The sequence below is a fragment of the Juglans regia genome, chromosome 8, assembly GCF_001411555.2.
Source record: "Juglans regia cultivar Chandler chromosome 8, Walnut 2.0, whole genome shotgun sequence".
NCBI lineage: Eukaryota > Viridiplantae > Streptophyta > Magnoliopsida > Fagales > Juglandaceae > Juglans > Juglans regia.
In genome coordinates this window covers 9,038,876-9,110,964 of record NC_049908.1, presented here as the reverse complement: position 1 = coordinate 9,110,964, position 72,089 = coordinate 9,038,876, and the positions used below count along the sequence as shown (strand labels likewise).

Here is a 72,089-nt window from a genome sequence, read left to right as displayed (position 1 = left end):
AGCTTTCTTTTTTATTCTAAACACCCATTTACATCTCGCTGGATTACATTTTTTAGGTAGAGGAACCAAATCCCAAGTTCTATGTCGCATAAGAGTAGTGAGCCCACTAGACATAGCATGCCATTGAGGGTGAGATACAGCATGACTGACACCCGTTGGTTCAAGGAATGATGGGAGAGGATGTTTAGTAACTGTGTGCACTTGTTTTGGTTCGAAAATATTGTTCATTGACCGTGTGGCCATTTGATGGGTTCGAGAAGGTGGAATTTCTGGCTGAACAGGACCCGTACGTGCAGATATTTCAGATGATGCATGAGGAATTGATGGTGGTGTCTGTGTGGGTATGACATTGAAATCCGGATTGGTGGATTGACAATTTGAAAATAAATCTCGCTAGGACCTACGGCAACAGGTGAGTGTGTGAAATCTTGAGAAGAAAGAGGGGAAATGATACCTGAAGGTGGTGCGACAACAACGACAACAGTTTCTGTGAGCACTGGTGGCGTTGATGAAGGAGATGAGTCACCCATGGGCACGGGAGCAGAGTGCACAATTTTGAGAAGGAAATGGCATGGATCCTGTGAAGAAGACAAAGGAAAAAGTGTTTGTGAAGATGGGCTTTCATGGATGGGTGGGTGGGTCGTGCATGGGTGTTGGGCTTTGCGTTTCATCAAATGTCACATGCCGTGAAATGTACATTCGATTTGTTGTGGGATCCATGCATTTATATGCATTTTTAGTTCGGGAGTAGCCAAGGAAAATGCACGGAATGAACTTGGGCTGAAGTTTGTGAATGTTATAAGGTCGGGTGAAAGGATATCAAAGGCACCCAAATTTTCATAGTTTAAGATAATTGAGCTTTTGACCAAAAAGAGCCTCAAAAGGTGATTTGGTTTGTAAAAGGGAAGTGGGTTGGCGATTTATGAGATATGTGGCTGTTTGAAAAGCATGAGGCCAATATGAGAGTGATATGGAGGCATCATGAAGAAGAGTAAGGCTCATTTCTACAAGATGACAATGACAACGCTCTGAAACACCATTTTGTTGGGGTGTGTATGGAGCAGTGGTGTAATGACTTATACTATGGAGAGACAGATATTTTTTAAGACTTAAAAATTTACCACCGTTGTCAGAGTATAAAATTTTAATTTTGGACTTGAAACGCATTTCAACAAGATTTTTGAATTGTGGAAAAAATTCTAGATACACCAGATTTGGTAGCTATAGGATAAAACCACATGTATTCCGTGAGGTGGTAAGCAAGAATAAGATAATACCTAGATCCATCAAGATCGGGATAATGAGTGGATCCCCAAACATCGGTGTAAATAATTTCAAGTGGTGCAAAACTTTGAAAACTAGTGGAACCAAACGGTTGTTGATATGCTTTATTCATTGAACAAAAAGTACATGAAGAAGGTAATTTTTTTGTGATGAGGGGCAGTGAAAATTGATTAACAAGATTTTGAACTAGTTTAATGGACGGATGTCCAAGCTGCTTATGCCATCCATCAATTGAAGTTCGTTCATACACATTAGCAACCATTTTGGAAGGAGAAGCCACCAGTGATGTCAGAAACATGTAGATGCCATTTTCACATGCACCTTTTATTAAGATCGCCCCCGTTCTTTGGTCCTTCACAAGAAAATAAAGCGGATGAAACTCAATAAAAACATTATTTTGACTTGTGAAATGATGCATAGAAATTAAATTTTTGTGAATATTGGGAACATAAACAGTATCACGAAGATAAAATGTTTTTTGAGGAGAATGTAAGGCTAATGAACTAATGTGTGAGACTGTCAAACCTGTACCATCACCAAGAACAACTTCATCAGTTCCATCATATGCAGAATGAATGGACAAATTTGTGAGATCACCAGTGATGTTATGTGAAGCTGCTGAATCCATGAGCCATTTATTTTCACCTGCATGAGAGGTAGCAGTACAATTTGCAGTCATTTCATTGGACTGCAGTTGGGGGCAGAACTTGGCCGTGTGGCCCAGTTGTTCACAAAGCTGGCATTTGGGTTGAAAACGCCTATTATTGGAATGACTAGAGTTGTTTGATCGACGTTGATCCTTGTTTTGGCCATTGGACGAGCGAGTTGGACCCTGTTGGCCAAAGGGCCCATTTTGCTTGTTAAAGCCTTTCAGCTGAGAGGCAGCAGAGAAACCATATTTTCTAGTTGTGTAGTTGGCAGCAGCAACAAGTTGCTGGGCTACCATCTCCATCCGACACAGGTAACTTTCGTGACCAATGAGCAAATCGTGGAGTTCTTTTCTCTTGCCCGAATAGGAGCTGTGATTTCCTTAAAATCGGGACCTAAGCCATTTAGCACATAAAGGGTGAGATCGTCGTCTTAAATGGGATTATCGATGAGTGCGATCTCATCAGCCAAGGCTTTGATAGCATGTACATAATTAGGAATCGATTGATTCCCTAGCTGGATCAAGGTGAGTTCTTCCTTGAGTTGCATTGCTGTTGTGCGAGATTGGCTTGCATACATGTTGTTCAATTTCTTCCATGCCTCATGAGAGATTTTGCTGTAGCAATGAATGGTGTTATAGTGGTGGATGTGGATGCAAGAATAGCACTAAGAATAAGCTTGTCTTGCCTAACCCAGTGTGTTTTTTGGTTGGAAGATGAGGAAGTGTCATCGAAAGAAGGGCACTGAGACACACCATTGACAAAATCCATGAGGTCATATCCAATGAGTAGTGCTTCAAATTGAGCACGCCATTGTGGGAAGGTTGAGGGTGTAAGTTTCTCATTAATATGAGCAGTGATGTTAAGTTTCTCATTAATATGAGCAGTGATGTTAAAAACAGCAAGGGGACTTTCGTTGGAGGAGGGAAGCTGAGTGTTTGGGTTAGACATATTTGAATTGAGGATCGGGATCTCGGTGGAGGATGGGTCTTCTGATACCATATAGAAAAGGAAACACTACACGAATAATTTCAATGGAAACTTTTTACACACCTTTATTGATTCTCTGCAGAATGCTTTTATACAAGTCTGAAATTCTATCTAAGGAAATATACAACTTGTATGACTTAGAATATACCGCTGTTACATATTGTTAAATATAGAAACATATAAGCATGATTTTCTCAATACTGATTGCAAAATATTCACACGGATTTCAGCTAAGAAGATTCCTTTGTGATTTGATTGTGATATGTGTCAATATCCTTAATAGGCTTTGAGTTTTTGTGTGTATGAGTTATTTTATTCTCAAGTTTATGTATGGTGCATACCATCCACATCAATTTTTCTTTTCATTTCTTTTTTTTTTTTTTTTTGAAACAGAACAACTTTCATTCATAAGATTTACTCAATACAATATTTTTCAGCTAGTAGCTTACTAGTAATCATATCAGGCCCATCTTCAATCCAACATTGCATTTCCTCTAATGACAATGCCAGCTTTGCTAAGATATGTGCTGTCTCATTTCCAGTTCTTCTTACAAAACTGATCTTTCAGTTATGCAGATCTTTCAAACTCTCTTTGACATCTTGATTAAACTGCCCATATGCCGTCCAACACATCTCTAAATTCACCACAGCCTCTAAGATAACTTTTGCATCTCCTTCTAAAATCACCTTTCTGAATCCCATCTCTAAACACAACTCGATTACTTTCCTAATAGCTGCTGCTTCTACTAGTAATGGTTGAGACAAAAAGCATTGTGGTTTACTACAAGCTGCCATTTGTTCTCCATTATGGTCCTTAATGATCATCCCAACACCTACTTTTTGGTTTTTTGAATCTACAACAACATCAAAATTAACTTTAAACCAACATTCCTCAGGTTTTCTCCATATAACCCACTATGTTATTGGATGTTATGCAGTGTTCCTCATCACCTTCTTCTGTTGAGCATCTTTGAACTCTTTTAATAACAATAGAGCAGATTGAACAATCTGTTTTGGGCCATCAAAATGATTCTAAAAAACTGATCTATTTCTCCTGTGCCATATACCTCTTAACATAACCGCTACTTCTTCTAATTTCTCTTGAGACAACCTTAGATGCATTTTAACCCATAGCTCCATAAAATCCCTAGCCATAACAGACCACTTCTATAAAGCAATTTCCTTTTCTGCCCATACATCACACACAACAAGACATTGACATAGAGCATGTAACACAGTCTCTCTTTCATGGTTACAGATTGGACATAATTCATATTCAACCACCTTTTTCTGCATAAGTGCAACCTTAGTTGGAAGAGCATTCGAGCCCGCCCTCCATTAAAAGTGTTTAGTTGCAGTAGGTATATGTAATCTCCACATGGATTTCCACAACCCCTCTACATGCCCCCTTTTGATGATTCTCGTTCCCTCCTTAGGCTTAACTTTTTTGCTACATAATAAACACTTCTGACATTATACTTACCATCTTTACTGTATTTCGAGATTAACCTGTCTTCATAATTTTTCTTACTAATTGGGATCCTGCAAATGATTTCAACTTCCTCTTGACATAAATGATTGTTTATCAAACTCTCATTCCATAACTGCAAACCAGGTAAAATAAGATTACAAACTCTTGCCTCATGTCCCAACTCTAAAACAAGTGATTGCACACATTGAGAAGAAGGTGTTGGTAGCCATTTCTAACCTCAAATTTTAATCTGTCTCCCATTTCCCACACACCATATTATCCCTTCCTTCATGAGTTCTTTTGCTTACCACACACTCTCCATATCAATTAGGGAGTGCCACCTAACTTTGCATCTAAAATGCTACCACCATTAAAATACTTACTGCTATAAACTCTGGAAACCAATGAATTTGGCTCTTTTAAAAACTTCTAGTTTTGCTTTGCTAACAAACCCATATTAAAATCTTCAATATTCCTAAACCCCAACCCTCCCTCACATTTTGACTTTCCAACTGAGTTTCAACTCTTCCAATGAATTCCTTTTATCTCTCCCCCCTTCCCCCACCAAAACTTGGCTATCATTGCAAATATTTCATTACATAACCTCTTTGGCAGTTGAAAGACATTCAAGGTATAAGTTGGGACAACTTGCAATATTACTTTTATTAAGATCTCCTTACTTGCCTAAGATAAAAAACAGTTTTTCCAGCTACCAATTTTCTTCTATATTTTTTTCATCTACATCACTTAAATAATCAGATTTGATATTGAGTAAGATTTAAATTTTAAGTTTTTTTCTTTTTAATCAAATTGGGTCAAGTAGGCATTTTACTAAATTTGTTATCCACGTCAACTTAATTATAAACAGAAATTTTCATTACATATATATATACACACATATAGTATGGTCTGCTAAAGCCTAATCATGTGGACACTGTTCTATTTTGCAGCTCTTTACTTTCACGTCCTCATTTATACGTGGGAATAGCCTAGCCTTTAATTTCATTTCGATCTGCCCTGCTTGCTTGAACTACTAAAGCTGTTATTGTTGTATACCGAAGGGATGAAATGCTAAAAAAGATTTTATAAAAGTAAATTTATAAGTTGATATAATTTCATGTAGTACATCAAATTATAAAATTATTTTTATTGTAAAATAAATATAACATATCATATGAAGCGGTCACATCAATTTATGAGTTTACTTTTCTATATTGAATACTGTGAACCTTTAAAAGTTTATTTGTGACAAGAATATAGTTCGATTGGTTGGCGTTTGGGTTTTCTTCATTTCAATGCATGGTAATTGTGATAATATTTTAACTTTATAGATAATGATATTAATTTGCCTCGTTTGTTTTTGTAAATGAGATGATATGAGTCGAGATAAAAGTTGAAAGTTGTGTAAAATATTGTTAGAATATATATTTTTAATATTATTTTTGTTTTGATATTTGAAAAAATTGAATGGTTTATTTTGTTTTGTATGAAAATTTAAGAAAGTTGTAATAATTAGATGAAATGAGATGAAAATAGTTGTTAAAAGTTAAAACAAACGAGTCCTTAACATTTTTGTGTTACGTCCAAATGGTTTTGTATGCATTAAATATTGGACGTTTGAATGGATTATTAATAATGTTAGTCGTACGTCTAAGTAGTTATTCAATTCTTTTAGCAAGACTGAGGTTTAAATTATGGCTCAATCTTATTAAAGAGAGGGTATGTGACCTCCCACCCAAGTAGCAAATACACCTCCAATTACTCAATCGTTTTTTCTTGAGTAAAATCATAAAAGCATTCTCATTTTGTATTTAGTTTTGTTTTTTCCCAGAAGCAGCCATAATCTTTCACCACATAAATAGAAATCTAGTATTACTACTTTTTTGTTACTTTTCTATTAACAATTTCTTTTAATAGTAAAATAATTATAATCTTATAACTAATTTGTTTTGCAAAAATACTATAGATTTAAAATAAATTATAAAATAATTATAATTAAAAGTTATGTATTTATGATAAAAAGTAATCTATAGGAAGAATGATGATATGTCATCCATCGTGTATACAATTTGAAACATTAATACTAAGTATAAGTTTTAAATAGATAAATTTTATAAAAAAAATTTTGTAAAAAAGTATATACCACTAATAAAGAATAATTTATTTTATATTTTGTTTTTAGTAGGGTCCTTTTTTTTATAAAGATTTATACGTAACTTTTTCTTTTTAAGAGAAATGTCATCATTCATTCATTTATTAAGAAAAAAATTACATTCATAACCGAATACATGCGGGGATATCTCCATATCAATCATTTGGAGTTCAACCAGTACATCACTGGATTGGTCTGGACTTTATTGCTGCTGATATTCTCTACAGACAAATGTTCAAGAGATAATATTGTGCCTAAATAGAGACTCAACATCACCTTTTATAGAAATGGATGCCTCAATCTTTATGGAAAAATCGTCCAAGAGACAAACCCTTTTTTTATTTTTATTATACAATAAGGAAACAAGAATGAAAAATGATTGATTACAGCTTGGACTAACTCTTGTAGACTTTGACGGTGCGTGAAGGCAACAAATTTGTCTCTTTTTATTCACAAAAGTCATATTTGAAAGATTTAGTGGTGGCAAGATTTTGGTGATCCGGCGCGTATGGTGAGAAGAGCTGCCGAAAGAGATGGCGTGTGAGGACCACGCGTGATGATTTTTGCAAAATCGCTACTATCTTTTAAATAATTTACGATCTGAGAGTCTTTTTGTGTTATGCATATCTTTTGAGAGTTGTAGGAAAATTATAGATCTAATTTTTTTGACCTTAAAAATAGAAAAATAAATTAAAAAATGCGAGAAGGAGATGGAAAAGGAAGAAGAAGAGTAGAAAGGAGACAAGCATGGGGGGAGGAAGCGGAATTCAGATCCGGAGGAAAATTCAGACTAATTAATAGTTATAAATGAGATTTAATAGAAAAAGACCCCATAATTAATAGTTATATGGCCTAGCTAGCTAGCATTCTATATCAAAGTTCAAATTGCAGACTAGATCAGTACTAATTAGGTTTGACTGGTCACGAAAGGTGGCTGGAGTAGTTGTAATCAGTGTTTTAAATTTCGTACCGTACCGGCCGGTACGGCCGAAATTTTTCGTTTCGGCAGTCCGGCCGGTACAGGTACTATATCTGTCCCGTACCGGCTAAAATACCAGCCATACCGGACTAAATTTCAGCCTGTACCGGCCTGTATCGGCCTATATTTCGGCCGGTACCGGCCGATATTTCGGCCTGGGTGTTTTTTTTTTTTTTTTCAAACTACAAACTTATTTTTTAACCCCTAATTCAGACTAGACTATTTATAATTTTTATATATATGTATTTATATATAATTTATTTATATATAGACTATTATTTTAGAATATAATTTTTATATATTTATATATATAATTTATTTATATATCGATTATCCCGAAATGTTATCCCGAAACAGTACCGGTACTGAAATATTTCGTTCCAGTGCCTTGACCGGTACGACGTCCGGTACGGTATTCAAAACATTGGTTGTAATTGTATACATCCTCTTAATATAAGTGTAGACAGCAGTACCATATTTATAAGAGAATATGAAGGCTAATAGAGATATAGGGATCTCACAAATTGATGTGTCAATACCACGTCCAGTTAAGTTTTTATTTTTAGTTTTATTTTTTTCCCTCCCCAACCCCAATCCCTCTTTCCCCACTCTCCCTTCCCCATCGCAAACCCACGCCATTGTCCTAGCAAAGAGCCAACGTGTTTGTCTGAGCCAGCCCTAGAAAAAAAACCGACGCCAATGTCGCTGCTGCCGTTCCCATTCCTCACCAGCAACAAAAAACAGACCTCTCGCTCTCTCGGTCTCTCTTTCTCTCATATCCATTCTATTTTCCTTTGCAATTTTCTCAACAAACAAACAAATTAGGATTTTCCCTCCCAACAACCAAATACAGAACAAATTTTATTTTCCATTCATTTTCTCAACAACCCAACAAGAACAAGCTACGATTTTCCTTCTCAACAACTAAATAGAGAACAAACAAAATTTTCTTTTCATTTACTCAACAATCAAACAAAAATTTTCCTTTTATTTGTGACTTTTTTATAGTCAAAATAAAGTTAATTATACTTTGATTTGTTTTATCAATTCTTTCTTGATTTTCTTCATTATTATAAATGTATTTATTCAATTTTTTTTTTTAATTTAAGAAGAAGCTCTGCAATGATTCTAAATAGAATAATGATACATAGAAAGATATATATGTATAGTTTTTCAATCAAAAATTTTAAAAAAAAAATGTAATTTACGAAGTAATCGAAGATTTTTTCTTTTTAATATTCGCCAAATGTTTTTTGGTGATTCTAAAGAAGTATCCGGCAACAGAAGGATGGGTAGCAGGGGAAGAGAGTGGGTTGTGGGCGACGGTGCTATTGGGTTGACGCCAGAAAGACGTCGGCAACGGCACTAGGTAGAGAATTTCGTCGGTGGCACTAGGAGGGTCACGATCGTCGGCTGGCAGTGAGGAGAGTGGCGGGGGAGGGGGCTTTCATGCGTTGTCATAGGAGAAGAGTCACGATTGTCGGCGGAGCTTAGGAGAGTGGCCTTCGTAAGGGTAAGAGGGAGGAGGGGAGAGGCACAGGGAGTCAGGGAGGAGGGGAGAGGGAAGAAAAAAGGAAGGAAAAAACAAAAAGAATAAGAGAAAGAGACGTCAGGGAGAAGGGAAAAGAAGAAAAAAAAAATAGACACGTGACACATTATCAGTGTGCCACATCTATTTGTGGGATCCCTTAAGTTTGTGGGATCTCTTTGTATCTATAGTATTTTTCAGAGAGTATTTATGGTTAGTTTAAACTTAGAGTATTTTTTTAAAAGAAAAAAAAGAGTAAATATGATATTTATATGAAAAACAATAATAAATTTAATTTTTTTTTAAAGAAGTATGCAGTAGTTGTTAGCATTACTTTATTTATAAAGAGTCAAAAAGATTTAAAAAATAAATTCATAAATTAACGTAATTTCATGTGATATGTTAGATTTATTTTATAATAAATATAATTTTATAATCTGAGATACCACATCAAATCACGTTAACAAGCAAATTTATTTTCATAAAAATCTTTTGTAGACAAAATATTTATCATCTTTTGTTTAATTTAGAGTACTCAATATTTCGTGCAAGAATCCAATCAGTTTTAAGCAATTGCAATTGTAGGGTAAAAGGACAAACATGCTTGAATTGAAGATCTTAAAATAAGATAAATATTTATATAAAATGAATTCAATAATATTTATGCAGTGTATACTTTACTTTATGTATTTATTTTTCTCTTATTTAAAGAATTCAAGGTGGATCTATCACAAGCCTCTTATATTATTAATATATAAGATAACAACCACACCTCTCACATCTGGTGCAATTTCCTTTCTATCAACACTAATTTTTATGTTTCTCAATGATTTTAGTTAATCCCCTAAATTCTTTTTTGCCCTTTCTTGTGTTAGCTAGTGTTATTCGCTCACGCCGAATGACATGATGCATGGGAATTAGATTTAGGATGTTTAAGGAATGAGATAAGATGAAATCAATTTTGTGAATAGTATTGAAATTGTTTATGAATAATATTGAAATGATTTGAGTTAATATATTTTTTGGGTTTTGAAAAAGGAAAGAGAAAAAATTGAATAAAAATATTATAAAATTAAAATATTGTTAGAATATAATTTTTTAATATTATTTTTGTTTTGAAATTTTTAAAAAAATAGTATTATTTTTTATGTTTTGTTTAAAATTTGAAAAAAGTTGTAATGAATCAGTAATGATTAGATGAAAAAGTTAAATATTTAAAATTGAAAAGTGTTTATCTTTGAGTGATGTTTGGAAATGAAATATGCTTGAAGGATGAGATGAGATGAGAATTTTGTGAATAGTAATGAGATGGTTTGTGAATAATAGAGATAGTTTGAGTTAAGTATTTTTTGAATTTTAAGAAAAGAGAAAAAACTTCGAAAAAAAAATATTTTAAAATTAAAATATTGTCAGAATATAATTTTTTAATGTTGTTAATTTTATTTTGAGATTTGAAAAAATTGATTTTTTTTGTTTTTTATTTAAAAGTTTAAGAAAGTTGTAATAATTAATTTGAAAGTGTTTGTATTTGAGTGATGTTTGGAAAAACAGTTAGATGAGATGGAATAGGATGAGAAATACTTCCAAACAACCCAAAAATTGAGATGAGATGAGATTTCATTCCCAAACAAGCCTAGCCCATTTGGATACTTAGAATATATCAGTATATCTATGAATAATAATGAAATAATTTGAATTAAGATGTTTAAATGTCGTTTGGATAGTAAGTTGAAATTAAATGAGTTGAGTTGAGATGAAAGTTGAAAGTTGAAAGTTAAATAAATATTATTAGAATATTATTTTTTAACATTATTATGGTTTTGAGATTGAAAAAAATTGAATTGTTTATTATATTTTATATGAAATTTTGAAGAAGTTGTAATGATTGTTTTCAGAAATGAGAAAAAAAAAATTGGATAAAAATATTATAAAATTTAAAAATTATTTTTTAATATTATTTTTATTTTAAAAATTGAAAAAATAGTATTATTTCTTTGTGTTTTGTTTGTAGGTTTTGGAAAGATGTAATGATAGATAAAAAATTTGAAATTTTAAAAATTGTAAAATATTTTGTGTTTAAATAATATATAGAGAAAGATAAATGATACAAAATTTGGGAATATTTTAGAACAATTTTATTGTCAAACGGCCCTTAGAAGATGGCACCATGGCCGCAGGCTAGAAAATAGGCCGGGACGTACGCACCCTATCTCTTTATTATCATAAACTTTTCATTAATCAGAAATTAAAAAATGTCAAAGTTAATTTATATAATTAATATATATAAATTATAATTTTTTTTTAAAATTTTCATTCACTTCGGTCCAGTCTGAAAAACCCCTGAACCGTGGATTGGACCAAATGAATTTGATCCTTTAAAGTTTGAACCGAGACCGATTGGGACCATTCTCGATTTGGTCCAGTTCGGATCGAATTGGCCGGTTCGGTCAAATTTTCAGGTCCAGACCGCTCGATTCTCACCTCTAGAAGAAGTGGATGATCCAACTCAATAGGATTAATTAAACTAATAAATTCGATACTTTTGTTAAAAATCAACCATTGATTCAAAAGCCTTAAGACTATTGAATACTAATTTTGTTAACTCAGGATCATAACATTCCTCTATGCTTCCGAATCCGACGTTCACGAAGATCCACTCTATCAATACTGACCCGGTGGTAATTCTTTCTCTTTTGATAATTTTACTCATCTATTAGTATTTAATGATTTAACACAATATCTATACATAATATTAAGGTATTTTGATCTTACCTATAAGTCACCTCCTCCGCTCGTGACATTAAACGTTGGTGTCAGTGATATGCATGAGGATGGTGTGTACAGGATGGGGATGCTTCCTTGTATGCTGTTGGAAGCAGCCCATTTTGCATTTTGCCAAGTTGTGCGCAATGAAGTTGGCACATTTGTCAACTTTTGTGGCCTTTGAGTAGCCTACATCTTTAAGATTTCAAAGAGTACTTATGAATTAGAATGTCTTTTTTTAATGCAGGGGGAGTCTTCTAGGCAATTCACTTCAAGGAGAATAAATCAGCTCATTCTTATTTGTGACATCTTTCAAGGCTACTAGTAGGTTTAAGTTGAGAAAAGAAAGAAAAAAAATTGAAAAAAATATATTATAAAATTAAAATATTATTATAATATAATTTTTAATGTTATTTTTATTTTAAGATTTGAAAAAATTAAATTATTTTTTATTTAAAAGTTTAGGAAAATTTTAATGATTAATAAAAAATATTTATATTTAAGTGATGTTTGGAAAAAGAAATAAAATAAAATAAGATTAAATGAAAAATACTTCCAAACAATCCTATTTGAGATGAAATAAGATTCCATTTCCAAAACAAGTCCTATGGCCGCAGTCTAGAAAATAGGCCGGGACGTACGCACCCTATGTCGTTATTATCATGAACAGCTTTTCTTTAATTAGAAATAAAAAAATGTCAAAGTTAATTTATGCGTACATTAATAATACATGCAGACCAGGCTTGATGGTCAACAGAGATACAGTACTAGGCTCGTTGAACAGTTTGCCGTTTCTATATATTTTTTGTTTTCGGTGTTTGGTAAATGATCAGTCGTTTTTCCCACCAGATCACTTCGCTTAAAATTCCTATGCTGCGCCTGCATTTATCGTTTTCTCCCAACTTGCATGCATGTCAAGAGGGAACTAAGCTGGAGCAATTAAGTTGCTATTCATGATGATCTCCAACTAAATTTTGGCTTGGATTTGCGGCTTCCAAACTGGTATTAAACCTAGCTAATTAACCATGCATTCGTGTAAGGTTAAATACATGATGCATGTAGCTTGAACATAGCTTGATCTCAAGGGGTTTTTTTTTTTTATTTTTAATCCGGTACGTAGATAAAACTCTATTGACAACTTCAGGTACCCTTTTCATCTATCTTTTCTTCTTCTTTCTCATTTTTCTTGGGAATCTCTTGGCATTTGGTTTTGTTCATTTCAATTACCATCATGTTGTTATTGAATAAAGATTATTGGTTTGGCAACTTCAGTTTTGCAAGGTTCTTGATTTTGATGGAAGAAGTTAGGGGTGATCTCAATCCAGTCTTAGGCGGTTTTGTGAACCTGACCGGACCTATTTGGTCCAGGAATTTATCACCCTGAACTAGACCGAGTAATATATAGGCCAGACCGGCCCGTTCCATTTTGGTCCGGTCCAGTCCAGGGTGGTCCATTAGGTCTGGACCATGCCCAAAATGAGTCATTTAGCCTATCTAAATCTGATTTTTTTTTTATCCAATTTTAATTAGTTTTGGCCCACTTCAAATTTTGTATATTTTTTAGCTAAAAATACTATAAAAAAACTTGATCTTGAAAAATACAATGATAAAAGAAAACTAATCTATATAAAAAACTAGAAAAATAAATAATAATAATAATAATAATAATAATACAAAAGTTATTACAAATTAAAAATTACAATCCAAAACTTAACATCTTAACATATAATGGGTACATGGAGTGAAGACCATATTTTCTAACAATATGAAGACCATATTTTCCAAAACTTAACAGCTTAACATATAATGATAATTATATTTATTATGTTAAATGTTAATTGCTAATTTGTTACTAACTTAGAGTATGTCAATGACTCAAATTCAATGTATTATAAATTTATAATTTTTGATTCTATGAATCTATGATAATTTTCAATTTTTCAATATATTAAAATTTTTCAAGTTTTTACATTTTGTATATATAAATTTGTAATATGATTAATAAATCATTGTATGAGGTATATCATTATATGATTAATAAATCATTGTATTAGCCTATAAGCCTATTAGGTATATATAGTTATAACTTATAATAACTTATAGTGATATTAATACTATACTATTATAATACCCCATCAAGGACGTTATTCTATCCAGTCTCATCTCTACTTGTTTTAGACATGAACAACACATAGTAAATGAAAAAAAAAAAAACCAAAAAAACTTATCCAATAAAAACAAAAAATGTTAAAAGTTAAATTCTATGTAGATGACTTGAAGTAGTAAATTGTGTCGTGAAGGTGCTATTGTAGTGGACGGTGTAAATGGAGATGGAAAATGGCTTGAACGTCGGAACAACAACCACGCAGGAGGGCGCCAAACTCAAAAACAACGTAGAAAAAGCTGAGAATAATAGCCCGAACGTGATCGGTGATCGAGAAGACTTCGAGAAGAGTACAGGAGGAGATCAGAATTCCAAAAGTGTTTCATTTCTTAAGCTTTTCTCGTTTGCAGATTACACTGATGTTTTCCTGATGATTGCTGGTACAATGGGTGCCATTGGAAATGGCTCAGGTCTGCCCCTTATAACAGTATTATTCGGGGAAATGATTAATAGTTTGGGAAGTAGTACAGACATTGTTCCTTTAGTTTCCAAGGTAAAAACTACGCTCCCCGAGTTCAATTCCAATCTGTCACTGGAAAGTGTAGCTGAACGTTCACTTTGTTTTTCCCTACTTTTTCTGAAGAAAGTCTAAAATATGCCATGATCTCTAGTAGTAGTAGTAGTAGTAGTATAACTTGTCCAGCGCTTCTGTTGAAAGTTAATTAATCTTGTTTTTAGAAGAATTAATGCATTTGAACACTCTTCGTTTCTAATATGCTAATTATCTGTTGATCAGATGAAGATGACATTGATTAGTTTCCTGGTAATGTTTTAGGTCTGTCTAAAAATAGTCTACCTGGGTGTTGGGGTTGGTGCCGCAGGATTCATCCGTAAGTAGATTCCTTAACAAAATATGACAAGAAATTTACTGAACGCTAAAAAAATCCATAACAAAGTTGTCTTGTTCTTGTCAGAGGTGGCTTGTTGGATGATCACAGGGGAGAGACAAGCTGCGAGAATACGGGGTTTGTACTTGAAGGCTATTTTGAGACAAGATGTGGCTTTTTTCGATAAAGAAACGAACACTGGAGAGGTGGTTGAGAGGATGTCTGGTGACACTGTTCTCATACAAGATGCGATGGGTGAGAAGGTACTATACTGCTGTCTTTGTACATCAAAATTCACAACTGGACAGAAAAACAGCGTGAGTTTTTTGCATGTGCAGGTTGGGAAATTTCTGCAGCTGATATCAACATTCATTGGAGGTTTTGTTGTGGCATTTTCCAAAGGCTGGCTTCTTACCCTTGTCATGTTGGCTTCATTTCCTCTTCTTGTGGCATCTGGTGGTCTTATGTCAATTGTGATGGCTAAGACAGCTTCCCGTGGACAAGCTGCTTATTCAAATGCAGCGAATGTGGTTGAACAAACAATCAGTTCAATCAGGACAGTATGTCATGTTGTTGGAACTATATATATATATGCATCCCTGGGGATTTTCAACTTTATCTCTCAGTAAAATTCAGTTGAAATTGCAGTTATTTTCTAGCAAATTACTGATATCCACCATTTGGTTCTTGTGTAGGTGGCATCATTTACTGGGGAGAAACAAGCTGTAATGAACTATAAAAGGTTCCTGATGACAGATTACAAAGCTGGTGTTCATGAAGGCTTGGTTTCGGGGTTAGGTTTTGCAGCCTTTAAGTTAGTAGTATTTGGCAGCTTTGCTATGGCAGTATGGTTTGGATCAAAATTGATACTGAATAAAGGATACAATGGGGGTGATGTGCTGAATGTGATTACGGCTGTGTTGACTGGATCTGCGTAAGCTGGGTGCACTTTGAATATTCTTTAGCTCCCAATACTCTCTAAAAGATGTATTTATATAAACGTATTTTGTTTATTTCATTTTTCATTTCTTGCCTTTTGCTACCATGTGGATGTTTCAGGTCCCTAGGCGAGGCATCTCCCTGCATGAATGCCTTCGTTGCCGGTAAAGCTGCTGCATATAAGATGTTTAAGACAATTGAGCGGAAGCCAAAGATAGATACGTATAGCACAAAGGGAAAGATTTTGGATGATATTCATGGAGATATTGAGTTGAGAGATGTCTTTTTTAGTTATCCAGCCAGACCCAACGAGCAAATATTCAGTGGATTCTCTCTTTATATCAATAGAGGCACAACTTCAGCTTTGGTTGGACAAAGTGGAATTGGGAAGTCAACAGTGATAAGTCTAATAGAGAGATTCTATGATCCACAGGCTGGGGAAGTTCTGATAGATGGCATTAGCCTCAAAGATTTCCATCTTAAATGGATTAGGCAGAAAATTGGTCTTGTTAGCCAAGAACCTGTGTTGTTTGCATCCAGCATTAAGGAAAATATTGCATATGGAAAGGATGGTACAACCTTTGAAGAGATAAGAGTTGCCACTGAACTTGCAAATGCTGCTAAATTTATTGATAAATTGCCTCAGGTTTTTTGAGTTTTAGTGTAACACCCGGACCCAAAATTTGTATAGTTGGACATTAGATTGTTTATATATTTTTTTATTTATTTATTGGAGCTTGGTATTTTAAGTTTTTATTTTACAAACTGGAGTAGTGATTTTATTTTATTTTATTTTCTTCACACGTTATGTTTTCCCGCATGTTTCTTATTTTTATCTTCCTTCTCTTTCGGTTTTATCTCTTTTTTTTCCGTAAGTTTATTTTTTTTCTCTTTTCGTTCACGTCGTGCATGCTCACACACGTTCATCTCCATCCGCTCACACGTCTACTTCTCTAGGGTTTTATTTTCTTGTTCCTCCACTGATATATTTAAATATACGTACGTTTCGACGATGCTTCCGCCGCTGCCCTCCTTCCCGAAACCTTAGCCCAGTATTTTTTTGTTTTTCTTCTTCTTCCTCCTCTGTGCAAACCATGCTCACCCTCTAGCTCGGTCACGACCCACGCCGTCCCAGCATCACCGCAGCCTGTCCTCACCCTTTCGGAAAGCACCACGCCAGTTAACCGTAAGCCAGACCACTGCCTTCCCACGCGACACCGTAAGCCAGACCACCGTGAACCACTCCCACCGTTCTGTACACGTCCTCTTACCGCTTGAAGACCAGCAGCCGCGCAGCACCCAGCCACTGCCTCGATCGAACCCAGCCCGAAGCACACGAACCACATCCCGCTCGACGGAAACCACCGTGTGATAGCCACTGCAGGTCCCCTGTTTTTAGCAACCGAAACAGAGCACGTCGAGCCACAGCCCAGCCACCCAAAGCGCCAACTCTCTCCGCGTCGTCATTACCTGCCCGGAAAACACCGACCGTTGCCACCTCGTGTCCATCGTTCGTTGACCTTCTCGATAAGTCACGGCCTTGTTTTCTCTCGCGGCACCCTGTCCGTCGCGTCTCAGAGTGAGTTTCTTCCCTCTCCCTCACGTTTTGCCCGCCCACTTCATATTTCTCTCTCTATCATTTGCAACTGCCCAGGCGCCGCCCTCACCGCCGTCGACCTCCGCCAGTCCCTGCGCCGTCACACGTTTCCTTCTCAGTGAGTGCCTCGCGTCCCTGTTCTTGCGGTTTTTGCACCGAATTTGCGTGAATGCTTTTGCAGTTTACGTGATTTATTTTGCATGGTATTTGAAAATGAATTACCGTAATGCCCTTTATTGCATATTATATTAATGGGCTTTTATTTTTATTCTGTATTAGTAATCTATTTTTTTTATTTATGATTACCGAAAACTATTTTTAATATGTTATTAAGTGAGGATTTATGTTAAGAGTCAATAATATTGTTGTATTGTTATTTCTACATTTTAAATATATTTTAGTCTTTTTAATAATAGTTATGGTTTATTTTAAAATATTTTGGGATAATTATATTACTTAGTATTTAGTTTCATAAGTTGTTTTCATTAGTAAATAGGTCGAACTTTTAAATGTTTTAGTCATAGTATTAAATTAGTACTGACGATTTTAGAAAGTGATGATTGGTAATTTTAGGTTTTGAGGAATTAAATAGATTATTTTATAAGCTTAGGATTAAATATCGAAATACGTGATTAATTGGAAATTTATGAGAATTACGTGATTATTTTATAGGTGACGATTAATTATTGTCCGACGTTTTTGAGGTATTTCGAACAAGCTAAGAAGTTCAGGTAAGCGGGGCTCCTATACTAGACTTTGCATTTAAAATAAAATGAGCTGAGGTTATTTTTGGAAAATAGACATATTTGATGTTGAAAAGAAATTTGAACTGCCTCAGTTATTTGTTCTGCATTACTCAGGAGATTCTGTTTAAGAAGAAATTATTTTCTGTCATGACTGGTGTAGACATGAGCTTATTTCTGACATTCTATTTCTGAACTTTGAAAAATAGAGCGAATATGAAATTTGCGCATAAATTATGTTGTGATATGATTTTTGTTCTGTTCTGAAGATTTTCTGTACTCTGATATGATCTGATGTGATTTCTGAAAACCTCTGGCATAACATTCTGTTTCTGTTTCTGTTCCGTTCTGACCTCACCACGGGTGTAAAACTGTGGCCTCTGTTCGGGTTGGTACCAACTTTTTTCTGTTTCTGGTGCACCCACTTTGGAAACAAAGTGGTTTTCTGCGTGGTCTTTCCTATGTGCACACTCGGGGCTCCGAGAATGAATAAGGGGAAGATTCACATTCTGTTTCTGCTCGGTTAGCTACCGGGGTTTGCACAACCTTACCACGGGGGTTAAACATGGTATTTGTTCTGATTTGATAAGATAAGATATGATGTTTCAGTTTATGCTATGCCAAAGGGATTTTTTATTATGAATATTTTCGAACTATCGCTCTAACATTTTTGATAACATGTTCTGACGCTGCATTTTGAAACATTATTCTGATTCTGCATTCTGAAACGAAATATTTTGTTCTACATTCCGATTTCTGTAAATGCTCATGTTTACACACTAGTATATGTCCTCTGCTTACTGAGTTGTTGATAACTCACCCCTTATCTCTATAATATTTCAGATGAAATTGATGGTTCAGCTGAGGATCAATATTAGAGTTTATGGAGAAGATTAGCAGTGAATGGTTGTTGGGTAACTCGTGGTATTAGTGTTGATGTTGGAAGTTATTTATATTTCTTAAGTTGGCTTCAATGGATTTAGACGGTTTATGGAGACTTATGTTAATGTTTCATTATTTTAGTTTGTTATTTGAGACATGAAGAATAGTTGATTTTATTTGAGTTGCTGGATTGAAAATTGGATAGATGAGTTTATATGGTTTATTTAATTGAAGTATTTACGTGTGATTTGAGGTTTGAGAAAATATATATTCTTGAATTTGGAAGTACTCTAGCCTTCTAAAAGTTGATTATCAGGTCATATGAGTTAACTCTCCGGACCCTCGGGGACGGGGCGTTACATTTAGCCTCCACTGGAACTTTAGACATGATTGTAATATTCCTCCTCGTAACCATAGAAATTGTACATTTAAATTACTAACTTGGAATTTTTCAATCCAGGGACTAGATACCGTGGTTGGTGGGCATGGAATGCAGCTAACTGGTGGTCAGAAGCAGAGAATTGCCATTGCAAGAGCAATTCTAAAAGACCCTCGAATTTTACTTCTGGATGAAGCAACAAGTGCACTTGACGCAGAATCTGAGAGAATTGTGCAGGAGGCATTGGACAGGATCATGGTCAACCGAACTACCGTTATTGTTGCCCATCGTTTAAGTACAGTCAGAAATGCTGATATGATTGCAGTCATTCGACAAGGAAAGATAGTTGAAAAGGGTATGCTACAGCATAGCTGACTCTATGCATTTGCTTATTCACATTGAGCCAATTATCTGTTAATTTGACTGTGTTCAGTGTTTTTTCATTGCCTAAATTTGTCATCTTTCCAACGACATTGCTTTGAACTCTATAGACAAGTTTGAATTCTGAAGTCCTCAACAATAAATGCCCACAAAAATGTATACAAATCAGTAACTTCTTGAACCATTTCAAGGCTACAATTTGGAGAAGGAAAAAGAAATTTTCTTCTTGTACTGTAATGTATCACTTTCTGCCACTAAATATTTCTTGAAAATACCTACATCATTGTATCATTTCCTGATAATCTCTGGGAACTTGGATTATGCCACAATGGGAGAGAGACATATACATCAACCAAAAAACGTATTGGTTAATTTCTCAGGATCACACTCGGAACTAATCAACAATCCTAATGGAGCATACTCACAACTCATACACTTGAAAGAAGTAAACAAAGAGTCGGAACAGGCATCAGACGATCAAAACAGATCAGAAATTACTGCTGAATCTTCTAGACACTCAAGTCTGAGATACAGTCAAAGAATGTCACACCTAAGATCTATAAGTCAGGGATCATCTGTTAATAGTTGCAGCCGCCGTTCATTCTCAGCCTTTGGATTGCCCATAGAAGTCCTCATCCCTGATGATAAGTGGACAGAACCAGAAGAAAAGTTTCCAAAGGTCTCAATCCGCCGCCTTGTCTACCTCAACAAGCCAGAGATTCCTATTCTTCTTCTTGGGGCTATGGCTGCAATCCTAAATGGCACATTATTTCCTATATTTGGTATGCTGCTCTCCAAGGTAATCAAATCCTTTTACGAACCACCTCATAAACTGAGAAAGGACACAAATTTTTGGTCAATAATATTTGTGATCCTTGGTGTGGTATCGTTTCTTGCAATTCCAGCACGAGCATACCTTTTTTCTGTGGCCGGTTGCAAGTTAATTCAACGTGTTAGATTGATGTGTTTTGAGAAGTTGGTTCACATGGAGGTTGGTTGGTTTGATAAGCCTGAGCACTCATGTGGCTCGATTGGTGCTAGGCTTTCAGCAGATGCTGCTAGAGTGCGAGCTCTTGTTGGAGATTCACTTGGTCAGATTCTTGATGTTGTTGCTTCAGCAATTGCAGGTTTAGTCATTGCATTTGTTGGAAGTTGGCAGTTGGCAATGATTATCCTTGCATTGATTCCTCTGATTGGTATCAATGCATATGCTCAATTAAAGTTCATGAAAGGATTCAGTGCAGATGCAAAGGTCTGCTCTAAAACTAATCATCTCCTTTTTATCTCTTTTTGTTTTGGTGACTACAGAGATGAAAAGATTCAGTGCAGATGCAAAGCATTTCTCTTTCTTAAATCAATTTTTTGTATACAATTGAGATTTTAAATAAATAAATAATACTCTTGAGTATATATATATATATATATATATATATATCTGATTTTTCATCACTCTTTAAGTTTATTATTGGGAAAGTTGATCCCTCAAAATCTCAATTGTATGGTTGAAGATGATGTATGTGGAAGCAAGCCAAGTTGCCAATGATGCAGTTGGGAGTATAAGAACTGTTGCTTCTTTCTGTGCTGAAGAGAAGGTGATGAATCTATACAGAAGCAAATGTGAAGGCCCAAGGAAGGCAGGGATAAAGCAAGGCTTGATCACTGGAACAGGATATGGGACATCTTTTGGCTTGTTGTTTCTTGCCTATGCTACCTTTTTCTATGCAGGAGCTCAACTGGTTGAGGCAGGGAAAGCAACATCCTCAGATGTTTTCCAAGTATGAATTCATTCTCTGCTTTTAACAGGCTTTCCAACGATTTGAACAGTAATACAAGAAATCAAACAAGGGCATGAACTCTTGAGACCTTGTTAAGTTAAATAATGGTGGATGCTTTGTTTTCAGGTTTTCTTTGCTTTGACCATGGCAGCCACGGGAGTTTCTCAAACAAGTTCCATGGGTCCAGATACTGGCAAAGCCAAGAATGCTGTTTCTTCCATATTTGCAATAATAGACCAGCAATCGAAGATAGATGCAAGTGATGAGTATGGTATAACCTTAGACAATTTCAAAGGAGGAATTGAGTTTCGTCATGTAAGCTTTAAGTATCCATGCAGGCCAGATGTTCAGATTTTCCATGACCTCAGCTTGACTATCCATTCTAACAAGGTTCGTAAGGCTCAGTACTTTTGGTGTTTTCAACAACTAGCACAAAAGACTCGAACAAGTTGTTCACATTGGTACTAATTTTTTTTTTTTTCTCAGACAGTTGCCTTGGTTGGAGAAAGTGGGAGTGGGAAATCCACAGTCATCTCATTGCTGCAAAGGTTTTATGAACCTGATTCTGGTCATATTAAACTTGATGGAATTGAAATTCAGAAGTTTCAAGTGAAGTGGCTGAGGTAGCAAATGGGTCTCGTGAGTCAAGAACCAGTTTTGTTCAATGACACTATTCGTGCCAACATTGCATATGGAAAGGAAGAAGGAAATGCAACAGAGACAGAAATTATAGACATGGCAGAGTTGGCAAATGCTCATAGCTTCATTAGTGGCTTGCAAAAGGTAATCAAGACAAACAAAGCAGTGCATTTCTTTAAATTTATCTGTGAAAACACCATTTATTTCAAAAACTATGAGAAAGAGGTATAAAATTTATTATTTGTTTTATATGATAAGGATCCTTAGGCTTTATTTGGATGGAAACAGTATCTCATATCATTTGTGAATAGTAATGAAGTAATAGTGAATAGTTTGTGAATAATAGTTAAGTCGTCGATCTGAGAAGAAGGTATAAGAACACTTGCAATCCCAAACAGACCTTTAGTCTTTTATTATTTAGTTTTTTGCAATAAAAATATTTGCAGCGGTTTCAAATGGCCCCAAATATAGCTGCTGCTTCTGTTTGTTTTTTTTTTTTTTTAATCTTAACTCTGATATCACATGAAATCACTATTTATTCTAAAAAATAAGATGACGAGAGGATATAGATTTTATGATTTATTTTATATTTTTAACGTTATCATACCCTAATATGATTTCCTTCTTGGCTTCCAAAATGAAGGGTTATGATACCATAGTAGGAGAACGTGGAGTCCAGTTGTCCGGTGGGTAGAAGCAACGAGTAGCCATTGCACGAGCCATGATCAAAAGTCCGAAGATATTACTGTTAGATGAGGCTACCAGTGCACTAGATGCCGTGTCGGAAGGAGTGGTTCAAAATGCATTAGATAAAGTTAGGGTTAACCGGACAACGGTGGTGGTGGCTCATCGATTATCCACAATCAAGAATGCCGATGTAATCACAGTTTTTAAAAATAGAGTTATTGTAGAGAAAGGGAGACATGAGACTTTGATTAAAAACAAGGATGGCTTTTATGCCTCCTTGGTTTCAATTCACACTAGTACTGATGCTTCCACTGCCTAGCTCGCTATCTGGGAACTAAAAGATGGTGAAAATAAAAGATAATAGAGAAATCTTATATTAACAAAAAAAATTTATAAAAAATAAGTTTATGAGTCTATTTTTAAATAATCTCTTTATATTCGTAGCTATTTCATCGTATTGTAATTTGTCTTCATAAATATATGTAAAAACTTTATTTTACACCTACACGCTACCACTTTTTTTTTTTTTTTTAATATGCACCTTAAATGATTAAAACTGGCAATTGATACCCCAAATTACCAAGATTTAACAATTTAATCCACAGTCGAGTAATATCCGATTGAGTATTAAGATCAATAAAAATAAAACATGTTATATATATAATCTTAAGGGTAATTTCTAGCTAGGTACGTACGTAGTAATTTATGAGAAATGATTTGTATAAATTTCAAATATACAAGATTCACGTAAGTTTTTGTAAAAAATTATACTCAATCTTAAAAATTTTTAAAAATTATTCTTTATTAGTAGAACCTACTTTTTTATAATTATAAAAGACTTATACGAGATTTGTCTATTTTGAGTTTATACCTAGTATTACTCGTAATTTATATATGGTGTATATTGCAATAAGGGGTAGTCAATTCGGAGGTATGAAATGTAATTTTCTCGAATTAAATTAATCCAATTAGCTAGAAGTGTCATGTAATTGTACTGTTTTAATTAAGAAGTGTCAATATATATTTTTATTTTAGCAGAAAGAAGTGTCAATATTATGCTAATTTCCTACGCCTTTAAGCAAACGAAGAAAAAGTAGAGAATATGAACAAAATTAACCAATCAATTGTAAGCCAGGTTTCAAATTGCCAAGAAAATTGTGTCAGGATATTTCAGTCATAATAGCGAAGTTTTGGAGGCCAGGGAAAGAGGTATTCATTGGAGAAGTTGGAGTTAGATAGGGATATCAAAATCTGGGGGGTTACTGGACTTGGCTTTTGAGATATAAAACATTTCAACTCAGCTTTGCTTGCCAAACAGTGCTGGAAACTTTTACAACAACCTGACTCATTGGTAGCTCGAGTTTTGAATTAAATATTTTAGGCACACTAATATATTGGAAGAAAAAACAGGGTCAATCATCTTCATTTATCTGGAAAAGTATTTAGTTCAGCAATTGGTTTGTTAAGAGAAATTATAGAAGGGCTAAAATTTGCTGACGTGAAGGGAGTCTTATTTTTCTCTCTACTTTGGAGAAGCGATTAGGGATGATGATGGCGCTAGCCGCCGGCCCTACGTTTGGGCCTTAGTCTGGGATGATCGGGCAGGGCGTGGGTGCTGGTTTTGTTTGGAATTTTGCGAAAGTTTCGCTTCAAAAGCCTGATGGTCGTTCGTCTGGTGCTTTTGCAGAGGTGGTGGCTGCAAGGCTACAGATGCTTCATGAAGTGGAGCTTCCTTTTCAGGATCCAAAATTCATTGAGGAGGAGATGCATTTTCTGTTTTCCAAGTCTGAAATAAAGCAATCGACGAAGCCTTTCAAATTTTCAATGGTTCTTAAATTTTTACGTAGAAGGCCGTCGCTGGACCATGTATGTGGGTTTATTAAAAATAGATGGGGAATGTGTTCTTTTCCAGTGGTTGGGCAGCGACGCAATCTGCGGAATGTTCTTGTTCGGATTGCGAATGAGGAGGATTTTATTAGCGTGATGGCTCGAGGAAATTTTGATATAGAAGGGGTTCCTTATAGAGTCGTGCATTGGACATTGGATTTTTATTAAGGAAGAGGATTTGCCTTGGGTTCCTATATGGATTACATTGCGTGGGGCAGGGCGTGGGTGCTGGTTTTGATTGGAATTTTGCGAAAGTTTCACTTCAAAAGCCTGATGGTCGTTCGTCTGGTGCTTTTGCAGAGGTGGTGGCTGCGAGGCTACAGATGCTTCATGAAGTGGAGCTTCCTTTTCAGGATCCAAAATTCATTGAGGAGGAGATGCATTTTCTGTTTTCCAAGTCTGAAATAAAGCAATCGACGAAGCCTTTCAAATTTTCAATGGTTCTTAATTTTTTACGTAGAAGGCCGTCGCTGGACCATGTATGTGGGTTTATTAAAAATAGATGGGGAATGCGTTCTTTTCCAGTGGTTGGGCAGCGACGCAATCTGCGGAATGTTCTTGTTCGGATTGCGAATGAGGAGGATTTTATTAGCGTGATGGCTCGAGGAAATTTTGATATAGAGGGGGGTTCCTTATAGAGTCGTGCATTGGACATTGGATTTTTATTAAGGAAGAGGATTTGCCTTGGGTTCCTATTTGGATTACATTGCCTGGGTTACTGCCTAATTTTCTTCTTGAATCGATATTGAAAAGTATTGGTGGAGGCTTTGGTCAATTCTTGAAGAGGGATAATACGACGGCGTGTGTAACACTCGGACCTAGCACGAAGTTCGTATTCAATATTTTTATTTAATATTTAATATTTATTTATTTTTCTCCCAACCGTTTCTCTTCTCACTCATCCGTTTGTGCCCACGTACAAGAAGTTACCCGCATCAAGTATGGCAATTGCATGGTAACCGCTGCCCCCATGCACGTAACCACCCTTTCCCGTGCACTTCTTCGATGCCAAAAATACACTTTTCCTTGTAGATCGATGCTCCCTACCTTTATTTTTTCTATCTTCTCCGCAGCAAGTCGCAAGGCACTTTGAAACCCACCACGAACCAGTTGCTGCCGTGACTCCATTCACAACTATGACTTACGTCACGTCATATAGCTCGTGACTACTCCCAAGCTACACTGTGACCGTGTCACGTCACCTGACATCCCCCTACGTCATTTCTATGCCAACTCCTAACTCATCATGAGTACGGTCCTTCACGTACTCCTGTCACATTGTGACATGTCGTCACGTTCCTGCTACGCCATTCCTATACTAACTCCTCACCCATCACAAGCACGACTGCCAGTAACTATGTCACTTCATGACATTTCCCAGTCATGCTTCTGTTGTGCACTCTTACACTTGTTCTGCCGCTTCACACATCACAGTTACTTCGGAACACTGTTCCACAGTTCCCGACACTACTCACCACGCTCTACGCCCATCAACCACACAACCATCTTTATCTTTGCGACACACACGATGAATCGCTGCGCCTCATGGAGTATGTTCCACGTGTACTCCCTCAATACACTCTACAACCCATCATCATATGGTGCATCACTCCACCACATGGAGTACACTCCATATGTACTTCCTTCACACACGCTACGCCTCACAGAGTACACTTCATATGTACTCTTCCCATTCCACCTTACGCCAGGATGGTTTATTTTACATATACTCTCCATATCCAACACTATGCCACAAGAGTACACTTTACGTGTACTCTCTTCTCAATCCACACGACGCCACATCATAACTACAACACATACTTTACAACCACACTTCTCAGTACAGTCCACAACACTACACATCATACAACATAAATACGCCCAACACTTCACTGCATGGCACATCACAATTACTAACAACATAGTCCACAACCTAACCAACCAACTAATATAAATAACAAGGGATAGAGGGTTATACCATCGTCGGGGTTGACTCGTGCGTTTTTTGCTGAACGTCACGGTTGATAATGTCGGAAGGGTCGTACGTGGCGGCTAACCCAAGTACAGTGGCTGTTTGGGTCTTTAAAGATGGCTACAGGTGTGGATATATGCGTAGGAGGGTTGGGTCGTGGTCCTAGGGTGGTGGTCTCATCGTGGTGCCGAGGTGGCACACGTCGGAGACACGGCAGCTCATGTTGGAGTTTAGGTCTTGGGTCTCAAGCCATGGAAAATAGAGGGGGAGCTTGGCTGGTCATGGCTAGCCATGGAGGAGTTCAGGAGGTTGCTGGTGGAGAGCTATGGTGACGAGGTGGAGGCAGCCTACGACGGTGAATGTAACCGTGAGTGGATGGAGAGTCCATGAGAGAGTGAGAGATAGTGGGGGAGCTAGGTGGCTTGGCTAGACATAGGGGTGGCTAAGGGAGGTTGCCGGTGGGAAGGGAAGCCTTTGGTGGTGGTGCAGTGGCCGTGGGAGGCAGAGCTCAGCCGTGGGTATGGAGGAGCTCCGTGCAGCTGAGGAAAGGGCTACCGACTTCGGGTCAAAGGGAGGAGGAGGGGGGAGGTCAGGGGGAGCTTATGGTGGTGCTCGGTGGTCGTGGGTGGCCGTGTATGGCGGCGCAAGGAGGAGATAATGGATGAAACCCATTTTGGTTGGGGCTACCATAGGAGGAGAGAGAGGGTTGCGTGGGGTTCACCGATGGTGGGAAGATGCTCACCGGCATGAGGAGAAGACGCCGTCAGTGGCGGTGAGGCTGGATGGCATGCGACGGTGCTGGGCTGGAGGAGAAGAGAATCGAGTGAGAGGGAAGGGGTTTCCATCGGGCTCAAGGGGAGAGGGAGGAGAGAGAGAAGGAAGGGAAAAGTGAGGGAGAAAGAGAGAGGGTCTGGGTTTTAATCCTAACCCTTTATCTTGGGATCTTCAAAATGATCTAACAGTGGATGATTAAAACACTGATTTGAAAATGCGTAAACATTAACTTAATTAAAAGCATTGAGAGTAATAAAGGTAGAATATTATTTAAACTAAACTTTAGTTTATAAAATAATATTCCTTCATCATTAATAAAATGATGAAGTCTTATTTAATATCTTTAAAAGAATAAAATCATTTAATTAATTAGAGTTTTCAACATAATTCAAATCCCATAATATTTTAAATAACTGAAATTATTTTAATAATTGATATTAAAATGATTTCCAACAATTATAATATTTTTGGAGTTCTTAAAAAATATTATAAATGTCTTATTTAAAATCAAGTTTAGTTCAATAACACTGGAAATACCTCATATAAATATTTTCAGTGAATTTAAAACACTGAGCGTACTTTAGAAATTACATAATATCTTTAAAAACAAGCCATTGAGATTCGACATGCATAACAAAACTCGCAGTCGGTAGAGAGAAGAGCAGAGTGTTACATAATTTCCGTGCTAAAAACTTGCTTACTTCAGAAGAAATGAGCGGGGTATTATAAGAAACCACCCTCGTGGGAGTTTTTCCCCTGCATGACGGAAGCCACCAACCATTGCCTAACCCTATGTGAAACCGTAAACCACCATAGGCTAGCCCTTGTTTCAAGCACTAAAAATATAGCAAAAACCATACCCACTTCCACACCAAAATCACCCTTTGTTTCACCGTTCTGACCACCAACTGCTGTGGGTTAGCCACTGCCGTAGTCAGTTATGCACCCCCAACCCCAAGGTCCCTCTTAGAGTCCTCATAGTCACACCTCCATTTCCGACCATCAGCACCGTAAGCCTCCCTCTCTCTCTCTCTCCCTCTCTCTCTCTCTCTCTCTCTCTCTCAGTGCCCTCTCTTCATGAGCACCACTGTCCACCCCACCCAGACCCGTCACGGCTCCCTCACTCTTGGTGAGTTGTGGACTATTGCCCCGGGTCGCACGTTGGTTCCTCCCATAAGCCATTGTTTCCCTCTAGTGTTTTAGTTCCAGTTTTTCACATACAAGTCTTCCTCATTACCAAAATGCCCTTATTTTTTTCAATTGGGTTTGGCTGTTTTGTTTACGTAGTATTTTTATATTTTAAGTGGGCTCAATTTATTTTAAAATAGTCCAGAAACTTTATTTTTTTTACAGCAAATATTTAAGAGATTTAATTATATTGTTAAGCATTAATTTTTATAATTTTAATTTTAGAAGTGAACAGTAACCGTGTAATGTTATTTTGAACACTATAATTCTAATCTAGTTTATTTTTATCAAATGAAATTTTATTATTTATTGTAATATATTTTTGGTATAATTATATTATCTAGTATTAAATTTTATAGTTTGATTTCACTGATAAATAAGTTACATTTTATATCTTAGTCGGAGAAATTAAGTGGATATTGATGGATTTGGGAATGATGGTATCTTAGGGTTATGAGAATTTTAGGTATTGAGGAATTAAAATAGGTTAATTATAGCATTTCAGGTTTAAATATCGAAATACGTATTCGACTGGAAATTTACAAGAATTACGTGATTATTTTTATAGGTGACGATTGATTTTCATTCAATACTGTTGTGGAGAATTCCTGAAAAGCTAAAAAGTCTAGGTAAGCGGAGTTCATATACTAGTTTTGCATAAAAGAAATGAAATGAGATTGACTTTGAAAATATACATGTTTCTTTTTGAAAAAAAATCTGAAAACGACATCAGATGTTTGTTCTGCATATGCATAAATTTTATATAAGAGAAAGTATTTTCAATATGATTGGTGTAGATATAAGCTAATTTTGTACATTTTGTTTCTGAACTATGCAAAAAGAGTGAATATGAACATCTAAAAGTTTTTGCTATAAATTAATGAGGATGTTTTGATTCTGTTTATTTGAACATGTGAAATGATCTAAAACTATTCAGTATTTTGTTTTGATATGATGTGTCATCTAAAAACCTTAGCATGAAGTTCTGATTCTATATCTGAATGTGATTTGGTTCCGATGTTGTTCCATTATGTTTCTGTTAAGGCTCAGCCATGGGTATAATGATGGTTTATAACTCTACCACAGGAGTAAAACATGGTATACAACCCAGCCACAGATATAATGGTGGTTTATAACCCTACCACTGGTGTGAAACATGGAATACGACCCAGCCACGAGTATACTAGTGGTTTATAACCCTACCATGGGGGTGAAATATGGAATACGGCCCAGCCACGGGTATAGTAGTGGTTTATAACCCTACCACAGGGTGAAATATGGTATACGACCAAGCCACGGGTATAATGGTGGTTTATAACCCTACCACGGAGGTGAAACACGGTATACGACCCAACCACGGGTATAATGGTGGTTTATAACCCTACCACGAGGGTTAAACATGGTATTTGTCCTGATGTGTCGCTATGAGATGATATGAATATAATGTTTCAGATTGGATATGCCTAAGGATTTTTGAATAAGAAAGTTTTTGTGAAAGCTTCGCTTTGACTTTTTGATAATGTGTTTCAATATGTGCATTCTAAAAGTTAATATGTTGTTTCTGCATTTTGAACGTAAATGTTTTGTTCTGCATACCGAACTTTATAAACGATCATGTTTACATGCTAGTATATGGTCTCTGCTTGCTGAGTTGTTGATAACTCACCCCTTAATCTTCATCGAAGAGTAGGCTTCGGCGGTTATTAAATATAAGTCGACCTTCTGTGGTGGCTCTTTTAGAACCTTTTCTTTGTGAGAATAAATGTCGCCAGTGAGCAAGATGGATGAAGTTGTCTAATTTTGTTAATAATGTGGAAGTTGGGGGGAGGATTTGGCTTTTTTGGGATGATGATCTTGAGTTTAAATTATTGTCGATGACGGATCAAGCTTTAAGTGGCTGGTTTACGCTTGGTAGTGTACAGATTCTTGGTACGTTCGTTTATGCCAATTTTTTCCGTACTAAGAGATTGGAGTCATGGGATTTTTTGTGTAATCAAGACCCGTGTAATTGTCCATGGTTTATTAGGGGTGATTTTAATATTATCTGTGGGAGTGAGGATAAAGTTGGTGGTATTATGTGGGCTCCCCGAGCAAAAGCTGAGTTTAATGATTGTATTCAAAATTGTGGTTTGATTGATTTGCCTTATATAGGAAATTGATTGTCTTGGTGTAATGGTAGACTTGGTGAGAGGCGTATTTGGGCAAGATTGGATAGAGTTTTGGTAAATATGCCTTTTATTAATTTATGGGGTGATGTGCATGTTGAATATCTTCCGAAAACTTCTTCGGATCATTCGCCGATGCTAGTGTCCTCGGGTGGTGAGCAAAATATGATCGTTAGACCATTCCGGTTTCAACGAATGTTGGGAACTCATGAGAGATTTCTTCCCTTGAATAAGGGGGTGTGGGATGTTGTTGTAGATGGTTGACCAATATTCCAGATTAGTAAGAAATTAAAAACATTGAAAGCTGTTTTGAGGAAATGGAATGTGGAGGTATTTGGGAGAGTTGATGTTGAACTAAAAAAGATGGAAAATCGTATAGTTGGTTTGGAGCAATTATTGCTGAATGATTATTCTTCTCATATTGAAGATGAGTTGTTAAGCCGTAAACAAAGACATTTGGAATGGTTACATAGAAAGGAAATTTTGGTTTGTCAAAAGTCCCATGTTAAATGGTTAACGAAGGGGGATTCGAATACTAGCTTTTTTCATGCAACGATGGGTATTAAAAAGAAGAACAAAAGGGTTGAGAAGATGCGATTGGAAAATGGTTTGCTTCTAGAATCTGTTGAAGACGTGCAGAATGGAGCGGTGGCTTTTTTCTAGGAATTATTGGCTACGGACGAAATTTGTTTGGAGGAAGATGCAATGATGTTGTTGACGCCGATTATTTCAGAGGAAGAAAATGAAGTTTTAACTGCAAGACCTTCAATGGAAGAGGTAAAATCTGCACTTTGGTCTATTCCTTTGGATAGTAGTCTGAGACCGGATGGTTATTTAGCTAGTTTTTTTATTCTTGTTTGGGAAATTGTTAAGCTATCAACATTTTATGGTGTGACTAACCTGGTGCTCATTCCTAAGGTTGATGAACTTGTAGATTTCTGCCAATTCCGGCCTATTAGCCTATGTTCAGTGCTTTATAAAATTTTGTCAAAGATAATGGTGTTCCGATTGGCTCCTTTGCTGCATAAAATTATTTCTCAAGAGCAATCTGCATTTATTAGGGGGAGAAGTATTTTTGATAATATAGCTATTGCACAGGAGATGGTTCAGGGGATGAACCAGAAGGCGAGAGGAGGAAATGTTATGGTTAAATTGATATGCCCAAGGTGTATGATAGGGTCAATTGGGGTTATTAATGGAGGTTTTGAAAAAGTTGGGTTTCTCGAATAAATGGAGGAATATGTTTTTTAATTGTATTTCTTCTCCATACTTCTAAGTTATGTTAAATGGATGTTCTCGAGAATTGTTTATGGCTTAAAGGGGGTTTCGTCAAGGTGATTTTCTTTCACCATATTTGTTTATCTTATCAAATGAGGTGCTTTCACGAATGTTAAATAGGGAGTATCAATTGGGAAGGATTAAGCATTTCAATTCTTGTGGAGGTACCATGATTATTCATTTGTTATATGCGGGTGATCTACTGATTTTTTCTAATGGGGTAAATCCTCGATTAAAAGACTTTTGGAGGCAACTCACACTACAAAAAAACAACCATTTGACAGAATTTATACTAATGGCGTTTATGTAAATGCCGGTAAAAATAGTGATTTGCCGACGTATTGTTTATACATTGATAATTAGTGGCGCATATGCCTATACGCCGGTACTTAAATATACATTTGCCGATGTTTGCATACACATCTTCGTTTATATTACCAGTGGTTATAGATATGCCAGAACAATAGTCTTTTATCGACGTTTCATTTTCACGCCAGTAATTAAATACCTATTTACCAGCGTTTGCATAAACGTTAGTAAAATATAGAGGATTTAACGGCATTTATATTAGTGGCGTCTATAGATATACGGCGAAAATAGAAATTTAATGACGTTTCATTTTTACGCCAATAATTTAATATACATTTGTCGGCGTTTGCACAAACGTCAATAAAGTAGAGAGGATTTAGCGGCATTTAGATTAGTAGCGCTTATTGATATGCTGTGAACATAGAAATTTAACGACGTTCCATTTTTACGCCGGTAATTTAATATACATTTGTCAGCGCTTGCATAAACGTCAATAAAGTATAGAGATTTAGCGACGTTTAGATTAGCATCACTTATTGATATGCCGAAAAAATAGAAATTTATCGATGTTTTATTTTCACGCCAGTAATTAAATATATATTTTTTGGCGTTTACATAGACGTTAGTAAAGTATAGAGGATGTAGCAGCATTTATATTACTGGCGTTTATACAAATGCCGGTAAATGGACATTTAATTACGTTTCGCTTTGAAGCAGCTTATAGTTAAATATACATTTATCGACGTTTGCATAAATGTAAGTTAAAAAATATCATTTTTTCCACCTTTTACATTACTCATGCATGAAATTAGAAAGAAGATATATGAAGGCTAACCTACGTGAAGGGAAAAAAAAAACAAAACAAGAAGCCCAAATCTCAAGCTTTTCAAGCACTATATAAAATACCAGATGCTCTATACATGTTCGACAGTAGAAAAAGTTCTCTCGACCTTAGGAGCGGACAGATTAACGAAGAGAGGAAATCTAACTCCAGTTTTTGCATATATTTACATCCTGTGAGAAGTATAATTTTTATTTGTGTTTAGTTTCTTTTAAATTATTTATGTCCAGATTTTAATGTTTATCTTCATGAACATGTTTTAGCAAAAACTTTTATGTTTATTTACGTTCAAAATTTAGAGTTTATTTTCATAAACTTGACTACCAGGATACCAGAAGAATTACGTAATTAAGCAACATAACTCTAGCTATAACACCCAGGCTAAGCACTAAGTCCCGATCTATAATTTTTTTTTAAGTTATTACATATGGGAAATCTATTTGATATTTATTGGGTAGATTTTGAATAGGCCACTGGCCCAAAGTTTTTATTACGATGGGATATGAATTTTTATTAGGTTTGATCATTAGGTTATAAAGTTATTTAAGGGACTAAATGAGATCTTTTTATGTTCGAATTGGCCCGAAAAATTTACAAGACGAGATTTGGTTAATTTAGAATTTGAGTTTAGGCCCATTAATATTTATTAAATACTTGATTTAGAAAATTTTGGACAAGCCGAATAGATTATGGTATGTGGTAACGGACAAACCAATTTGTTAATTCTATACAATATCAAAGACATAGGCTCAAACACTTTGAAATGGACTCAAAAAGCCCAAGCCGTGGGAACAAAGGATCAAACTCCATGCCATGTTCGTCTCCACATTCATGCATGCACGTCTCTTTCATTTGTTTCTCTAGGGTTTTTATCAAGTCTTTTTTTTTCCCTTCCGTTACATGAGTATCACACACAAAGTACCCTCCCGTAAACCACCTTCAACCTAGGTTACACCTGCCGCCGCATGAGTTGTAATGAGCTGCCAAGCACTACCCAAGCCCCACCGCGAGCCACCCTATACTACGAACAATGTCTCGGTCGAATCCCGCTCTCCAGCCTTCGCCCACGTCCAAACTCTAGCCCAGTTGCACCACAGCCTCTGCTTAGCATCATCGTAGACCCACGCCACCCAAACACAGCCCAACACCACCCTAGAAACCCAGCACAGCCCAACATCACCCCAGAACCACCCAACTCCTCTGTTTCACTCATAAAAAATAGAGTGTGCATTCCACAGTACCGTGAGACACAAACCATGCCGCCAGCCTCCTCCAAGCCGTTGCCACTTTGCCAGAGATCACCATCGGTCACCTTCATGCCACCCCTAAGCCGCCGTGTTCCTTTCAGTGTTCCTCTCGATAAGCCACGGTATCCTCCCTGTCTCTCTCTCTTTCTCCCACCACGTTCTCTCTCTCTTTCTCTCATCACTTTCTTTCTCTCTCACCCCCATAGTGCGCTTCCGCTGCTCCCAGCCGCGTTGCATTCAAAATTCAGTTGCTACCGCTCGTGCTCCTCGCAGTAAGCCTTTGCGCAACCTGTGCTTATACACGAAACAATTCATTTTAATGTTTCAAATAAAAACTCTTGTTTTCGAAAAGCATACATAAACCAAAAATGCCTGTATTAAGTGATTCCAAAAATTATAGATCAGTAAATTTGGCGTCTTAGAGAAGGAATTGTCTAGTTCTGGAGAGATAAGTGATTGAAGTCTGGTGTATTGGCTAAGGTGCTCCCTATTAATGGTTGTCCGAAATTATTAGTAAAATGTTAGTCTTGCGCCATCAGTAATTTTCCAGTACTTTCCCTTCAAACTATACACAAGAAACACTTTGATTTAGACTTAATGGCATCCCCATGCAAGCACAAGTATTTGTATATGTTTAAAGGCATGATTATTACATTTATAACATTCTATTTATAAGCCGCATATATAATCGTTCCGATTCTACTTCTGAATGTGTGGTTTTGGTTGGCCTTCATTTAATGATGGGTCTTGTTTATTTTGATTGGGCTTGATGCTAAGATCAGCCTATCATTTATGTGGGCCTTTGTGGTTGTAATGCACACACTTTCCCTAAGATGCAGTTATTCATTTGCAATAATTTCGATACAAATAGTATATATTGTAGGTTTTCTAGCTAGATTAGTTGCAGTAGTAATTTTGTTAATCCCAATTCTTCTTCTTTTTTCTTAACAGGTCCATCTTAATCCTAAAATAACTTTATTTCTTAACTTCCCAATTACACTATCATTTAACTCAATAGCAATATGGAGAAGAAAAGTTGGATGACAATGCGTCGAAGTATGAAAGAATATGTTGATGGTGTTAATGAGTTTTTAAATTTTGCAAGTGACAACACATGTATTGATGGGCTAATCGGTTCCCCATGTAAAAAGTGTTGGTTGTCTAAGTATTTCAAGGTCGATATGGTACACGACCACTTGATTTATTATGGAATTTGTCAGGGTTACACAATTTGGCATGCTCATGGTGAGAAGGTAAATTCTACGCCTAATGTTGGTACTAATACCCCTGTCAATGATGAGCAAAGCCAAGAAGGACCTAGTGACATGCATACAATGTTGCAAGACATTTTTCCTATGTTTGCACCTGGAGTGGTTGGAGGTGTTCTTGAAATGGGTGTGGAAGCTGAAGCGGTAGATGACAATTCTCAAGGTCCCAATAAGGGTGTTCAAAAGTTTTATAACATGTTGAAAGATGCTGATGAGACATTATATGAAGGGTGTACAAAACATAGTAGGTTTAGTGCTATTGTACGTTTGTGGAATATGAAATGTTTAGGCGGATGGAGTAACAATAGCTTTGTAGAGCTTCTTGAATTTCTAAACGAGTTACTTCCATCGGGAGCATCGTTACTTAAGAATACATATGTGGCTGAAAAGTACATGAGTGACTTAGAGCTTGAATGCGTAAAAATCCTAGTATGTCCTAACGGTTGTATATTGTTTCGGAAGAATAATGAAAATAGAGAAACATGTATGTTTTGCCAAACTTCAAAATGGAAGCAAAATACTGATACAAATAGAAGGAATAAAAGAAGCCCAGCAAATGTTTTACATTGGTTTCCTTTGAAGTCAAGATTGCAAAGATTTTTTATGTCATCGAAAACTGCTTCACACATGAAGTGGCATGCTGAAGGTCGAACAAATGATGGTGTATTACGCCATCTAGCTGATGGGATAGCTCGGAAGATGTTTCACTCACAACACAATGATTTTGCATCTGACCCACGCAATGTCAGACTTGGATTAGCTGTAGATGGATTTAATCATTTTGGTAACATGAGCATTTATCACAGTACTTGTCCAGTTATGCTAATACTTTATAACTTGCCACCTTGGATGTGCATGAAACAATTGACTTTCATGTTATCATTGATAATCTCAGGCCCATCTTCACCCTCTATGAAAATAGATGTGTGCCTCGAGCCTTTAATAGCAGAACTGAAGGAATTATGGGAGGTCGGATCACTGACCTACGATGCTTGCTCTAAAAGAATGTTTACGATGTGTGCAGTCTTGATGTGGACAATCAATGACTTTCCTTCATATGGTGATTTGTCTGGATAGAGTACGAAAGGTCATTTTGCGTGTCCATGTTGTGTGGATAATATGTGGCATAAATCTTCTATGTTTTTCTCTTCTAAGTTTTCTATGGCAAGGAAAGTGGACTTAAAAAGAATTTCTGGTTTTAAGGAAGGTGTGTGGCCTTGTACTTTTTGAGAATTCCATTGCATGTGGGGAGAATGAGACTTCGAATGTTTGATCCAATGATTGTGAAGATTCAAAAGAAGTTAATGGGTTGGAAAGGTAAACTTCTCTCTTTTGGTGGAAAATTGTTTTAACTAAGCATGTCTTGAATAGTATGTCAATTCACATGTTTTTAGTTTTGAATTTACCAAAGGGAGTTTTGTCGGCTTTGAAGGGGATTTTCTCTAATTTTTTTATGGGGATCATCTTTAGATAATAAAAAAAGGAAGTGGATTTTATGGCAAAAGATTTGTTTGCCAATTGAAGAAAGGGGCTTGGGATTCGGGATTTGTCTTTGCTTATGAAGTTTGCTTGGAAATTGTAGCAAGGTAATTCCTTATGGGCTAATTTTTTTCACTACTAAATATGTGGGGGATAAGCACATTTATTCTGTTAAGAATTTGAGGAGGGGATCTCGTTTCTAGAAGGGAGTTATGAGGTTAATACCAATTGTGATGGAAAATTCTAGATAGATTATTCGTAAAGGGGAGACCAGCTTCTGGTTCGACAACTGGTTGGGTGATGGGATTTTGGCAGATTTTGCTTTCGTGAGAGGTGACCCTGACTTGCAAATAAAATTTATTTGGGATGAAGTTGGGTGGAATGTAGAAAGGCTTTGGGGTTTGGTCTCCAAGCAAGTGGTGGAAAGAATTATACGGTCGAATATAAGAGTGAAGGAGGGAGAGGATATGTGCGTATGGGTTTCATCGGTTGATGGAAGGTTTTCTACTAAATCTGCTCGGCAGATCGTGAGGAAGAGAGGAATTTTGTGTCCTTGCCGTAGGTGGTTGTGGCACGAGGGGTTCCCAAGAAAATGTCATTTTGTTGTTGGAGCGCTAGAAGGAAATCTTTACCAATAGATGAGGCCATTATGCAATTGGGTATTCTGCTAGTATCCAAATGTACTTGATGTGCAAAGCCAAAGGTGAAGACTTTAGTCCATGTTCTTTGTGAGGGAGAGGGGCTGAAAAAAGTCTGGAACCATTTTGCGGTGATTTGTGGGATTCGGTGGCCATGGGTTCTTACTTGGGATGGGATGATGGTGTTATGGTGGAGGCGTGCGACTTATTCTTTGCAGGTTGGTTGGATCCGTGGTGTGTTGCCCATCATTATTTCTTGGGCTCTTTGGAGGGCTAGATGTGCTTCTCGGATGGAGGGTATTAATTTTGATTGGAGGGAAATGTTGAGAGTAGTGAAAGTGAACTTAAGAGATATGACAAATGGCTTGTGGAAATTTAAGATGATGGGTCCTAATGAATTTTCAGTTTTGCAGGATATTAATTGTCCTATGCTTCCTGTTTGTGATAGATTACCAAGACTAATAGCTTGGAAGCCGCCGGAAAGGGGATTATTTAAACTTAATGTTGATGGTAGTTGTTGTGGGAATCTGGGAAGGTCCGGTAGTGGGGGATTAATTCAGGATTCAAAGGGTAAGGTGTGAGCGGGTTTTGCTCATTTTTATGGGCATGCGACGAATATGATTGCTGAGTGCCTCTTCTTGATGGTCTTCATTTGTGTCAATTTCTTAGGTTGAGAGATTTATTGGTGGAATTTGATTCAAGTGTGGTGATGGGTTGGCTAGCTTCTAGGATATGCAAATATTGGTTTCTTTGGGACTTTTGGGAGGAGATTAAAACTCTTGTGAATGTGCTTAATATTCGATTTCAACATATTTTTAGAGAGGCTAACATGGCAGCAAATATTTTGGCAAAAGAAGGGTTTAGGGTTTTGATGAATTTAAGGTAAATTTTGATGCAACTATTGATAAGGCTAATCGGAAAGTAGGAATTGGAGTTATAATTAGAGATTGGCAGGGGCAAATAATGGCTACAAATTGTTTTAAAAAAATTTAGTGAATCAAATCAACCAATTAAAGCTGAAAGTACGACTTTGTGGAACGCAGTGGAGCTTTGTTTTGATATGGGTCTCAGGAAAGTCATATTTGAAGGAGATGCTTTAATGGTAGTAAGGGCTATTCAGAGTAAAGAAAAGTGCTTCATATGGTATGGGCAAATAATTAAAGATCTGAAACTAGTTTTCAGAAACTACCAGGAATGGTGCCTTAGATTTATATACATAAAAGGAAATTTGGTTGCACAATTAGCTAAGTTTGCCTTACAACACCAAGGGGATTGATTATTATTGGATGGAAGAGGTTCCTGATGTTATTTATAGACAGATTATGTAATGTCTCCGAATTTAATGAAAAGTACGTTTCTTGAGTTTCAAACAATATATATATATAAATATATATATATATATATATATATATATATATATATTATAAGCCAGGTTTTAAAGAAATGGAAACACTACACTAATAATTTCAATGGAAACTTTTTACACACCTTTATTGATTCTTTGCAGAATGTTTTTATACAAGTCTGAAATTCTATCTAAGGAAATATACAACCTTTATGACTTATTACATATTGTTAAATATAGAAACGTATAAGCATGATTTTCTCAATACTTATTGCAGAATATTCACACGGATTTCAGCTGAGAAGATTCCTTTGTGATTGGATTGTGATCTGTGTCAATATCGTAGGCCCCCGCAAGATTGTGCTACCATCAGCAAGACCAATCTTGTTTCTCAGAAACTCTATACGCTGCCTTGATAGTAGCTTTGTCATTAAATCAGCAAGTTGATCTTGAGTATACACATGACTGACATTGAGTGTCCCTTTTTGAACTAAATCACACATAGAGTGAAGATCAATTTGAATATGTTTCATTCTTGAATGTTGAACAGGATTGAAACTTAGATGAGTGGCACCAAGATTGTCACATAGAAGAGAAGGTGGTCCCTTGAGTGGAAAACCAAGTTCATAAAAGAGAGCTAGAAGCCATATAGTTTTAGCTACTGCATTTCGAAAAGCACGGTATTCAGCTTCCGTGGAGGAATGTGCAACCGCACGTTGTTTTTCAGAGCTCCATGAGATCAGATTGGAATCCAAAAATGTGATATAAGTCGATATTGAAGTAGCTATATGTGGTTAAAGACGGAGAAGCAGATTGTTTTAGGTGAATCCCATGGAAAATTGTTTGCTTGAGATATCGAAGAAGTTGCTTTGCTGTTGTCCAATGTGTGATTGTCGGCTTGTGCATGAACTGTGACAGCTTATTGACCACAAAAGAGATATCTGGATAGGTCAAGGATAGATACTATAGGCTGCCAATTACACGTCCAAACTCATTGCTATCAACTGTAACAGTGCCATCTATCAATTTGAGAGAGTTACTGGTTGAAAGAGGTGTTGAAACATCTTTTGCACCATCCATATTTGTGGATTTTAAGAGATCATGCACATACTTGTGTTGAGACAAGAATAGACCTTCACAGGTTGGAATAACTTCTACTCCCAAAAACAAATTAAGAAAACCCATATCCTTCAAGGAAAACTGAGCACCAAGTTTCTAAATAATAAAGGCCACAAAGGATTTATCATTTCCTGTAATAACAAGATCATCGACACAGACAAGAAAATAACATGTTATTGAAGCATGTTGATATATAAACAGTGAAGAATCAGCCTTTGAATTGTGAAAATCAAGTTCGATTAGAGCATTCTTCAAGGCTGAATACCATTCCCGAGAAGCTTGTTTAAGCCCATAAATAGCTTTTCTTAACATGCACACATGATCAGGTTTGGACATATCTTTAAAGTCCGGAGGTTGCATCATATACATTGTTTCAGTCAATGGGTCATGCAAAAATGTATTGTTAACACCCATTTGTCTTAATTCCCATCCATGCATAACAACTATGATTAATACTGACCATATTGTTGTCAACTTGACAAGGGGGCTGAAAGTTTCTTTGTAAGCAAGTCCAGGACGTTGATTATACCCCTTGGCAATAAGCCGTGCTTTGAATCTATCAACAGAATCATCAGCTTTCTTTTTTATTCTAAACACTCATTTACATCCCACTGGATTAGATTTTTCAGGTAGAGGAACCAAATTCCAAGTTCCATGTCGCATAAGAGTAGTGAGCCCACTAGATATAGCATGCCATTGAGGGTAAGATACAGCATGACTGACACCCGTTGGTTCAAGGAATGATGGGAGAGGATGTTTAGTAACTGTGTGCACTTGTTTTGGTTTGAAGATATTGCTCATTGACTGTGTGGTCATTTGATGGGTTCGAGAATGTGGAATTTCTGGCTGAACAGGACCCGTAGGTGCAGATATTTCAGATGATGCATGAGGAATTGATGGTGGTGTCTGTGTGGGTATGACATTGAAATCCGGATTGGTGGATTGACAATTTGAACGTAAATCGCTAGGACCTAGGGCAACAGGTGAGTGTGTGAAATCTTGAGAAGAAAGAGGGGAAATGATACCTGAAGGTGGTGCGACAACAACGACAACAGTTTCTGTGAGCACTAGTGGCGTTGATGAAGGAGATGAGTCACCCATGGGCACGGGAGCAGAGTGCACAGTTTTGAGAAGGAAATGGCATGGATCCTATGAAGAAGACAAAGGAAAAAATGTTTGTGAAGATGGGCTTTCGTGGGCGGGTGGGCCGTGCATGGGTGTTGGGCTTTGCATTTCATCAAATGTCACATGCCGTGATATGTACATTCGATTTGTTGTGGGATCCATGCATTTATATGAATTTTTAGTTCAAGAGTAGCCAAGGAAAATGCACGGAATGGACTTGGGCTGAAGTTTGTGAGTGTTATAAGGTCGGGTGAAAGGATATCAAAGGCACCCAAATTTTCATAGTTTAAGATAACTGAGCTTTTGACCAAAAAGAGCCTCAAAAGGTGATTTAGTTTGTAAAAGGGAAGTGGGTTGGCGATTTATGATATATGTGGCTGTTTGAAAGCATGAGGCCAATATGAGAGTGATAGGGAGGCATCATGAAGAAGAGTAAGGCCCATTTCTACAATATGACAATGACGACGCTCTGAAACACCATTTTTTTTGGGTGTGTAGGGAGCAGTGGTGTAATGACTTATACCATGGAGAGAAAGATATTTTTTAAGACTTAAAAATTCACCACCGTTGTCAGAGTATAAAATTTTAATTTTGGTCTTGAAACGAGTTTCAACAAAATTTTTGAATTGTGGAAAAAATTCTAGATACACCGGATTTGGTAGCCATAGAATAAAACCACATGTATTTCGTGAAGTGGTCAGCAAGAATAAGATAATACCTAGATCCATCAAGATCGGTATAATGAGTGGGTCCCCAAACATCGGTGTAAATAATTTCAAGACGTGCAAAACTTTGAAAACTAGTAGAACCAAACGGTTGTTGATATGCTTCATTCATTGAACAAGAAGTACATGAAGAAGGTAATTTTTTTGTGGTGAGCGGCAGGGAAAATTGATTAACAAGATTTTGAACTATTTTAATGGATGGATGTCCAAGCTGCTTATGCCATCCATCAATTGAAGTTCATTCATGCACATTAGCAACCATTTTGGAAGGAGAAGCCACTAGTGATGTCGGAAACATGTAGATGCCAATTTCACATACACCTTTTATTAAGATCGGCCCCGTTCTTTGGTCCTTCACAAGAAAATAAAGTGGATGAAACTCAATAAAAACATTATTTTGACTTGTGAAATGATGCACATAAATTAAATTTTTGTAAATATTGGGAACACAAAGAGTATCACGAAGATAAAATATTTTTTGAGGAGAATGTAAGGCTAATGAACTAATGTGTGAGACTGTCAAACCTGTACCATCACCAAGAACAACTTCATCAGTTCTATCATATTCAGAATGAATGGAAAAATTTGTGAGATCACCAGTGATGTTATGTGAAGCTGCCGAATCCATGAGCCATTTATTTTCACTTGCATGAGAGGTAGCAGTAGAATTACAATCATTTCATTGGACTGCAGTTGGGGGCAGAACTTGGCTGTGTGGCCCAGTTATTCACAAAACTGGCATTTGGGCTGAAAACGCCTATTATTGGAAAGACTCGAGTTGGTTGATCGACACTGATCCTTGTTCTAGCCATTGGACGAGCGAGTTGGACCCTGTTGGCCAAAGGGCCCATTTTGCTTGTTAAAGCCTTTCAGCTGAGACACAGGAGAGAAACCAGTTTTTCTAGTTGTGTAGTTGGCAGCAACAACAAGTTGCTAGGTTGCCATCTCCATCCGACGCAGGTAACTTTTGTGACCAATGAGCAGATCGTGGAGTTCTTCAAACGCAAGAGACTTTTCTCTTACCCGAATAGGAGCTGTGATTTCCCTAAAATCAGGATCTAAGCCATTTAGCACATAAAGGGTGAGATTTTCGTCTTAAATGGGATTATCGATGAGTGCAATCTCATCAGCCAAGGCTTTGATAGCATGTACATAATTAAGAATCGATTGATTCCCTCGCTGGATCAAGGTGAGTTCTTCCTTGAGTTGCATTGCTCTTGTACGAGATCGGCTTGCATACATGTTGTTCAATTTCTTCCATGCCTCATGCGAGGTTTTGCTGTAGCAATGAATGGTGTTATAGTGGTGGATGTGGATGCAAGAATAGCACTAAGAATAAGCTTGTCTTGCCTAACCCAGTGTGTTTTTTAGTTGTAAGATGAGGAAGTGTCATCGAAAGAAGGGCACTGAGACACACCATTGACGTAATCCATGAGGTCATATCCAATGAGTAGTGCTTCAAATTGAGCACGCCATTGTGGGAAGGTTGAGGGTGTAAGTTTCTTATTAATCTGAGCAGTGATGTTAAAAACAGCAAGGGGACTTTCGTTGGATGAGGGAAGCTGAGTGTTTGGGTTAGACATATTTGAATTGAGGATCGGGATCTCGGTGGAGGATGGGTCTTCTGATACCATATAGAAAAGGAAACACTACACGAATAATTTCAATGGAAACTTTTTACACACCTTTATTGATTCTCTGCAGAATGCTTTTATACAAGTCTGAAATTCTATCTAAGGAAATATACAACCTATATGACTTAGAATATACAGCTGTTACATATTGTTAAATATAGAAACGTATAAGCATGATTTTCTCAATACTGATTGCAGAATATTCACACGGATTTCAGCTAAAAAGATTCCTTTGTGATTTGATTGTGATCTGTGTCAATATCCTTAATAGGTTTCGAGTTTTTGTGTGTATGAGTTACTTTATGCTCAAGTTTATGTATGGTGCACACCATCCACATCAATTTTTCTTTTCATTTTTTTTTTGAAACATAACAACTTTCATTCATAAGATTTACTCAATACAATATTTTTCAGCTAGTAGCTTACTAGTAATCATATCAGGCCCATCTTCAATCCAACATTGCATTTCCTCTAATGACAATGCCAGTTTTGCTAAGATATGTGCTATCTCATTTCCAGTTCTTCTTACAAAACTGATCTTTCAGTTATGCAGATCTTTCAAACTCTCTTTGACATCTTGATTAAGCTGCCCATATGTCGTCCAACACATCTCTAAATTCACCACAGCCTCTAAGATAACTTTTGCATCTCCTTCTATAATCACCTTTCTGAATCCCATCTCTAAACACAACTCAATTACTTTCCTAATAGCTGCTGCTTCTACTAGTAATGGTTGAGACAACTAGCACTGTGGTTTACTAAAAGCTACCATTTGTTCTCCATTATGGTCCCTAATGATCATCCCAACACCTACTTTCTAGTTTTTTGAATCTACAGCATCATCAAAATTAACTTTAAACCAACATTCCTCAAGTTTTCTCCATATAACCCACTATGTTATTGGATGTTATTCAGTGTTCCTCATCACCTTCTTCTGTTGAGCATCTTTGAACTCTTTTAATGACAATAGAGCAGATTGAACAATCTGTTTTGGGCCATCAAAATGATTCTAAAAAACTAATCTATTTCTCCTATGCCATATAACTCTTAATATAATTGCTACTTCTTCTAATTTCTCTTGAGACAGCCTTAGATGCATTTTAACCCATAGCTCCATAAAATCCCTAGCCATAACAGACCACTTCTATAAAGCACTTTCCTTTTCTGCCCATACATCACACACAACAAGACATTGACATAGAGCATGTAACACAGTCTCTCTTTCATGGTTACAGATTGGACATAATTCATCTTCAACCACCTTTTTATGCATAAGTGCAACCTTAGTTGGAAGAGCATTCGTGCCCACCCTCCATAAAAAGTGTTTAGTTGCAGAAGGTACATGTAATCTCCACATGGATTTCCACAACCCCTCTACATGCCCCCTTTTGATGATTCTCATTCCCTCCTTAGGCTTAACTTTTTTGCTACATAATAACCACTTTTGACATTATACTTACCATCTTTATTGTATTTCGAGATTAACCTGTCTTCACAATTTCTCTTACTAATTGGGATCCTGCAAATGATTTCAACTTCCTCTTGACAGAAATGATTGTTTATCAAACTCTCATTCCATTACTGCAAACCAGGTAAAATAAGATTACAAACTCTTGCCTCATGTCCCAACTCTAAAACAGGTGATTGCACACATTGAGAAGAAGGTGTTGGTAGCCATTTCTAACCTCAAATTTTAATTTGTCTCCCATTTCCCACACACCATATTATCCCTTCCTTCATGAGTTCTTTTGCTCACCACACACTCCTCCATATCAATTAGGGAGTGCCACCTAACTTTGCATCCAAAATGCTACCACCATTAAAATACTTACTGCTATAAACTCTAGAAACCAATGAATTTGGCTCTTTTAAAAACTTCTAGCTTTGCTTTGCTAACAAACCCATATTAAAATCTTCAATATTCCTAAACCCCAACCCTCCCTCACATTTTGACTTTCCAACTGAGTTTCAACTCTTCCAATGAATTCCTTTTGTCTCTCCCCCCTTCCCCCACCAAAACTTGGCTATCATTGCAAATATTTCATTACATAACCGCTTTGGTAGTTGACAGACATTCAAGGTATAAGTTGGGACAACTTGCAATATTACTTTTATTAAGATCTCCTTCCCAGCCTTAGATAAAAAACAGTTTTTCCAACTACTAATTTTTTTCTATATTTTTTTTATCTACATCACTTAAATAATCAGATTTGATATTGAGTAAGATTTAAATTTTAAGTTTTTTTCTTTTTAATCAAATTGTGTCAAGTAGGCACTTTACTAAATTTGTTATCCACGTCAACTTGATTATAAACAGAAATTTTCATTATATATATATATATATATGCACACATATAATATGGTCTGCTAAAACCTAATCATGTGGACACTGTTCTATTTTGCAACTCTTTACTTTCACGTCCTCATTTATACGTGGGAATAGCCTAGCCTTTAATTTCGTTTCGATCTGCCCTGCTTGCATGAACTGTATACCGAAGGGATGAAATGCTAAAAAATATTTTATAAAAATAAATTTATAAGTTGATATAATTTAATGTAGTATATCAAATTATAAAATTATTTTTATTATAAAATAGATTTAACATATCATATGAAGCGGTCACATCAATTTATGAGTTTACTTTTCTATATTGAATATGTGAACCTTTAAAAGTTTATTTGTAACAAAAATATAGTTCGATTGGTTGGCGTTTGGGTTTTGTTCATTTCAATGCATGGTAATTGTGATAATATTTTAACTTTATAGATAATGATATTAATTTGCCTCGTTTGTTTTTGTAGATGAGATTATATGAGTCAAGATAAAAGTTGAAAGTTGTATAAAATATTGTTAGAATATATATTTTTAATATTATTTTTATTTTGAGATTTGAAAAAATTGAATTATTTATTTTATTTTGCATGAGAATTTAAAAACGTTGTAATGATTAGATAAAATGAAATGAGAATAGTTGTTAAAAGTTAAAACAAACGAGTCCTTAACATTTTTGTGTTACTTCCAAGTGGTTTTGTATGCATTAAATATTGGGCGTTTGAATGGATTATTAATAATGTTAGTCGTACGTCTAAGTAGTTATTCAATTCTTTTAGCAAGACTGAGGTTTAAATTATGGCTCAATCTTATTAAAGAGAGGGTATGTGACCTCCCACCCAAGTAGCAAATACACCTCCAATTACTCAATCGTTTTTTCTTGAGTAAAATCATAAAAGCATTCTCATTTTGTATTTAGTTTTGTTTTTTCCCAGAAGCAGCCATAATCTTTCACCACATAAATAGAAATCTAGTATTACTACTTTTTTGTTACTTTTCTATTAACAATTTCTTTTAATAGTAAAATAATTATAATCTTATAACTAATTTGTTTTGCAAAAATACTATAGATTTAAAATAAATTATAAAATAATTATAATTAAAAGTTATGTATTTATGATAAAAAGTAATCTATAGGAAGAATGATGATATGTCATCCATCATGTATATAATTTGAAACATTAATACTAAATACAAGTTTTAAATAGATAAATTTTATAAAACAAATTTCGTAAAAAAGTATATACCACTAATAAAGAATAATTTCTTTTATACTTTTTTTTTTAGTAGGGTCCTTTTTTTTTATAAAGATTTATATGGAACTTTTTCTTTTTAAGAGAAATGTCATCATTCATTCATTTATTAAGAAAACAATTACATTCATAACCGAATACATGCGGGGATATCTCCATGTCAATCATTTAGAGCTCAACCAGTACACCACTGGATTGGTGTAGACTTTATTGCTACTGATACTCTCTCCAGACAAATGTCCAAGAGATAATATTATGCCTAAATAGAGACTCAACATCACCTTTTATAGAAAGGGATGCCTCAATCTTTATGGAAAAATCGTCCAAGAGACACTTTATTTTTATTTTTATTATACAATAAGGAAAACAAGAATGAAAAATGATTGATTACAGCTTGGACTAACTCTAGTAGACTTTGACGGCGTGTGAAGGCAACAAGTTTGTCTCTTTTCATTCACAAAAGTCATATCTGAAAGATCTAGTGGTGGCGAGATTTTGGTGATCCAACGCGTGTGATGAGAAGAAGTGTCGAAAGAGATGGCGTGTGAGGACCACGCGTGAAGATTTCTGCAAAATCGCTACTATCTTCCAAATAATTTACGACCTGAGAGTCTTTTTGTGCTATGCATATCTTTTGAGAGTTGTAGGAAAATTATAGATCTAATTTTTTTGACCTTGAAAAAAGAAAAATAAATTAAAAAATGTGAGAAGGAGATGGAAAAGGAAGAGGAATAGTAGAAAGGAGACAAGCATAGGGGGGAGGAAGCGAAATTAAGATCCGGAGGAAAATTCAGACTAATTAATAGTTATAAATGAGATTTAACAGAAAAAGATGGCCATAATTAATAGTTATATGGCCTAGCTAGCTAGCATTCTATATCAAAGTTCAAACTACAAACTAGATCAGTACTAATTAGGTTTGACCGGTCCCAAAAGGCAGCTGGAGTAGTTGTAATTGTATACATCCTCTTAATTTTTAGGTGTAAACTACAGTACCATATTTATAAGAGAATATGAGGACTGCTAGAGATATAGGGATCTTACAAATTGACGTGTCAATACCACGTCCAGTTAAGTTTTTATTTTATTTTATTTTTTCCCCTCCCTCCCTTCCCCGTCGCAAACCCACGCCATTGTCCCCAGCAAAGAGCCAATACGTTTGTCTGAGCTAGCCCCAGAAAACAACCGACGCCAACGTCGCTGCTGCCGTTCCCATCCCTCACCAGCAACAAACAACAGACCTCTCTCTCTCAGTCTCTCTTTCTCTCATATCCATTCTATTTTCCTTTGCAATTTTCTCAACAAACAAACAAATTAGGATTTTCCCTCTCAACAACCAAACACAGAACAAATTTTATTTTCTATTCATTTTCTCAACAACCCAACAAGAACAATCTGCGATTTTCCCTCTCAACAACTAAATAGAGAACAAACAAAATTTTCTTTTCATTTTCTCAACAACCAAACAAAATTTATTCTTTCATTTTCTCAACAACCAAACATAGAGAAGTATCTAGCAACAGAGGGATGGGCAGCGGGGGAAAAGAGTGGGTTGTGGGCGACGGTGGTATTGGGTTGATGCCAGAAATACGTCAGCAGCGGCACTGGGTAGAGAATCTCGTCGACGGCACTGGGAGGGTCACGATTGTCGGCTGGCAGTGAGGAGAGTGGCGGGGGAGGGGGCTTCCATGCGCTGTCAGTGGAGGAGAGTCACGATTGTTGGTGAAGCTGAGGAGAGTGGCCTTCGTAAGGGTAAGGGGGAGGAGGGGAGAGGCATAGGGAGTCAAGGAGAAGGGGAAAGGGAAGAAAAAAGGAAGGGAAAAAAAAAAGAATAAGAGAAAAAGACGTCGGGGAGAAGGGGAAAGAAGAAAAAAAAAATAGACACGCGACACATTATCAGTGTGCCACATTTGTTTGTGGGATCCCTTTGTGGGATCTCTTTGTATCTATAGTGTTTTCCAGAGAGTATTTATGGTTAGTTTAAACTTAGAGTATTTTTTAAAAGGAAAAAAAGAGAGTAAATATGATATCTATATGAAAAAAAAATTAATTTTTTTTAAAAGAAGTATGTAGTAGTTGTTAGCATTACTCTATTTATAAAGAGTCAAAGAGATTTAAAAAGTAAATTAATAAATTGACGTGATTTTATGTGATATGTTAGATTTATTTTATAATAAATATAACTTTATAATCTGAGATACCACATCAAATCACGTTAGCAAGAGAATTTAGTTTCATAAAAATCTTTTGTAGTTAAAATATTTATCATCTTTTGTTTAATTTAGAGTACTCAATATTTCGTGCAAGAATCCAATCAATTTTAAGCAATTGCAATTGTTGGGTAAAAGGAAAAACAAGCTTGAATTGAAGATCTTAAAATAAGATAAATATTTATATAAAATGAATTCTATAATATTTATGCAGTGTCTCCTTTATGTATTTATTTTTCTCTTATTTAAAGAATTCAAAGAATGGCATGCGGTGGATCTATCACAAGCCTCTTATATTATTAATATATAAGATAACAACCACACCTCTCACATCTGGTGCAATTTCCTTTCTATCAACACTAATTTTTATGTTTCTCAATGATTTTAGTTAATCCCCTTAATTCTTTTTTGCCCTTTCTTGTGTTAGCTAGTGTTATTCGCTCTCGCCCAATGACATGATGCATGGGGGTTAGATTTAGGATGTTTAAGGAATGAGATAAGATTAAATCAATTTTGTGAATAGTATTGAAATTGTTTATGAATAATATTGAAATGATTTGAGTTAATATATTTTTTGGCCGGTTTTGGAAAATGAAAGAGAAAAAATTGAATAAAAATATTATAAAATTAAAATATTGTTAGAATATAATTTTTTAATATAATTTTTGTTTTGAAATTTAAAAACAAATAGTATTATTTTTTATGTTTTGTTTAAAATTTGAAAAAGTTGTAATGAATCAGTAATGATTAGATGAAAAAGTTAAATATTTAAAATTGAAAAGTATTTATCTTTGAGTGATGTTTGGAAATGAAATATGCTTGAGGGATGAGATGAGATGATAATTTTGTAAATAGTAGTGAGATGGTTTGTGAATAATAGAGATAGTTTGAGTTAAGTATTTTTTGAATTTTAAGAAAAGAGAAAAAAATTTGAAAAAAAATATATTATAAAGTTAAAATATTGTCAGAATATAATTTTTTAATGTTGTTTTTGTTTTGAGATTTGAAAAAATTGATTTTCTTTTTTTATTTAAAAGTTTAGGAAAGTTGTAATAATTAGTTTGAAAGTATTTGTATTTGAGTGATGTTTGAAAAAACAATTAGATGAGATGGAATATGATGAGAAATACTTCCAAACAACCCAAAAATTGAGATGAGATGAGATTTCATTCCCAAACAAGCCTAGCCCATTTGGATACTTAGAATATATCAGTATATCCATTAATAGTAATGAAATAATTTGAGTTAAGATGTTTAAATGTCATTTGGATAATAAGTTGAAATTAGATGAGTTGAGTTGAGATGAAAGTTGAAAGTTAAATAAATATTATTAGAATATTATTTTTTAATATTATTATGGTTTTGAGATTTAAAAAAATTGAATTGTTTATTATATTTTATATGAAAATTTGAAAAAGTTATAATAATTGTTTTCAGAAATGAGAGAGAAAATTTTGGATAAAAATATTATAAAATTTAAAAATTATTTTTTAATATTATTTTTATTTTAAAAATTGAAAAAATAGTATTATTTCTTTGTGTTTTGTTTTTAGGTTTTGGAAAGATGTAATGATAGATAAAAAATTTGAAATTTTGAAAATTGTAAAATATTTTGTGTTTAAATAATATATAGAGAAAGATAAATGAGACAAAATTTGGGAATATTTTAGAACAATTTTATTGTCAAACGGCCCTTAGAAGATGGCATCATGGCCGCAGGCTAGAAAATAGGCCGGGACGTACGCACCCTATGTCTTTATTATCATAAACTTTTCATTAATCAGAAATAAAAAAAAAATGTCAAAGTTAATTTATATAATAAATATATATAAATTATAATTTTTTTTTTAAATTTTCATTCAATTCGGTCTGATCTGAAAAACCCCTGAACCGTAGACCGGACCGAATGAATTCGATCCTTTAAAGTTTGAACCGAGACCGACTAGGACCATTCCCGGTTTGGTTAGTCAGTCTCGGTTCAGTCCGGACCAAATTGGCCTGTTCGGTCAATTTTTCAGGTCCAGACCGCTCGATTCTCACCCCTAGAAGAAGTGGATGATGCAGCTCAATAGGATTAATCAAACTAATAAATTCAATACTTTTGTTAAAAACTCAACCATTGATCCAAAAGCCTTAGAATTATTGAATACTAATTTTGTTAACTCAGGATCAAAACATTCCACCATGCTTCCGAATCCGACATTCACGGCAGCGCACTCTATCAATACTAACTCGGTAGTAGCTCTTTCTCTTTTGGTAGTTTTACTCATCTATCAGTGTTTAATGATTTAACACAATGTCCATACATAATATTAAGGCATTTTAATCTAGCCTATAAGTCACCTCCTCCGGTCGTGACGTCAACCTGTCTCTGATAACAATTGTTAAAGATTCAACCATTTATCAAAGTCCTAAAACTATTGAATACTAATTTGGTTAATCCTTTAACCCAAAGAAACATAACAACTTTAAAAGACGATATAGGTTGAATATTCATCTATAGCATATCTGCTTTCGTTCTTGTCGAAATTATGGCAATTCTTTTTTCTTTTTCCTTTTCTATTTTTTTAATTTTTTTATGAATAAGGCTTAATGCAGTATAGAAAACTAAGGGAGATGAAAGATAACGTTCGTGTCAGTGATATGCATGAGGATGGTGTGTGCAGGATGGGGATGCTTCCTTGTATGCCGTTGGAAGCAGCCCATTATGCATTTTGCTAAGTTGTGTGCAATGAAGTTGGCACATTTGTCAACTTTTGTGGCCTTTGAGTAGCCTACATCTTTAAGATTTCAAAGAGTACTTATGAATTAGAATGTCTTTTTTTAATGCAGGGGGAGTCTTCTAGGCAATTCACTTCAAGGAGAATAAATCAGCTCATTCTTATTTGTGACATCTTTCAAGGCTACTAGTAGGATGGGGATGCTTCCTTGTATGCTGTTGGAAGCGGCCCATTTTGCATTTTGCTAAGTTGTGCGCAATGAAGTTGGCACATTTGTCGACTTTTGTGGCCTTTGAGTAGGCTACATCTTTAAGATTTCAAAGACGTAATTAAGGGAATTAGAATGTCTTTTTTAATGCAGGGGGAGTCTTCTAGGCAATTCATTTCAAGGAGAAAAAATCAGCTCATTCTTACTTGTGACATCTTTCAAGAATACTAGTAGGTTTATAATTTCGTATAACTTTATGAAATTCGTTAGATCTATTTTATAATAAAAATATTTACAAATTGATGTATCATATCAAATTCTGATCTGGGAGGGATTGTTTTCGGGGTTGGGGCCTATCGAATCATTGATGAGCCCATTTGCAAAGGATAATTTCTCCCACGGTAAGATACCTGTTGTGATGTGCACAGCAAATTTATAAGTCTGAACAGGCATGGTGATATATTGCAGATGCATCATCTGCTGCCAGGTTATAACCCCATCAAGGACGTTATTCTATCCAAATTTAGACAAGAACAACAGAGTCATCAGATCCAAATAATACCGTTTCGGGTGAAAATTATAGTAAATGAAAAATAAATAAACTTATAATCCAATAAAAGCAAAAAATGTTAAAAGTTAAATATTTAAAATTAAAAAGTGTTTGTGTTTGAGTAATATTTGAAAATGACATTATAGGAGATGCATGCTTGGGAATGAAATGAGATGAGAATTTTGTGAATAGTAGTGAAATAGTTTGAGTTAAATATTTTTTGAGTTCTGGAAAAGATAGAGAAAAAGTTGAAAAAAAATATATTATAAAATTAAAATATTGTTATAATATAATTTTTAATATTATTTTTATTTTGAGATTTGAAAAAGTTGAATTATTTTTTATTTCAAAGTTTAGAAAAATTTTAATGATTAGTAGAAAGTATTTATATTTAAGTGATGTTTGGAAAGGAAATGAAATGAGATGAGATTGAATGAGAAATACTTTCAAACAACCCTATTTGAGATGAGATGAGATTCATTCCCAAACAAATCCTATGGCCGCAGTCTAGAAAATAGGCCGGGACGTACGCACCCTATGTCGTTATTATCATAAACTTTTCTTTAATTAGAAATCAAAAAATGTCAAAGTTAATTTATGCGTACATTAATAATACATGCAGATCAGGTTTGACATGCATATGGTCAACAGAGATACAGTAGTACTAGGCTCGTTGAACAGTTTGCCGTTTCTATATATTTTTTGTTTTCGGTGTTTGGTAAATGATCAGTTGTTTTTCCCACCAGATCACTTCGCTTAAAATTCCTATGCTGCGCCTGCATTTATCGTTTTCTCCCAACTTGCATGCATGTCAAGAGGGAACTAAGCTGGAGCAATTAAGTTGCTATTCATGATGATCTCCAACTAAATTTTGGCTTGGATTTGCGGCTTCCAAACTGGTATTAAACCTAGCTAATTAACCATGCATTCGTGTAAGGTTAAATATATGCATGTAGCTTGAACATATCTTGATCTCCAGGTTTTTTTTTTAATCCGGTACGTAGATAAAACTCTATTGACAACTTCAGGTACCCTTTTCATCTGTCTTTTCTTCTTCTTTCTCATTTTTCTTGGGAATCTCTTGGCATTTGGTTTTGTTCATTTCAGTTACCATCATGTTGTTATTGAATAAAGATTATTGGTTTGGCAACTTCAGTTTTGCAAGGTTCTTGATTTTGATGGAAGAAGTTAGGGGTGATCTCGATCCATCGATCCAGTCTTAGGCGGTTTTGTGAACCTGACCGGACCTATTTGGTCCAGGGATTTTTCACCCTGGACTAGACCGAGTAATGCATAGGACCAGACCGGCCCGTTCCATTTTGGTCCGGTCCAATCCAGGGTGGTCCCTTAGGTCTGGACCATGCCCAAAATGAGTCATTTAGCCCATCTAAATCTGATTTTTTTTTTTTTGTCCAATTTTAATTAGTTTTTGCCCACTTCAAATTTTGTATATTTTTTAGCTAAAAATGCTACAAAAAAACATGATCTTAAAAAATACAATGATAAAAGAAAACTAATCTATATAAAAAACTAGAAAAATAAATAATAATAATAATAATAATAATAATAATAATAATAATAATAATAATACAAAAGTTATTACAAATTAAAAATTATAATCCAAAACTTAACATCTTAACATATAATGGGTACATGGCATGAAGACCATATTTTCTAACAATATGAAGACCATATTTTCCAAAACTTAACAGCTTAACATATAATGATAATTATATTTATTATGTTAAATGTTAATTGCTAATTTTTTACTAACTTAGAGTATGTCAATGACTCAAATTCAATGTATTATAAATTTATAATTTTTTATTCTATGAATCTATGATAATTTTCAATTTTTCAATATATTAAACTTTTAAGTTTTTACATTTTGTATATATAAATTTGTAATATGATTAATAAATCATTATATTAGGTATATCATTATATGATTAATAAATCATTGTATTAGCCTATAAGCCTATTAGGTATATATAGTTATAACTTATAATAACTTATAGTGATATTAATACTATACTATTATACATATATTATGCTATAATACTATAACTTTTATAATATGCTGTTAATACTATAACTCTTATATGAGTATAGTTATTATAACTTATAATAGTTATATAGTTAGTATAATATAATACTAAATAACTATAGATTATACAATTACTAAGTAATAGTAATACTATATACTATACTAATAGTGATATTAATATTATATATAGTTATAGACTTATAGTAACATATTAAGTTAACTATACTATTAGTCTATTATACATATATTATGCTATAAATCTTATAATATATTAATATATACTAATCGTAGAATATATATTATATAATAATACATTGATACTAAATTATTATTAATACTATATACTGTATTATGTTATAACTCTCATAATATATTAATATATACAGATACTATATATTATATTATTATAGTGTTACTGTTACTACTACATATAGACTTATAGTATGTGTGTATATTTATATATTATAATGATATAGTGATACTAATACTATATATTATATAATAATATATTAATACTATAGACTGATAGTGATTAGTTATTATGAATCATGATTAGTATAACTATATAATAGTATTAGTAATATAGTATAGCTATATATTTGTAATATACTAATATTAGTTATACTGATTTAGTATAAGTTATAACTATATTAGTATAAGTATAACTATAGTCTATATTATATTATTAGTATTTTTTTATACCATATTAGAGTCTAGACTAATAATATAATACTTGTATTAGTATAAATATTAGTATTAGTATAAAATTATAAATATTAGTATTAGTTAATAATTACTTAATGGTGAGTTAATGATAGGATTATGTAAATTGGTTAAATGAAAATTATATAATTAATATAGATAAATTATAATTTTTTTTTTTGTAATTTTCATTTAGTCTAGTCTGGTCTGAAAAACCCCTGGACCTTGGACCGGACCGAATGAATTCAGTCCAATGAAGTTCGAACCGAGACCGACTGGGACCATTCTCAGTTTGGTCCAGTCCGGATTGGCCAATCCAGTCAGTTTTTTTTATCCGGACCACTCGATTCTCACCCCTAGAAGAAGTGGATGATTAGCTCAATAGGACTAATCAAACTAATAAATTCGATACTTTTGTTAAAGACTTAACCATTGATACAAAAGTCTTAGGACTATTGAATACTAATTTGGTTAACTCAAGATCATAACATTCCACCATGCTTCCAAATCCGACGTTCACGATGGCCCACTCTATCAACACTGACCCGGTGGTAGCTCTTTTCCTTTTGGCGGCTTCACTCATCTATCAGTATTTAATGATTTAACACCATAGCGCTCATACATAGTATTAATACATTTTAATCTAGTCTATAAGTCTCATCCTCTGTGACTTGAACTCGTGACGTCAACCTGTCTCTGATAACAATTATTAAAGACTCAACCATTTATCAAAGCCCTAAAACTATTTAATACTAATTTGATTAAGCATTTATAAGTCCTAAGAATCATAACAACTTTAAAAGACGATATATATATATAGGTTGAATATTCATCTGTAGCATATATATCTGCTTTCGTTCTTGTCGAAATTATGGCAATTCTTTTTTCTTTTTCCTTTTCTTTTGTTTTTTAATTTTTTTTTTTTTTATGAATAAGGCTTAATGCAGTACAAAAAAATTAAGGGGGATGAAAGATAAAGTTCGGATCAGTGATATGCATGAGGATGGTGTGTGCAGGATGGGGATGCTTCCTTGTATTGGAAGCGGCCCATTTTGCATTTTGCTAAGTTGTGCGCAATGAAGTTGGCACATTTGTCAACTTTTGTGGCCTTTGAGTAGGCTACATCTTTAAGATTTCAAAGCCTCATGGGAATTAGGATGTCTTTTTTAATGCAGGGGGAGTCTTCTAGGCAACTCATTTCAAGGAGAAGAAATCAGCTCATTCTTCCTTGTGACATCTTTCAAGATTACTAGTAGGTTTAGAATTTCGTATGATTTTATAAAATTCTTTAGATCTTTTTTATAATAAAAATATTTATAAACTGACGTACTATATAAACTCAAATCATCTGCAAAGGATAATTTCTCCCACGGTAAGCTACCTGTTGTGATGAGCACAGCAAATTTACAAGTCTGAACAGCCATGTTGATATATTGCATCATCTGGCTGTCAGGTTACCCAATCTCTACTTGTTTTAGACATGAACAACACATAGTCATCAGATCCAAATAATACCGTTTCGGGTGAAAATAGTAAATGAAAAAAAAAAAACCAAAATAACTTATCCAATAAAAACAAAAAATGTTAAAAGTTAAATTCTATGTAGATGACTTGAGAAATTGTGTTTATCTCATTATAATCCATTTTTGAAGTAGTAAATTGTGTCGTGAAGGTGCTATTGTAGTGGACGGTGTAAATGGAGATGGAAAATGGCTTGAACGTCGGAACAACAACCACGCAGGAGGGCGCCGAACTAAAAAACAACGCAGAAAAAGCTGAGAATAATAGCCCGAACGTGATCGGTGATAGAGAAGACTTCGAGAAGAGTACAGGAGGAGATCAGAATTCCAAAACTGTTCCATTTCTTAAGCTTTTCTCGTTTGCAGATTCCACTGATGTTTTCCTGATGATTGCTGGTACAATGGGTGCCATTGGAAATGGCTCAGGTCTGCCCCTTATAACAGTATTATTCGGGGAAATGATTAATAGTTTGGGAAGTAGTACAGACATTGTTCCTTTAGTTTCCAAGGTAAAAACTACGCTCCCCGAGTTCAATTCCAATCTGTCACTGGAAAAGTGTAGCTGAACGTTCACTTTGTTTTTCACTACTTTTTCTGATGAAAGTCTAAAATATGCCATGATCTCTAGTAGTAGTAGTAGTATAACTTGTCCAGCGCTTCTGTTGAAAATTAATTAATCTTGTTTTTAGAAGAATTAATGCATTTGAACACTCTTCGTTTCTAATATGCTAATTATTTGTTGACCAGATGAAAATGACATTGATTAGTTTCCTGGTAATGTTTTAGGTCTGTCTAAAAATAGTCTACCTGGGTGTTGGGGTTGGTGCCGCAGGATTCATCCGTAAGTAGATTCCTTAACAAAATATTACAAGAAATTTACTGAACGCTAAAAAAATCCATAACAAAGTTGTCTTGTTCTTGTCAGAGGTGGCTTGTTGGATGATCACAGGGGAGAGACAAGCTGCGAGAATACGGGGTTTGTACTTGAAGGCTATTTTGAGACAAGATGTGGCTTTTTTCGATAAAGAAACGAACACTGGAGAGGTGGTTGAGAGGATGTCTGGTGACACTGTTCTCATACAAGATGCGATGGGTGAGAAGGTACTATACTGCTGTCTTTGTACATCAAAATTCACAACTGGACAGAAAAACACCGAGAGTTTTTTGCATGTGCAGGTTGGGAAATTTCTGCAGCTGATATCAACATTCATTGGAGGTTTTGTTGTGGCATTTACCAAAGGCTGGCTTCTTACCCTTGTCATGTTGGCTTCATTTCCTCTTCTTGTGGCATCTGGTGGTCTTATGTCAATTGTCATAGCTAAGACAGCTTCCCGTGGACAAGCTGCTTATTCAAATGCAGCAAATGTGGTTGAACAAACAATCAGTTCAATCAGGACAGTATGTCATGTTGTTGGAACTATATATATATATATATATGCATCCTTGGGGATTTTCAACTTTATCTCTCAGTAAACTTCAGTTGAAATTGCAGTAATTTTCTAGCAAATTACTGATATCCACCATTTGGTTCTTGTGTAGGTGGCATCATTTACTGGGGAGAAACAAGCTGTAATGAACTATAAAAGGTTCCTAATAACAGATTACAAAGCTGGTGTTCATGAAGGCTTGGTTTCGGGGTTAGGTTTTGCAGCCTTTAAGTTAGCAGTATTTGGCAGCTTTGCTATGGCAGTATGGTTTGGATCAAAATTGATACTGAATAAAGGATACAATGGGGGTGATGTGCTGAATGTGATTACGGCTGTGTTGACTGGATCTGCGTAAGCTGGGTGCACTTTGAATATTCTTTAGCTCCCAATACTCTCTAATAGATGTATTTATATAAGCGTATTTTGTTTATTTCATTTTTCATTTCTTGCCTTTTGCTACCATGTGGATTTTACAGGTCCCTAGGCGAGGCATCTCCCTGCTTGAATGCCTTCGTTGCCGGTAAAGCAGCTGCATATAAGATGTTTAAGACTATTGACAGGAAGCCAAAGATAGATACGTATAGCACAAAGGGAAAGATTTTGGATGATATTCATGGAGATATTGAGTTGAGAGATGTCTTTTTTAGTTATCCAGCCAGACCCAACGAGCAAATATTCAGTGGATTCTCTCTTTATATCAATAAAGGCACAACTTCAGCTTTGGTTGGGCAAAGTGGAAGTGGGAAGTCAACAGTGATAAGTCTAATAGAGAGATTCTATGATCCACAGGCTGGAGAAGTTCTGATAGATGGGATTAACCTCAAAGATTTCCATCTTAAATGGATTAGGCAGAAAATTGGTCTTGTTAGCCAAGAACCTGTGTTGTTTGCATCCAGCATTAAGGAAAATATTGCATATGGAAAGGATGGTACAACCTTTGAAGAGATAAGAGTTGCCACTGAACTTGCAAATGCTGCTAAATTTATTGATAAATTGCCTCAGGTTTTTTGAGTTTTAGCCTCCACTGGAACTTTAGACATGTTTGTAATATTCCTCCTCGTAACCATAGAAATTGTACATTTAAATTACTAACTTGGAATTTTTCAATCCAGGGACTAGATACCGTGGTTGGTGGGCATGGAATGCAGCTATCTGGTGGTCAGAAGCAGAGAATTGCCATTGCAAGAGCAATTCTAAAAGACCCTCGAATTTTACTTCTGGATGAAGCTACAAGTGCACTTGATGCAGAATCTGAGAGAATTGTGCAGGAGGCATTGGACAGGATCATGGTCAACCGAACTACCGTTATTGTTGCCCATCGTTTAAGTACAGTCAGAAATGCTGATATGATTGCAGTCATTCGACAAGGAAAGATAGTTGAAAAGGGTATGCTACAGCATTGCTGACTCTATGCATTTGCTTATTCTCATTGAGCCATATTTATATATCAACCAAAAAACGTATTGGTTAATTTCTCAGGATCACACTCGGAACTAATCAACAATCCTAATGGAGAATACTCGCAACTCATACACTTGAAAGAAGTAAACAAGGAGTCGGAACAGGCATCAGACGATCAAAACAGATCAGAAATTACTGCTGAATCTTCTAGACACTCAAGTCTGAGATACAGTCAAAGAATGTCACACCTAAGATCTATAAGTCAGGGATCATCTGTTAATAGTTGCAGCCGCCGTTCATTCTCAGCCTTTGGATTGCCCATAGAAGTCCTCATCCCTGATGATACGTGGTCAGAACCAGAAGAAAAGTTTCCAAAGGTCTCAATCCGCCGCCTTGCCTACCTCAACAAGCCAGAGATTCCTATTCTTCTTCTTGGGGCTATGGCTGCAATCCTAAATGGCACATTATTTCCTATATTTGGTATGCTGCTTTCCAAGGTAATCAAATCCTTTTACGAACCACCTCATAAACTGAGAAAGGACACAAATTTTTGGTCAATAATATTTGTGATCCTTGGTGTGGTATCGTTTCTTGCAATTCCAGCACGAGCATACCTTTTTTCTGTGGCCGGTTGCAAGTTAATTCGACGTGTTAGATTGATGTGTTTTGAGAAGTTGGTTCACATGGAGGTTGGTTGGTTTGATAAGCCTGAGCACTCATGTGGCTCGATTGGTGCTAGGCTTTCAGCAGATGCTGCTAGAGTGCGAGCTCTTGTTGGAGATTCACTTGGTCAGATTCTTGATGTTGTTGCTTCAGCAGTTGCAGGTTTAGTCATTGCATTTGTTGGAAGTTGGCAGTTGGCAATGATTATCCTTGCATTGATTCCACTGATTGGTATCAATGCATATGCTCAATTAAAGTTCATGAAAGGATTCAGTGCAGATGCAAAGGTCTGCTCTAAAACTAATCATCTCCTTTTTATCTCTTTTTTGTTTTGGTGACTACAGAGATGAAAAGATTCAGTGCAGATATGCAAAGCATTTCTCTTTCTTAAATCAATTTTTTGTATACAATTGAGATTTTAAATAAATAGATAAAACTCTTGAGTATATATATATATATATCTGATTTTTCATCACTCTTTAAGTTTATTATTGGGAAAGTTGATCCCTCAAAATCTTAATTGTATGGTTGAAGATGATGTATGTGGAAGCAAGCCAAGTTGCCAATGATGCAGTTGGGAGTATAAGAACTGTTGCTTCTTTCTGTGCTGAAGAGAAGGTGATGAATCTATACAGAAGCAAATGTGAAGGCCCAAGGAAGGCAGGGATAAAGCAAGGCTTGATCACTGGAACAGGATATGGGACATCTTTTGGCTTGTTGTTTCTTGCCTATGCTACCTTTTTCTATGCAGGAGCTCAACTGGTTGAGGCAGGGAAAGCAACATCCTCAGATGTTTTCCAAGTATGAATTCCTTCTCTGCTTTTAGCAGGCTTTCCAACGATTTGAACAGTACTAATACAAGAAATCAAACCAGGGCATGAACTCTTTAGACCTTGTTAAGTTAAATAATGGTGGATGCTTTGTTTTCAGGTTTTCTTTGCTTTGACCATGGCAGCCACGGGAGTTTCTCAAACAAGCTCCATGGGTCCAGATACTGGCAAAGCCAAGAATGCTGTTTCTTCCATATTTGCAATGATAGACCAGCAATCGAAGATAGATGCAAGTGATGAGTCTGGCATAACTTTAGACAATTTCAAAGGAGGAATTGAGTTTCGTCATGTAAGCTTTAAGTATCCATGCAGGCCAGATGTTCAGATTTTCCATAACCTCAGCTTGACTATCCATTCTAACAAGGTTCGTAAGGCTCAGTACTTTTGTGTTTTCAACAACTAGCACAAAAGACTCGAACAAGTTGTTCACATTGGTACTAAATTTTTTATTTTTTTTTCTCAGACAGTTGCCTTGGTTGGAGAAAGTGGGAGTGGGAAATCCACAGTCATCTCATTGCTGCAAAGGTTTTATGAACCTGATTCTGGTCATATTAAATTTGATGGAATTGAAATTCAGAATTTTCAAGTGAAGTGGCTGAGGCAGCAAATGGGTCTGGTGAGTCAAGAACCAGTTTTGTTCAATGACACTATTCGTGCCAACATTGCATATGGAAAGGAAGAAGGAAATGCAACAGAGACGGAAATTATAGACATGGCAGAGTTGGCAAATGCTCATAGCTTCATTAGTGGCTTACAAAAGGTAATCAAGACAAACAAAGCAGTGCATTTCTTTAAATTTCTCTCATTATCTGTGAAAACACCATTTATTCCAAAAACTATGAGAAAGAGGTATAAAATTTATTATTTGTTTTATATGATAAGGATCCTTAGGCTCTATTTGGATACTAACAGTATCTCATATCATTTGTGAATAGTAATGAAATAATAGTGAATAGTTTGTGAATAATAGTTAAGTAGTCGATCTGAGAAGAAGGTAAAAGAACACTTGCAATCCCAAACAAACCTTTAGTCTTTTATTATTTAGTTTTTTGAGATAAAAATATTTGCGGCAGGTTTCAAATGGCCCCAAATATAGCTTTTTATTTATTTATTTATTTATTTATTTTTATCATCTTAACTCTTGTATCATGTAAAATTACTACTTATTCTAAAAACATTAGGTGAAGAGAAAATATAGATTTTACGATTTATTTTATTTCTTTAACGTTGTCATACCCTAATATGATTTCCTTCTTGGCATCCAAAAATGAAGGGTTATGATACCGTAGTAGGAGAACGTGGAGTCCAGTTGTCCGGTGGGCAGAAGCAACGAGTAGCCATTGCACGAGCCATGATTAAAAGTCCGAAGATATTACTGTTAGATGAGGCTACCAGTGCACTGGATGCGGAGTCCGAAAGAGTGGTTCAAAATGCATTAGATAAAGTTAGGGTTAACCGGACAACGGTGGTGGTTGCTCATCGATTATCCACAATCAAGAATGCCGATGTAATCGCAGTTTTTAAAAATGGAGTTATTCTAGAGAAAGGGAGACATGAGACTTTGATTAAAAACAAGGATGGCTTTTATGCCTCCTTGGTTTCAATTCACACCAGTACTAATGCTTCCACTGCCTAGCTCGATCGCTATTTGGGAACTAAAAGATAGTGAAAATAAAAGATATAGAGAAATCTCTTAATAACAAAAAAATTTATAAAAATATGCTTATGAGTGTATTTTTGTATGATCTCTTTTTATTCATAGCTATTTCATCTTATTGTAATTTGTCTTCATAAATATATGTAAAAATTTTATTTTACACCTCCACGCTACCACTTTTTTTTTTTTTAATATGCACCTTAAATTATTAAAACTGGCAATTAATATATACCCCAAATTACCAAGATTTAACAATTTGCAGTTTGCACCACACTCGAGTAATATCCGATCAAGTATTAAGATCGATAAACATAAAACATGTTATGTATATATATTGGAATTTCTCAATTTAGCTCCTTTGGTCCTGATTCTAGCAAAGCCAAGACTACTGCGGCTTCCATATTTGGGATCATAGACAGGAAGTCGAAGATAGATCCGAGTGACACTAAAAGAATTATGGGCTTTTGTCATGAATTTTTTTTCCAAGACACGGTGGCAAATAATTACCGAATCACACGAAAACCGTTTGTGGATAATAAAACAAGCATTTTTCCACAAAATTTAGTCGGCAAGTAAAACTTTATGGGGAAAATATGTTTTTACGGCGAAACAGGGTTTATTGTGGCAAATTTTGTTCGCCGCAAATAGTTTGGGAAAATATTTGATCTGTTCGTGGGTTATAATCTTTTTACAACGAAGTTATTGACTTTTTGCGGCTACATTTTGTCGCTGCAGATAAACTAACCTGGGATGTTTGGTTTTGTGGCGATATTGTCTTATGTTGCTGCGATTAAAAGTCGCCGCAAAAGATGATAAAATTAATACACCCTCGATTTCCCTCTTTCCCTTTCTTCCCCCATCCCCCCCACCCCGCGTCGCTCTCATCTCTCTCTCTCTCTCCCTGCGATTGCGACTCGCAACCTCACGGCCTATCTCTCACTGCGACTACGACCCTCTCCCCCCCGTCACGAGACCTCACCCATTTCAGCCCTTCCCCAACCACCTCCGCCTACCGCAATCCAGTAGACGCACTAGGTCGACACGGTGAGCCTCTCTCTCTTCTCCCTTCCTCTTCTCTCTGTGTAATTAGTAGATTTTCCTGATTGTGTAATTTGTGAATCTGTTTAATGTGAATATGTGAAATTTGTGTTGATTCTATTGTATAATGTGTAATTTGTGAATCTGTGTATATGATTGTGTAACATATTGTGTAATTTGCCATCATATGGATGTGTAAAATCTGTCTATGAAGAGGATGATATATGCTTGTGTAAAACATATTTCCATAAATTTCGAAGACTGAAATTCTGCCTTTGTTCTTATTGAAAGGTTATTTACTAGGGAATGACTGAGTCTCATATTATTTTCTGTTTTTAGTCTACTATATTTCTATACGTTTCTCCTAAAGACAAATCCTTAAACCATTTTGCATCATTATTACTTCCTTTAGTTCAGTAGCTTTTGACATTTGCTCCAACATATCTGCTTCTACTGAACTACTCTTTGAATTCTGATCTCTGAATCTAAACGTAAATGTTATCAAAATGTCCCGGTAAATTTTCTCAGAGATCATCTTGTCCAACAAAAGGAGATAGAAAAGAAAAGGAGATATTACGTGTACTCTGAGCTCGATTACTTGGCAGCCATAAGCATACTTGATTTTTTTTTTTTTTTTTTTTAATTTTGAAGAGACTATAGCAAAGGATTTTTCCAAATTTATATGAAAAGGAAGAGAGGGGGCTTTAATTAGGATCAGGCCAACTTATACACATGATGTGATGAGTACTGACTCAGTGAAGAAACCCATGCACCCATCCGTCATTATGAACATAACTGGCCTGCCTGCCTGCCTGCAGATCAGTTCCTCATGATCATGCTTCATAATTACTGCAGTAGTAGTATTCATTCACACATGTACACGGTTCTCATGTGGAGATCAACTAGTACGTGTCCATGCATGCATGCCCTATATATTAATTGCCCATCCTTCATTACTGTATAATGTAGGCCGGCCGGTACCTCAATTTAATTCCCAGCTAGCTAGCTTTGGTATTCAAGTCTCTGTCGCTGGCTAATCTATGGAAGTTCCGGCCTTTCTATTCTCTACAAAACAAGTTATGGAGCCATATTGATGAAATTATGGGATATTACACCTTCAGATCAAATAATTATAAAGTTTGACTTCTTTATCATGTCTTGAATTAAACGCACCCCACATGTATGGGAGATAGCGGCGAATCCCATACCGGCAAATAAGAGATCGGTGATCACATTATCATTAGTAATGGGAGAAAATCTGATTTTTCTTTATTTTTGGTGCCTTTCACATTAAAAGGCTAATTGCAGTAAAATTATCCGTCACCACAAGTTTTCCACCTTTACGGGTGATTTTTTATGCCGCAATTGCGGTTAAACTCATTGCGAAAGATAAAATATTTTACTAGCGATTTTTTTACGCTGCAAGTGTAGTTAAAATCTCTGCAAAAGGTAAAACAAAAAATGCATGGTTTGGAAGTAGCGTCGACCACGAAATTGTCGAGAATAATGAGTTATTGCGGCGATATTATTTCTGTCCAACAATAATTCATCACAAAAGCCTATATTTCTCATAGTGAGACAAGAAGATCACCACGGTGATCTCTTTTTTCTTCTCTTAACTCGTTTAATCGATTGAAACCACACATTAGAATGCAGAAGAGCTAATGGACTTGAAACTTACAATATTTAAAGAGTATAATGCAGATTTTTACCAACTGCCTGCACATCCATAAATATTTGTAACAGCCACTAGCTACCATATCCATGATACATGAAAAACATGAAAAAAGAAAAAGAAAAAGGGATTACACACACTATCATTACTGTATTCCATGGAAAGAAACATTGCACCTAGAGATTTAAACTCTATGGAAATGCACTACGGGATAGCTTCTGGCCTTATGCAATATGACCTGAGCAGTTCTTGGTGATTTGAACTAAAAATATGCTTAGACGTATATACCAGTCATGTACCCCCGTCTTCCCCCTCCCTCCCTTTTCCCTACCCTCCCCTCCCCTCCCCTCCTCCCCCTTTGCCTCTCTTTCTCCCCCCTCCCCGTGCCCACCATGGTGGTTGGAGACCACCTCAAGGTGGGCAGAACCAAGTAGCACCTCCAACATGGACATGGGAGCTCACGATAGTGCCATGAGCTCGACGTGCACATTTTGTGCACTATATCGTGCTCGGGGTGGTCGCGGCTTGTGGGGTCGACAACCATCATTTGTTGGCTGGGGTGGTCGGGAACCACCTCAGGGGGGCAAACATTGCCGACGAGGGAAAGGGGAGGAAGAGGCACAGGGAGAGAGGGAGAAAATAATAAGAATAAGAGACGTGGCACATTGGTAGTACGCCACATCAGTGTATGAAATCCCTTTATAGGATTCCTTTATATCTCTAGCAGCCCTCTTTTAAGTATTGATATGGATTTGAGTGTCTCAAGTGGAAGAGAAAGACACATAAAATAAGTTATAAATCACATATGTACACACATATACATACATATATATTATTGTGTAGCTACATCTAGCATTTGATGCACAACTCATATTGGATTCGGTGATTCTGAGGCGATTTCGTGATTTATGGAAACTTTGTTGGTAACATTTTTCATTTTCATTCGTGCAACGGTTTGCCCATGTTGGCAAACGTTACCCCTCTGGTGGCTTTGCCATTGGCGAGGGCAGATGTTCAGGGTGGTACAGGGGTGGTTTCTTATGCTCAAGCAGTGTCTCATTTGGCAGAGAATCCCATACTTTCAAGTTGCCTATGAGGTTTCCAGTTGACATTGATAGGAAACTTGGCTTTATTTTCACAGAACCAAAAATGGCAAAGGCAGTGGAAGATTTTTGGTTTGCTTTAGTCATGAAGTTTATGCGATCTCGCCCATCGATTGATGATATTAGATTTGCAATGGTCAAGACGTGGGGGTTGTTAGAGATACCAATGATCAACTTTATGGATGAACTGCATGTTTTGATCCTGATGAAAAATGAACGTGACTTTGTGCATGGATGGGCATGGAGGGTCGAACTCTAGGGTTTTCTCTTTTTGATTGTTTAAATGGACAAAAGATTTTGATCTAAATGTGACTCTGAATCGGACTAGGGCGTCGGGGCCCATATTTTTGTGGAGATAGATCTGACAGAGGAGCCTGTGCTGGGTTTTCCAATTGTTTTCTCTCAGTCGGAGGTGATTTCGCAGAAAGCAAAGTATGAAAAATTTGGTTTCTATTGTCAGAAATGTTTCCGACAAGGACACACGTCTATCATTTGTCGGGCAAGGGAGAGGACCAAAGTAGAGACAAAACAAAAAACTAAGGCTGAGGTTGGTTCTCAAACTCAGCTGAGTTCAGTCTAATTTTAACTTGAATCTAACATCCAAATACTCACTCTCAAATTACTAAACTCATCCTAACTCAAAACTTTCTTACATGTGGGACCTACAATCTTTTTCAACTTAAAGCACCTTTATACGTGGGACCCACAACCTCTTTCAATTTTCCACAAAAAGTACTAAACTAATCTTAATATCCAAAAGCACTTCAAAGTCAGTTTAGATGGGCCCCACACAAGTCCCTCCACTACTCAACTCACTACTATTTATAAAGAACTCAACTCAGCTGAGCTCAACTCAATATCCAAATACCGCCTAAGAAGATTTGGCAATTGAAATCTGTAAAAGGGGTGTCTGAAAGTCAGAATGATAATAAGGAGAGGGATATGCCGAATGCAGAAGGAGTAACCAATGTGGATGATGTGGGGGACGAGCGAGTTATTTCCCAGTCTAAGCAGAGAGTGATTTCATGTGGCCCTATAGTCCCTATGATCAGTGAACCACTAAATCCTTTACAAGGGGGTCTGGAGTTGGAGAAGACAAGAAAAGAGAAGGATGAAGGGTTGCCTGGTGGGGGGGAAACGGGTGCGGACAGTGACAAGGAGTGTGAGGAGGTGTGGTGCGAAAAGGATTCAGGTACTAATTCGAAAGCAAATACATATCAAGGGGAAGCATATTTGGTTAGTGCTGTGAAAGATACAGTAGAGATAAGAAGGCCTCTGGTACATGTTACTTTCGAAAAGGTAAGTAATAATGCTCCTACACAAGTTTTGAGTTCTGTTGAACCTGTATATTCTTCGGATAAGGAGATGGACGATTGTAATTTGCGACTAGGTAAGGCAAAGATTTATGACTTGAATGTGGATCCCCGTAGTTTATCTAGTCAGTCGACTGGTCTTGAAAGGACGACAGTGAAAAAATGGCAATGGGTTCATTCTCGTCCTCAAAAACTTAATCTATGATTGACACAATTTTGTTTTGGAATGTGAGGGGGTTGGGCCGTTCTAGAAGAACGTTAAAGAGTCAAGTTAAAAACAACAATGATGCGTTCGTGGCTATTTCTAAGCCTTTTGCTGAGGAGTCACGTTTGTCTTTGCTGCTAAGGTGTTTGTCGATTAATTTTTTCTGCTCTAATGAAACCGAAGGTGGAAAGCTTTGGGTTTTGTGGAGAGATGCTAATGCTTTTGAGGTAGTGTGCAAGTCTGCTCAGATGATTAGTGGGTGTTTTCAATCGGAGAGTCATAAGTTTCTAGTTACGTTTGTTTATGCCAAATGTACTCAGGCTAAACGAAGAGATTTATGGAAAGAGTTGGAGGAGGTTCAAGTGGATGATGTTCTATGGATTGTGGTAGGGGATTTTAACGCTATTCGTAGTGATGACGAGAGGATCGGGGGTAACCCCAGGCCATTATCTTCTATGGTTAAGTTCAATGGATGTCTAGATTAGTTTGGTCTCTTTGAGTTATCTCGTGGAGGGCGACAAATGTCTTGGTGGAATGGGCATGAGGGACACTCAAGAAGTTGTGCAAGACTGGACAGGGTGGTAATTAATAACTGTTTTTCTGGTCTTTTTTTGCATGCTCAGTTGGGATATTTGTGGTAGATGACTTCTGATCACTGTCCTATGGTGGTGTTTTTAGATAAGCAGTCGGCGTCCTATGGCCCGTCTCCTTTTTAGTTCCAAAACATGTGGTGTTCTCACATGGGAATTTTGTCTTGTGTTGAAAAGGCCTGGAATAATCCGGACTTTAACTATGGTCTTCTAAAGCTGGCGGCAAGAGAGAGTAGAAACTTTGGAGTATCAATTGCAATCGAGATACTCACAGGATGTTGAAACCGATTATTTAGTGTCCTAGATTGAGTTAGATGTGTGGGAACAAAAGAGAAGCTATGAGATTGGGCCAGCTTGCAAACAAGAAGTGGGTGGTTGATAGAGATCAAAATTCAAAATACTTTCACTCGGTGATCAACCATCTCCGAAAACAAAGTGTGATTTCAAAAATGAATCTTGCCAACGGGAGTGTGCTAGCCAACCAAGAAGAGGTTCACTTGGGTGCCATGGATTAGTTTAAAGATTTTCTCACGAAACAGCCAATTGTTGAGTCTATGGATTTATCATCATTGATTACAGTTAGTATTACTGTAACGCCTTGGTCCCGGATGGGTCGGAGAGTTACTACTAGTCACTCAAAATCACGTCTCAATCATATAGTCATAGACTCCAAAGTTTTCAATGACACATACAACTCACTGTTTCAAATCAACTACTCCAATATGAATAATCTAAAACACCACAAAATCTCAAAATAAACCCCAACCTTCCAAAATACCCAATCGACAAAGTAAAAATAGAATTATTGAATAAAATGTCAGATAACCAAAGTAGCATCTTTGTACTTATTCCATTATGCTCACGTAGCCTTATACAAGATTTCTAGTCTTGATCTCCAACTGTACCATCAAAATATCTGAAAAATGGTATAGAGATAAGGGGTGAGTTATCAACAACTCAATAAGCAGAGAACATATACTATTATGTAAACATGAACCTTTTCAGAAAGTTCAGTATGCAGAAACAAAACATTTTATTTTCATATGTAGATCTCATAAACGTGTTTTCAAAAAATCAGAGCGACTTTTCAATCTTTTCATACTCAAAAACTAACTGTTCATATTTAAAGAAACTTTTCATATTCAAAGACCATTTGCATATTAAAAGAAATCAACTGTTTATATTCAAAGATCTGTTTCATAATAAAAGACCTTATTTATATTCGAAAACCATTTTCATATTCAAAAATGCGTTGGCATAACATAACTGATCATCTTCATTTTATCATATTATACCGTATCATATCATATCAAATCATATACCATGTTTAACCCCCGTGGTAGGGTTTGCTATCCCCGGTGGCCAAACCAGGCAGTATCATATTGTGAAACTTCCCATTTTTCAATCGACACAGGAAAGAACACATAAAAAACCACTTCATTTCCAAAGTGGGTGCACTCATATCATGTTGGTACCAATCATATCAAAACAGATAAATATGCCAAAGGTTTTTCATATCCATATCATATCAAACCATGTGCTGAATATATTCATATAATTTCCATTTGATCATAAACAAACCCAAATCATTTTTATATCATATGTACAAAAATTCACAAATATCGTATTCGCTCTTTTGCAAATTTCATAAACATGTCAAATATTGCTCATGTCTACACTATTCATGTCAAAAGCATTTCTTTTCTCTTTCATACGTATCTCATGAATGAATGCAAAATATATACTGAGGTTGTTTTTCACATTTTCTTTCTAAAATAACATGCACATTTTTACAAACCAATCTCACTTCATTTCTTTTTCTGCAAATCTAGCATAGGAACCCCGCTTACCTGAACTTCTTAACTTTTTCAGAATTTCTCCACAGCAATACTGAATGAAAATCAATCGTCACCTATAAAATAGTTACATACTCCCATAAATATCCAAAATTAACACAATTTTTCAATACTTACAACTACAACACTAAGTAACCTATTATAGTGAAATCATTCAACTTCTCATCATCTACGTTCCATCATTTTTCCATTTACATTCAACCTATTACAGTTGATTAGAGGGAGGAGGCGTGAAGGAGGCTCACGGTGTGCTTGATCTACAGTCAGGAATGGACTGCTGCAGTGGAGGTCCTCTGACGTTGAAGTGGCTTGCGGTTGTTATGTGCGACAAGGGCGGAGGGAAGTCCGTGAGGGTGGGATATCGTGAGACGTGGGGGCTTCCTTGGTCGTGATGGGAAGCTTCGTGGTGGGTGGATTACTTTTCACTCGGACTGTATAGGTGCCGCGATGGAGGAGTATGGTTTAACGAATGTGGGGCTGGTGGCTTGATGAGGTGTGTTTGGGTGGCTACAGTTTGAGGGAGTGATGGTGGTGCTGCTTCACGCGGTGCACTTTGGTGAAAGGCAATGAGTGGCGTACGTGGGGCTATGAGAACTTATGGAAAAATAGAGGAGCAAAGAAAGAGCTTGTGGGGGTAGTGTGGCACGGCAAATTTACAGGCAGTTGAGGAAATAGAAAGAAAAATGAAATGAAGTGGCGTGAATGTGGATGAGTTGGTGAGAATAAAAACTGGCGGGAATGAGACAAACACAGGGAGGTAAAACTGAGAAAACATCGGAGGTAAATGGAGGGGGAAAAAGAAAAGAAAAATTTACGCATCAAAACCATGCCTTTTTATACCTGGTTTGGCTCTTCCACAAGCTGGGTGTTACATCCTCCCCTCCTTATAAAATTTCATCCTCGAAATTTGCTAATATCCCAAGTAAAACCTACACACTTGACCATCACATCCAATGCACGCCTAGTTT

At 35.9% G+C, this 72,089-nt stretch overlaps 3 protein-coding genes across 4 annotated transcripts; all 3 read left to right on the top strand.

Moving 5' to 3' along the window:
- Positions 1–12,668: 12,668 nt before the first annotated feature.
- Positions 12,669–23,017, top strand: LOC108994535 (ABC transporter B family member 4-like). 2 transcript variants are annotated; one of them, XM_035693231.1, is made up of 13 exons: positions 12,669–12,816; positions 14,115–14,471; positions 14,754–14,808; positions 14,893–15,068; positions 15,144–15,365; positions 15,501–15,739; positions 15,865–16,390; positions 19,427–19,700; positions 20,107–20,978; positions 21,235–21,501; positions 21,628–21,891; positions 21,992–22,284; positions 22,784–23,017. In XM_035693231.1, exons 2-12 carry the CDS (start codon positions 14,139–14,141, stop codon positions 22,112–22,114), a joined length of 3,351 nt encoding a protein of 1,116 aa, XP_035549124.1. In that variant the 5' UTR covers positions 12,669–12,816; positions 14,115–14,138; the 3' UTR covers positions 22,115–22,284; positions 22,784–23,017. The 2 variants fall into 2 exon arrangements, with proteins under 2 accessions (XP_035549124.1, XP_035549123.1); XM_035693230.1 differs by having other exon boundaries at positions 21,988–22,284.
- Positions 23,018–35,510: 12,493 nt separating this feature from the next.
- On the top strand, positions 35,511–36,833 carry LOC118349177. The gene has a single exon (XM_035692750.1). It carries the CDS (start codon positions 35,511–35,513, stop codon positions 36,831–36,833), a length of 1,323 nt encoding a protein of 440 aa, XP_035548643.1.
- A 17,012-nt stretch (positions 36,834–53,845) lies between these two features.
- On the top strand, positions 53,846–63,430 carry LOC109000486 (ABC transporter B family member 4-like). Its single transcript, XM_035693229.1, has 15 exons — positions 53,846–53,993; positions 54,074–54,122; positions 57,019–57,095; positions 57,516–57,872; positions 58,150–58,204; positions 58,289–58,464; positions 58,540–58,761; positions 58,903–59,141; positions 59,267–59,792; positions 59,903–60,176; positions 60,270–61,141; positions 61,389–61,655; positions 61,785–62,048; positions 62,148–62,444; positions 62,958–63,430. The coding sequence occupies exons 4-15, from the start codon at positions 57,540–57,542 to the stop codon at positions 63,318–63,320; spliced, it is 3,888 nt and encodes a 1,295-aa protein (XP_035549122.1). The 5' UTR covers positions 53,846–53,993; positions 54,074–54,122; positions 57,019–57,095; positions 57,516–57,539; the 3' UTR covers positions 63,321–63,430.
- Positions 63,431–72,089: the final 8,659 nt, after the last annotated feature.

What these genes read in the sequence shown, in the direction of transcription:
- LOC118349177 (XM_035692750.1), top strand. Translation starts at nt 35,511, where the DNA reads ATGGAGAAGAAAAGTTGGATGACAATGCGTCGAAGTATGAAAGAATAT.
- LOC108994535 (XM_035693230.1), top strand. Translation starts at nt 14,139, where the DNA reads ATGGAGATGGAAAATGGCTTGAACGTCGGAACAACAACCACGCAGGAG. An exon ending in AGGAAAGATAGTTGAAAAGG is followed by an intron (nt 19,701 to 20,106) that starts GTATGCTACAGC and finishes TTAATTTCTCAG; the next exon opens with GATCACACTCGGAACTAATC. An exon ending in GATTCAGTGCAGATGCAAAG is followed by an intron (nt 20,979 to 21,234) that starts GTCTGCTCTAAA and finishes GTATGGTTGAAG; the next exon opens with ATGATGTATGTGGAAGCAAG.
- LOC109000486 (XM_035693229.1), top strand. Translation starts at nt 57,540, where the DNA reads ATGGAGATGGAAAATGGCTTGAACGTCGGAACAACAACCACGCAGGAG. An exon ending in AGGAAAGATAGTTGAAAAGG is followed by an intron (nt 60,177 to 60,269) that starts GTATGCTACAGC and finishes TTAATTTCTCAG; the next exon opens with GATCACACTCGGAACTAATC. An exon ending in GATTCAGTGCAGATGCAAAG is followed by an intron (nt 61,142 to 61,388) that starts GTCTGCTCTAAA and finishes GTATGGTTGAAG; the next exon opens with ATGATGTATGTGGAAGCAAG.